The sequence below is a fragment of the Acomys minous genome, assembly GCF_964271855.1.
Source record: "Acomys minous genome assembly, chromosome: 10".
Classification (NCBI taxonomy): Eukaryota; Metazoa; Chordata; class Mammalia; order Rodentia; family Muridae; genus Acomys; species Acomys minous.
The window spans coordinates 10,179,563-10,251,651 of record NC_140491.1 but is presented as its reverse complement, the minus strand read 5'-3'; the positions used below and the strand labels follow the sequence as shown (position 1 = coordinate 10,251,651).

Genomic DNA, 72,089 nt, shown 5'->3' with positions numbered 1-72,089 from the left:
CAGTCTCTGTGATTCCCATGAACCCTGATTAGTTGAATTTGCTGGATGTGCACTCCCAGTGTACTCAACCGCTCTCTCTCCCGTTATTCCTCCTCCACTTCAGTGTGTTTCTTGTGCTCAAGGAGAGAGATTCCATGGAACCCTCCAACTCTCCCTCCCTCCCTCCCTCCCTCTCTCTCTCTCTCTCTCTCTCTCTCTCTCTCTCTCTCTCTCTCTCTCTCTCTCTCTCTCTCTCTCCAGTGTTTGGATCTACCCTAAGTCACTGAGTATTCAGTTCTGGTTTCTTGTTATCCATGCAGTGTTTGTCAGACAAAAGCTTCCTATCCTGGTGTCAACCTCAAATTAGACAAGTCACTGAAACATTGGTTGGCCAGTCCTACAAGTTCTACAACACCATGGCCTAAGCACATCTTGCAGACATGAAAAATTGAAGGCCAAGAAAAAAAATCATCCTGAGTGAGGTAGCTCAAACCCAGAAAGATAAATAGGGTATATACTTACTTATAACTGGAAGTTAGCTGTTATATAAATTATAATAATGCTACAATCCACAGTCTCAAAGAGGCTAAGTAATAAGGAAGGCTTTAGGGGGATGCGTTAAATCTCTCTGAGGAGTGGAAATAGAATAGATTCTACAGGTGGTCTGGGAGGGGGGGGTGGGAATGGTAATGGGGGGATCATGTGGAGGTAGAGGTTTGGAGGTAGAGACTATGGGGAGAGATGCTTGGAATTGGAGGGCATTTGAGGAGTTATATGGAAATCTAGTGCAGTGGAAACTCCCAGGAGTCAGCAAAGGTGACCCAAGTGAGGACTCCTAGTAAGGGATGATAAGGAGCCTGAAGCATCCATCTTCTGTAACCTGGTAAGGCTTCCAGGGGTATGACTGGGACTCCCGCCCATCCACAAAAACTTTCAGTTCGTAAGCATTTTATCGAGATTTTGTATGTATGCTCATAAGGAAAATTGGTCTGTAATTCTAATTCTTTCTTAGGTTGTTATGTATCGAAGTATCTGAGACTTTGTACGAAGATTAGAACAATGTTCTGTCTATTTGGGGAATAAGTTAAAGAGTAAATATATTTATTATTCATTGAAAGTCATGTATAACTCTGAACTTGAACCTGCTGGCCATGTGGCTTATGATTTGAAGATTTTTAATTAGTTTAATTAAATTTCTCTAGGAGTTATAAGTCTGTTTATATGGCCTAGTTGATATTTATTTACTTTTGGTAGGTTTTATATATATATAAAGTTATCCATTTCTTTTATACTTTTCAATTTGGTAGAGTTCAGGTTTTTAAATTATATCCTTATAATTTTCTGAATCTCCTTGGTGTGTGTTTTTATTACTCCTGTTCATCTCTAGTTTCACTAGTTTGTATGCCCTATATCAATACTTTAGTCAATTTGGCTAAGGGTTTGTCAATCTTATTACCTCTTTTAAAGGACCAACTGTTTGTTTCATTATTTATTAATTTTTTTTAGTATTTTGTATTGTTGTTATTGTTACTGTTTCATTGATTTAACCTCGGATTTTGATGATTTCTTGCTTTTTACTTATGGTTTCAATTCTTCTTTCTTTTCTAGACATATCAGATGTCTACATATCATTACTGGTAAGAGGAGATTGTTTCAATTGTTAGCAGGTACTCATATCTATGAAGGTACCTCTTTGAATTGCCTTGACTATGTCCAATAGGTTTAAGTATATTTTGTTTCAATTTTCATTCAACTCAAACAGTTAATTGCTTTTATTACTCATACTTTATTCATTAGTGAATTGTTCAGTTTCAATTAGTTTGTTATATTTCTGTTGTTTCTTTGACATTGCTATCCAACTTTAATACATGGTTTTCAAATAGCATGTGGGGTATTATTTTAATTTTCTTGTATCTATTGGGATTTGATCTGTGTCAAGATATGTAGCCAATTGTGAAGAATGTATCATAAAATGCTGAGATAAATTTAATTACTTTTGTATGGATGAAATCTGTAAATATCTGTTGTGTGTTTTGCTTTATGACATCTTTTAGTTTCAGTATTTTACTGTTTTGTCTGGATAACCTGTCTATAGGCAAGAGTAGGGTATTGAAGTCACCCCATATTACTCTTCGAACCTCAATACCTGATTTACACACATATTTATTTTAAGAACCTTGAACACTCATAATAGTGTTTTGAAGTTATTTGCTTGTGATTAATCTATATTGCATGCCTAAGGAACTACTGCAGCAGGTTTACCAGACAATAGTGAATCCATATTGTCCTTACTTGTATTGATTGTGTTTTCACTCTTTCGGTCATGTATCTGTGATTGGGATAATTTTATTCTATGTGTTAATAATTGGTTCTGTCTTTTTGAGGCTGTTTGTTTCATTCCTTAATTTCCACTGCCTACTTTTGACTTTAAAGGGTGTGATGGCTGAGAGTTTTATAGTAGGAAGTGATTCTTAGCCTCTATCAAGTATAGCCCTAGGAGTCCTGGATAAAATGTCTTTCTAGTTATAGGGAGCAGACATGGAAGAATGGGGACGGGTTCAAGAAAGGAGATGGTGAGAGTCCAAATTAGGAAGGAAATTGTGTCTGCTCTAAGGATCAACTGAATTCCCAGGGAATAAAGAAATAGATGAAAGACAGGCAATTATAGGTCTTCTACTTCAAAGCTGGGAATGAGACTGAGAAATGGGAAATGGAGGGCAGTGATTAGAGTTAAAAGTATCCTACAGAGTCACATGTCATTGTTGTTACCACTCGTATATGATCATACTTTTCAGCAACATGTGATTGTATTTGAATATCCTTTAGAAAACACGTCAGAGCATGGTAGTTCAGAAATTTATTGTCTCAATGTATTTTGAAACTTATATAATTAGAAAATTGTATTTGACTTTGATGGTTCATATTTTAATAATTTCATTATAAAATATGATCATGTATATTGATAATTGTCTCTCAAGGATGGATGGATAGACACAGCAGAAATAATAAAATTGGCATTGACCTTTTAGTATTTAACTCGTCCCTGGCTTTAGAATATAGCATTTAGTGATGAGGCTATTGAGGAGAAAGCCAGGGGGACACTTTCAGTGAGAGTAATGCACATATATGTTTAGAAATTCAAAAACAAATGGAGAAATTGTTGCATAATTATTTTAGACAAAAAGACACTCACCCACAATGAAGAGTTAGGTAGGCCAGTTAAATTCCTTCAAAACTGTATAAACATAAATAGACATAGAATTGTTTCACTTCAATGGTAAGGAAAAGTACAACCTATTATTTCTCATAAAACTGAAGTGAACTGGTAGACTAGAACCTGCATATTAATACAATTGTCAAAGAACATCTATTTTGCCTTGATAGCTTATCTCATTCACTGACTTGTGAGACTGTTGCATCTGATAATAATGGGAACCAACTATGAATTTAGCACTAATCCTTCTACATCAAGTACACAACGTGTTCAGGAGCATAATCAAACAACTAAAATGTAGATTTTTAATCTCAATACTTTAAGTTAAAATATGCTTAGAAGTTTACTTCCAGATCTTATATATTGGGATATATATATATATATATATATATATATATATATGTACACATATTCTTTTTGTTAGTAGATTATGAAAACAAAGTTAACAGGATGGATGATAAGAAAGGCGATTTTGTTATCTACACAATATGCTTAGGTACTTGTAAAATAGCTAGTACAAAAAGGTGTGTCTAAGTATAGGAAAAACAATAATTACTGACTATATCACCTTCCATTTTAGAAATATATGAATAAACTAAATTGAAAAGTATGTGATAATATAATTACTTAAGGACATAATAATAACTAATTGAATCATAAGATTAAATAAGCCTCAAAGTTTCTAAACTAAAATATTGCCAAACAAATATTTCAATAAATGTACCTAAGTAAAATGGTTAAATAAAGATCTTACAGGTGATTAAAGATATCTACATTTTACTCAAGTAAAACAAAGTGAGGCATACCAGTGGAGACCAAAAAATAGAGTCTCCATTCTGGAAAGTGTGAGTTGAGGGTTGTATAATTGACTGATGATGTTCACACCTCTTGATTCCTTCTAACTTCTAGGGTAACAGTCTGTTTCTAGATGTTCACAGATGTTCAGTCATACACAATCCAGAGCATTTCTACTAAACAATAATGTGTTTTACTCAACTTTATTCAGAGCAGAAATGTGATGAAATGTCCAGGGTTATTAGGAGTTTGAGAATTCCATTGATCAATATCAGCTTGAGAAACTAAAGGCTTACTATATATTATTTAAAAATAATGATATATCCTATGATTCATATATGTTGAAGTCTTACTAACTGATATAAAGAGGGGTGCATAATGCTTTAATTTTATGTAGGCTATATGTGGGCTATTATGGTTTCAGTGGATGGACAATCAGTAAAAAGATAACAGTACATAGATATAACAAGAAATTGGAGGATGAGTGAAGACTCTCAGCTAGTTTTACACTCACAAGGCAGAATAGGAACAGGATATTTGTTCCACTTGAAATTAAAAAAAAAATTAAAATCTTAAGTGAGTTACAACTATAGTAAAAATAAACCCTGAGTACACATTTAACATGTAAATATTATAAAATAAAATTTTAGAGATATTGAAGTTAGTGGAATCATGAGGCAAAACAATAACATAAAGAATGGGGGAAGATTTGGGGCTATCATTTCATTCCATGAGGTTTGGCTGGGCTTCAGTGACTGTGTTGTAGTGCTTAGAGACTCCTCTGTTTCCTCACACTAAATCCCCCTTTCCATGTTCTACACTAGGGAATGGGTGTTTGTCTTTCCTAAGACCAAAGTCTTAAAATGAAAAGTACAGCTGGCATCATAGAAGAGGTTTTCACACCTATCTTCTGTAACATAGAGGTACCTGTCCAAAACTATACAATAATAAGATCTAGAAACACCAACTTGGCTGTCAATCAACTTCCTTACCAGCTTAGACACTAATGTTTTCAACACAGCACCAAAGAGATAGCAAATATTTCCTGTATTAAAAATATAAGAATACGACTTGGCCGTATTCACTGTGATGAATTCTGAATACTTTCCATTATTCATATCTTCATACACATCATTAGTTTAACTAGACAGATATGAAATTAAAGATATATTATTTTTCTCAAGGAGAAAAGGTAAGTTTTTTTCTTATAAATACTGGGCTAGAAAAGCCAATAGAAAATCTTTGTAATGAAGAATCAATGTAGAAATACAAATATGTATAAACTATGATCTAATTTTAAGAGATTAAAATGCATCCATACCATATATCCTGAAAAAAGAATGATTTGAGAATTTGGCAGGCCTCAGAAAAAGAACAGCTGCAAACAACCGCAAAATAGTATTTGTGGGAAGGAAAGAGAAAATTACATGCACAAAGAAATAATCTACATTGACAGGCTTTAAACATATTTGGTAAACTTAGCCATCTAAAATTGACTGAAGCTCAGCTGCTGTGATTGCCTAAGACTAGCCTATTTTATAAGATTTCACACTTAACTTAAATTTTCAGGTAGTTTCTGTCCTAAGTTAGATTTTAGTTTTTTATACTAGGACACAGTGAAGGGTTTCCACAGGCTAAAATTAGTTTAAGTTAATAATTGATAAGCAGATGGCTATGGATATAAAGGTTATATACCTGCCATCAATATTTATTTAGTCATACATATTTATAGCCCAAAAGAAATGACTAGATATAGATGTGTTTATCTGTAGTATGAGAGAAAAACGTAACTGCATAAGTATAATAAATACATTTGAAGATATAAATTATTTTTTGGATTTAATTTAGGCAAGGCAAAATCTGAAATATATCCAGTGCTATTATCAATCTTAACACCAGATTTGATAAGAACACATATCCCTATACTGTAAAAAAAAAAAAAAAAAAAAAAAAAAAACTAATGAGAGAAGTGCCTAATTGTGCCAGGTTTAAATATTTTTATGACATACTTTCATATAAATTGGCACAGGACATGTCTTCTTCTGTCTATTTGATCATTAATTAGTTGTCAGAATTAGAAAGAGTTCCTTAACAAATGTTAATTAATTTTTACTGAAGTTATATTTTAGAATATAAAGCAGAAAGAAACAAAATTGATTAAAGAGCTAGAATATGGATTTAGTACAAAAGGTCAAAATGAGTTAAAATCATACAATTTAATTTTAAAGCAAAGATGACTTCAGGGAAAGATGAGAAGAGCAGAGTATGGTGGTATTATCGAAAGGTTTGGAAAGTGGGTGGAATTCACCTCCAATTAACATCTAAAGATTAACTTTAGCTGTATAAAGATGAAATAAATTAGATATGATTATGACATTATTACAAACAGTTAAAAAGCAGAATGAGCCCATCAGCCTTGCTTATGACTCTCCTTGGGTGATTAACCATATCCAGGCAGATAAATTATACCAAGGTTGATGTAAGAGCATGAAGATGAAATTGGAGTTGTACATTAAAGCAGAGTCTTATACAAGATACTGTTTTGATAGTTATGACAATTATTACTTCTGTACACTGGTGTTTCGTGTCTTTGACACAAAATATATGTGCATTGCATTGACACATGCACCTTCACATCTGTTGTAAAACTTACATAAGCCATTATTAAGCTTAGGGTAGGTGTTTGTTAAAGTCCAGTTCAAAAACTTATCTCTCCTTTTTTTTTTTTTAACGTAAACTTCTCGCTTCTTTACTCTCATTCTTGTTCCAATTTTTCTTATACAGTGGGGCCCAAAGTTTTCCCTTCACATTCTAAAGCTGTCACTATTCTTTCAAATGATCCTGAAACTGTGTGTCATCAAATTCTAATATCCCATTATAACAATGAATCATTTAGGATTTTACTATCATCCATGTACTCTGTATTATTATGCATGCTTGCTTCACTTGCTAAGAGGAATAGTTATATGCTACTTCAGTGCTCTAACACTAAATTGGATGTGACTCTTCTCTCCAAAAAAATTTAAAAATAACTCAGTGGCTCTCGCATTCCATACAACACAGATTAACTTTTAGCAGATATATATATACATATAAATGAAAGTCCAGGAAACATTCACAGACTCAAAATTTTCATAATAAACTAATGAGTTCTATTCTAATTATAACTCTTTTAAACATAGAGAAACTTAAAACATTTTGTGAAGATTATATATTTGCTATTATTGAAGGTGGAATTTCAATTTAGTCACATCTCAACAGGACTTACCAACATGCCAATATATCATATTTATTCCTAATTGTTTTTGTAATTTGATTAGGATTTTTCTCTATATAAATAGAAATTACTAGTACCTTTTCATATTTTACTATGCATTGGAACCTATGTTAAGAACTCCTCATCCACTGTCAGGTTCAATATATTATGAGCTACTTAAAGTAAATAAATATGTATTGTTTCACATTGAGTAAGTGGTCACATTGTGAGACCATGCTTAAAAGTCAGATAAGTAAAACCAATCAAGAGTCCAATGCACAAAGCTTCAGGTCATGGATGATAAGCTGTATGAATATGGCCATGCTCCAGCAGCACATCATTTATTCATGGCCAGAGGAGACAGAGTGTCATAGGATATACCCCCGATAAATATCCTGGTAGCCTAGTCAGTAAAGGCAGAAAACCCTTGTGAGGATCTTATATCTGCGTGATTTGATTTCTCCTGAAATGACAGACCTCTAGGTCCTCAATTCAAAGCCTCAAATTCAGGTGAGGTCCATTCCTCAGAGACATTGATCTATCTAGACAGGGATGTGCAAACTATAGACCACGGGAACTTACTCTTTAAGAAAGAGATGTGCTCTGTTATGACTCTGTGTGGTATTATGGTGTGTGTTTGTGTGTATGTGGTTCCCATAAATACTTTTCAATACATCATAGAAGATGACTATCACTAAACTTGAAATATGAAATCAGAAATATCCTAAAATTGGAACCTTTATAAGAATCAAAGTGTTTCCACATGAGAAAATTTTCTCCCCTGACTTCAGTGATAGGTTATCATCAAAATTCAGTGCATGCAAATTATGACATATACTTAAAATATGTGCATAAAGCATCTACATGCCAGTGACCAGAGCTACTGCAGTGTTCTAGAAATGAGGATGGATATGTGACATCAGCAAGAACGAAGACACTGACACTGACTACAGTTGACATTAAAGCAAGTGGCCCCAATAGCTCAAGCCATCTTCATTTATACAATCACAAGCCAGTTTGCCTGAGGTATGCTTTATTGTTTTTTTAATTATTATTCAAAGAAATCATAACATCGTATTTCAAACACCCTTTCATTGGAAAAATCCTATATGTTCCCCAATAGTTTTTCTTTCTTTTCCCCTCCTGTTTAACATATTTTGAACTACAAAACACAATTTCAGCAAGCCAAATATAAATGTATGGCCAGGCATATCCTGTGAACATGAGCTCATAACAAGTTGTCCAAAATTGTTGTTACACAGTTGTGGAAGAAAAGAGACAGATTACTCACTTGTGTGTATAAGTCCAGCCATCATACAGAACCTTTTGGTCATAATACTTTTTAAATTGTAGACAGAACTGTCCTCATTGTACCGAGAAACCTTTTTTGATATGCACCTATTAATGTCTGATAGCATTTAACCAAGAATAATTTTTTTAAGTTTCTATTGCTCAGACACAGCTTCCACAGAACAGTTAAGCATGCAGGACCCACTGCTCTCCACAACTGTCACAGTCTTCCTCAACATGAATGTAGGTATTTCTCTAGGGACATGATTCAGTGACCCCAGATACCCAGGATTAACGTTCACATCTGGAGGATCAAAAGAGGTAGATGGAAGCAGAGAGGGCTGTACTCCTTGAAAGAGTTATGAGAAAAGCATGGACAGGTATTTTAGTCTGTGTGATCCCGGTTTTATTCGTGACCAACAACGTGAAACTAAATATCGTTGTTAGTATAAACAGCATAATGAAAGCAAGGAGAGCTTGTAGCACACATGGTCAAGGTAATAAGCATAGAAGGCACCAAAAATTCACCTGCAGCTCCTTACTAAGTGGGAAGTGTTTCCATGGGCCTTGCTGTGTCCCGTCCCATTAGCACAGCTCTCATATGCTGTTCCGTACAAATGCTGCACGGCCACCACCATCTATGAAATATAATTGAATGCTGTCTCTAAGAGAAAGGCACATTCCAAGTGACTGTATTATTTTTATATACAAATGTCCAAAAACTGAAAACAAAATAAAAATTTCTGGAATCCAGAACAATAATATTGTTAAACATTTTAAATGGATGATCAATCTGGACAATGTTTAACCATTTTATCATTTTGTCATGTCACGTCACATGATATGTAGACTCAGTTACTCTTATCAGGATGGAGAGTTAGGATCCTTCTTCTGAATTCTCAGTGAAACGCTTAATCAGATAACCTTTATACACCAAACATAATTTTTTTAAAAAAATTCTACATTTCCTGAGTGAATTATTATTTCTTTGTTTTGTATATCTTTATAAAGCATGGGATATAGATATATAATTATTTTTAAAAAGACTTGTTGTTTTATGGAGTTAAATTTCTTAATGGAACATGTGAATAGATGGATTCAGGGTTTGTATTAAAGAGTGGTGGATTTAAGTGCCCTTAAAGTAGAATCATCCATAAAAGCCAAAGCCAACATTGGTCAACCTCAAAACTTAGTGATGTTGCAAATTATCAAGACTAGTACCAAACCAAAGAATGCTATATATTTAAAAATAAAATACAATAAAAATATTTCCTTTCACATTTTTAACTATTTCAGGACAGACATGAAATTTTATGCTATTGATTTCCATCATCTGACATAGTGTTTGGCATGTAATTTATGACAATATAGATTTGAAGACTTCTGTCTGGACAAGCCCACAGCTCTTCCCCTATGGTGCTTTGGTTAGTTCTATAACTATGTTCTCCTTATTCTAAAATACAATTGGAAATCTACAGCCTCAAAACATGTCTTGCTTCCCAATAAAAAGAAAACAGACAATGATAATCATTACTAATGTCTGTCTCAATTTATACTCCTAAAATAGAGTGTATTAGTCGGGGTAACTTTAAAAGAGAAATATAGTTTCTGAAAACCAAAAGATACAAACCTTGTACTAGAAGATTCATATCATGTTTTGGTTTTTGCTGATCCCATTCCTACCCCATTTTTGTAAATATCCAAAATTAAATAATTTAATCCACATGTTCAACTAGGTAAAACATCATTCTCAATGTATATGCTCATCAATCCGTTTTCTAGGCCAATAACTACGTGGGGTTGTAACTCTCTAAAATCTAAATTTTGTCACTAAGCTCCTTATACTTTTTACTACTTAGGACATCTGGCTCACAAAATGATAGTAACCTAGCTACTACCCACATGGTCACAACATGGTCATGGAAGGTTCAGATATGGCACATAATGCAAATTTCATTTTAATCTGTCCAGACTCCTCATTCCCACCTCTCCTTCGCACGGCCACTCCCACTCTTCCCCTCCATCCACCACACACTCAGCCTTTATTCCCTTCTCATTACTCCTTATAACTCTCTTAACTGCCTCCTGTCCACCTATTTGTCTCTACCTTACCCTTCTCTACCCTGGCCGTCTCTCTTTGCCCCTCCCCTATCTTCCTCCGTTTTCCTCTTCCTTCTCACATCCATCTTCCTTTCCTCCTCCTCTTTCCTATCACTTGGTTTGAGTGGGCTAAGCTGCTAAACCACCTCTTTATACTGTCAAAAGTTTTCACAGTTTATTTTTGTCCAAATGACAACCAGCATACTCTAATCAACAACAAAAGAGAGCTGGAATTTCACGTAAAGCAAGATACTTGTTTTAAGAATAACTAAATCGAGGTCTTAATTTTTTCTAATTATGAATCTGACTAATTGTTAATTAGGCCCTCTCTGAACTGCAAGTGGTTAATTTCAACGGAAAGATTCATGAACTTCAGGATTAACCCTTATTAATCATAATATTTAGTACAAACACTTAGCATTGGATTAAAGTTGCCTTAAACCATTCAATATATTTGCATACTCTTATTAAACTCTTCATAAAACGAAGAATTTAGAAGAAGTACAGAGCTTAACAGTGGTTCTCAACCTGTAGGTTGCAGCACAGTTAGGAGTCACCTATCAGATATCCTGTATATCAGAGATTGGGTTACAATTTATAACAATAGAAAAATTTTAGTTCAAAGTAGCAATGAAATCATTTCTGATGGGGGTCAACATAACATGAGGAGCTGTATTAATGGGTCACAGATTGAGGAGGGCTGGGAACTACTGATTTAGAGTAGTCATGTCAATTACTAGTCTATTTTTATCATAATAATATATATCCTAGGTTTAACAGATAGATATGACCTTATAGATAGATTAGGTCTTCATAAACCACAGAGACCTATAGAATATGACATTTACAGATGTTTTTATTATTTTAAAGATTCTTTGACAATAAAACAGGTTAACTCCTTGCAACACCCAGCCTACCTCAAAGAGGATGATGAACATCAAAGAACCTCTGAATGGAGTTGGCTTCAAATGTTGTAAACAAGCCACTGGGCAAAATGTCCTTGTTTCACCCACAGGCAGAATTCTTACTAAAAATGGGCAAGTTTGGATTCAGGCACAGTCAATGGCCACACTCTGCCAAGACTGGTAGGTATTCAAGTCCTCAATAGTTCCTGCCTCACAAACATGTCTGTCAGATATATTGGGCCAGAAGGCTGAAGATGATGATCCAATGTTACTGAGAGTTTTGTGTGTCTGTTAAGGCAGCAAACTGTCTCTGTAATTTTATCATTTTGGAAGATCCTAGCCTGCACTTCCTGTCTACTCAGACAATTAACTTTATTCCTTCTCAAGTCTCTGATAGCGTTTAGTTTTACGATTAAGCTTAGTTGTGTAGGGGTTAAAATGATTTTAGGTCTAGATAGATGTTTTAAGTTGATAAAGATGAGATATGATAGATATTGACTTACGTTCAGAATTTTAGGAACACAAAGATATTTTCTTCAAAGCTGCTAAATACAAATAGCCAAAACATTATGATTGTAACATTTATATAATTCCTGATTGCTTTGTGGTTCTTGCTGTAGGTAGTTTATTTTATATATGTATAATATATATGTAAAAAGAAAAATAATAACAAAAGAAAATTAAAGAATGTAACAATACAGAATCCAAGTTCATGGAAGCAGAAAACTTAGAAAAAAATTTGAAGAGGGACTAAGTGTTCTGGTGCATCGTCCTTTGTGATTATGCATGGAATGCGAAAGCCCCATTAAAGAGCAAAATGTAGATAAAGAATATATTAAAGTTGCCAATGTTTTTCAATTTTTAATTAAAATGTCCTTGTTATTGTTGAAGCAAAAAGGCCATTTTCAATTTCTTATGTAATAATAGTGACTAGGGAGTAACAAATGGAGAAAATAAATTACACTTGGATTTACCATATGGAAAGCAAAGCATTTCAGAATTAGATTTTCTGGCACATGCACCTTTGCATTTTACTAGGCACCAAGAGAGTCTGCATTATGCAGAGGTAATAAAAGTGACGAACTTTGTCCTTTCATATCCCAGTATTTTCTTTCACCTAAATCCTTCTTGCAAAATACAAGCAAACATACTCTAACATGGATACTGACTCCCACATGCCTGAATCCCTACAAGGAGACAGCCAATAGAGACATGTCTATATTCATGTTTAGCAGAGGAAAAGTAGACTATGTATAAGCATACTCATGTGGTTTCACATAAAAGATGACTTAAACCTTTTATTCATATTTTTAAGAGTTTTGACATGTATTGATCATTTGAATTACAGAGGATAATAGAAATACACAAATAAAGAAAGGAGAATAATAGTTGTAGATGTAGTATCACATGTATACAAAATAGAAGTTTGTTGTCTTTTTGAAGACTTCTATCATTTCTTTTGGCCTTCCTCCATTTTTTCTTTTTTCTTTTCTTCCTTTCTTGGTTTCATGCTTCTTTGTTTACTGATTATATTTCTATATAAACCATTTGCCCACAGACATCATGTGTGCATATAACATGTTCTTAGGTTAAACTAAATTCCCTGTTAACACTGCCTTTTAAATATGACCCAATATTTTCTTAGACAATTACTAAATAAATATATTAGTGATGTGATCTGTCTATAAATTATCTGCAGTATATTTGTGAAGCCATTGGGAAGAAAAAAATATTATCTGAACTAACTATCCTGATGTTTTTCTACATACCCCAAAGAGGAGGGGTGGCTTATAGCCCACTTCATTCTATGTGGTAGTGTTCATTAGGTTAATCAAGACTTTGCTAAGAAGGGAAGGATGCACAGAATTAACTCTCATCTTCACATTCTCCTGAGAGTGGTACTTAAAGTGGTATTACATTGTGTGTTTCTACGAATCAGTATCATTTTTATGTTAGGACCAAAACCTTGATGTCGAGATAATTATGACATTTGCTAAATTTGTGAAAGTAGCTCCAGTTTAAGATAGTAAAATGTAGTAGTCTTCAGTTGTTGGAACCTAATATTTTTTTCATAGTTTCCAGTTTCTAATACACTTAATTTGTATGCAGAGAAAGGAGAAGGTTTTCAAAGCATAGTCTAATCATCCAGCATATTAAGACAAATCTGTAGGACATGTGCTATTTGCAGCAGGTCAAGACTTGACATGTTTATTCTGTAATTCAGATGACACACTTACACCATGCATGTGATCTGCAAGAGCTCTACAGTTGAGCCTCTGAAGACTTTTACTATTAACACTATTCTCTAAGGCAGCATGGAGTTCATTTGTCAAAAAGAAATAGAAAACTTGGTAGTTTCCTCAATATATGCTTAATGTGCATACATTATTGACAAAATTGTCCTAAAGGGAATAATTTTAGTAAAAGAACATTTTGTAAATGATTTCATTTCAGCAATGATTAAACCTGTATTCTCGGAGTAAGAAAATTACAACATAAACAATTACGTGTCAGTGTACATAAATCAGTCTTTTTGGAAATTCAACCCCAGTATGTAGAGCTGATGCAAGCAAATGATCAGAAAATTAAGCCCCAAATAAAGGATATGGGGCTATTTTAAGTAAGTTCACTTGTTTCTGCTAAAAATTTAATGTATTTTCTCTTACTTTAAATTATGTGTTAAAATCATATGAATATTATGGGTTTCCCAAGTTATACTTCGTAGTAAACTTCATTTGTAGTTGTCTTTTTAAAAATAATCCAACCCTTACTCTGTAGCAAAGATATACACAAACCCTAAAATGACTTTTAGAAAAGATGCATGCATATATGCAAGTTTATGGGAGAGTCTTTCACTAACACATTTTCTTTCATCTGAATATCACAAAAAATCTTATAAAAATGTACAATAATGCAGAATGGAATATCAAACGCTTATGAGGGAGGAAAGCAAAGAGATAAATATGTAATAATTAACACAAAAATAAGGAAGATCCAGCAGCACAGTCTTGCGTGCCGCCCCAGGCCTGAAGCCACATTGATGCCTTGAGACATAGTGACACCTGAGGCCAAGTTGATGTCTGTGATCTGGGCAGCCTCTGAGAGATGTGTAGGAGATTGTTATCCTCTGCAGCAGGGGGCAGTGTTCTGAGTCTGTGTGTTGCCAGAAATTGTGTGAAAACTCATGATCCTTGCTCCCAATGACTACTGAAGAGCAAGGAGATACACTTACTGTGATACTGATGAGTTCAAATGCACAGCTGAGAGAAAAACAAGAAAGGCTTCTATGACAGTTCTTCCTTCTCTCAATCTAACCCTCATAAAGTGACAACCTCGACAGAAAGCCAACAAAGAGACTCTTAAATACCTATGATGGATGCTTAGCAGAGTGGATCAGTTCTGGCTGTCACAGGAGTTGAGCTCTTCCAAATCTTTGTCATCTCTTAGTATTTTCACACTTTTAATATTTAAACTTTGAAGGACTGTGACATGTTATCCTATGGCAGGTTTTTTTTAATTAAAAATGAATAATATGTTTTAGCATATTTTACTAAGTTTATTAATCTGTCCTATATCTAATTTTGAATACCCCGATTAAATGTCTCTAATTTTAAACATATTATTTACTTTCTTGTTGCTCATGTTTTTTATATTGTTTGTTTGTTATTGTTAAAAGTTCTGGATGAAGATGCTGAGGAGTAGCTTTCCACAACTGAAGGCTTCCACCAGAGATATAGGAGGGGGAAGCCCCAATATTATTTAACAGGCATGGCACTGAGAGTTTGACCACACTTCAGTGAGTATACAGATGACATAAAGTGGATAGTTTTGTCTGTCTGTTTGTTTGTCTTTTTGCTTTCTTTTGTATTCTTAGTTTTACTGCTTTGGGGGTTATTCACAAGGTAGGGCAGACATAGATGGACAGGAAGAATTCTGATAGGGTTGCATTATGTGAATCTCCCTAATGCTTCTTAAACTAGACAGCTGCATGTAGCAGAATCTAAATAGATCTACACTGTCACCCTCCACAAAACTCAACTCCAATGGATCAAAGACCCCAACAGAAAACCAGATCCAAGAATTCTAAGAAAAATGAAAGTGGGCACTAGCCTTCAATTCATTCACAACAGGAGAGTACTTTCTGAAAAGACTATTACGGCAAGGGAATTAAAAATCATCAATTAATAAATGGGACCTCATGAAAAGCTTCTGCAAGGAAAAGGACAAAGTGGCAGTGTATAGAATGGAAGATATTTTTATCAACTCCACATCCAATAGATGACTAATAAACACAATATATAGTCAACTCAAAAATTAGATGTCGAGAAAAGAAATGATACAATGGAAAAATGGGGTATGAACCTAAACCGGGGATTCTTGAAGGAGAAAACTCAAATGGCTGTGAAGCACTTAAAGAAAATTTCAAAATCCTTATTCATCTAGGAAATTCAAATAAAATATACATTAAAATTTCATCATATACCCAGACAAATGGCTAAATAAGTAGAACAAATGACACCTCATGCTGACAAAGGTATGAAGTAAGGGGAACACTCTTCTTTTGTTGGTGAGAGTGCAAACTTGTACATCCACTATGAAAAGCAGTGTATTAGTTCTCTGGAACATAGGAATTGATCCACCTTAAGATAAAACTATGCCATTCTTTCACATATGCACAATGGTGCTTCATCCTACCCCACTTATAAATGGATATCAGCTGTTTAGTTGAATGATAACCAAACAACAATCCATAGAACCAAAGAGGTTAGGTACTGAGTAAGGAACTGGAAGGAGAGGAGACAGATAGATCTCCCTAAGAAAAGGAAATGTAAAGGTAGTAACAGATGTTAGAAGGACGGGAATGGAGCATCAGGTGGAGAGGGATAGTAAAAGGAAGACAAAGGAAGAGAGATGGGGGAACATTGCTAAAACATAGGGGTTTTTGCAGGGTAGTGTGAAGACCCATTAGCATAGAGGCTTCCTAGCATATACACCCGTATTAAGGAAGTCTAAATGGGATCACAGAATAATGAAGGAGACAGATCTGCAACTGGGCGATTTTTGTCACCAAATGAAGCATCCAGCACCAAGATTGGGTTACATCTAATTGTGTTGTTGTTCAAAGGGTTCCCATGGGAAGGCCCAACAAAAAAAGGTTGTTGCCACAAGTTGATGGCGAGGCCACATTACTGAGGACAAAACTTACACAACTTGTTTAACATGGAGAAGGAGAGCCTTCACCTGTGAGTGCCAGCATGCTGGTGTCTTCAGGATACGCATTCTACCAACCAAGCTTCAAACCCTTTGATCTACTGGCATGTCTTATCTGCAAATTATGCTAGTGTAAGGAAGGCACAAAGCTCATAGGAGTAACAAGCCATTACCTAATTTGATTTAAGGCCCACTCCATGAGATGGAAAATATACCTTATCTTGCTTGACCAAGAGCCTGAGACTAAATAACCCAGGCACCCAACATAAAGTCAGATACTACTCTTCTACTAAAAATAGATAGCTATAAAATTACCCCTAATGCCATTCTGTAATATTCGTAGACCAGTACCTTGCTCATGCATCAGCAAAGAAACTTCCTCCTGTAGCAGATGGGAACAAATAACATGACCAATATCCAGATAATATACAGAGAATGAGAGACCTTTGAACACAGCCTTAAACAGGAATTCTCCATCAAATTCCTTTCCACAGGGCTTAGGAAACTCCAAGGAACTAGAGGCAGAAAGAGTATAAAAGCCAGAGGGCATGGAATACACCAAGGAAATACCACCCATTAAATCAGCATAATTAACACTTGTGAACTCACAGAAATCATGCAGAAGGCCTGCACTAGTTTACATCAGATTACTTGTGTATGTATTTTCACTTTCAGTTTAGTGTTCTTATGTGATTCCTGCATGTATGAAGAGTGGGTCTCTGTTACTTATACATTCACTGAGCTCCTCTATTTTTGTTTGGTTTGTCCATTTCTGATGTGTTTTTTTTTTTTATCTTATCTTATGTTAATACATTATTTTTACTATTAAACCATAGAAGCCTATTTGTTTTCTATTGAGAGACAGAAATGGAGTAGATCCATAATAGGAGGGGAGGCAGGAGGAACTGGGGAGAGTAGAGGGAGGGAAAACCATAGGAAGAATATATTATGTGAAAAAAATCTATTTTCAATAAAAGGAAAATGTAAGTAGAATATAACTATTCTTTAAACATTTAACCTGAATTCACAGCAGTTTTGTTTACTACACAATTAGCCTATAAATGGAAATAATTTGTATCATTAAGGTTTAGTACATCTTAATTAAATGCAATTCAATGTTTTCTTATTTAGAGTGAATGGATACTGCTTAACCCTGAACATTGTTGCTGAGGAAAATCTTCTGCACTCTAATCTCACTGTGTCATTGACTACGTGGTTGGAGAAGCATTATTGATTTTCTTAAGCCTTAATTCCCTTGTATCTCTAACATAGTAATAGGATACTTTACACTCTTGTTGTATAAAATGACTATGAAATTATTCTTGTAATGATGGTTAATTGTGTAGTCATTATTGACTATTTACAAGATGACAAACTGTACTTAATTTAGTATAAATAATAAATCATATCTTTGATAAACTCAGGAATAACAATTCAATATGCTTGCATGTATTAATAATAAGCTAGAATAAATTTGATCTGGCTTATGTTGAGGAAAGTGATTCTACATATGAAATATATTTTTAGAAATCAACACTAGTAAATGTACATAGACCTTCTCCGAAGTAAGAGCTTTTGTGGAAGACATTGTTTCTTGAAGAGCTAGATTATTTCCAGATTTATGTGGGTTGTATTTTTTACATATAATTTAAGATGTGGAATTGAAACCAAAAATAAGTGATACAAACTTTTGGAAAGTTTGGGATACCTCATGTTTTTGTATGTGAAACAATGTTATATGACAGTTAATACCAAAGTAGGAAACCATGAAGACAAAAATCTATTCTACTCAATATTGACCAAAGGCAATGAAGGACTCAGCATTTCCCCAAGCACACATGGAGGTCTTTGCTAGCTACTAGCTCTTAGATAAGAGGAGGGTGAAGGGTTTGGGGAGGGGAGGGCTGAGAACCTTGTATCTACTGAAATTTGCAATGTGAAAACAGAACTAGAGTTTCGGGGTCTATTCAGCTTCACTATAATATAGAGTTCGTTCTGTATTTAATGGGATAATATTCATGAATATCAAGAAAGAATCTTCCCGAACTATTTAAACAACTGTGGGAACAGATGTGTTCACACATCTATGTGCTACAGATGTGTTATAGCATATGAATATCTTGTTCCAGCACAATGTCTATAATTCACTCTACATCTGTTAGAGCCACAGTCTATCTGGCCTCCTCTAAAGCCCATGCAGACATTTAAACGGTGGTGTATGTTTGGTCTGAGTAGTCTTTAAAGGGAGATTGCCTTTACAAGACAAGAACGTCTCCCTACAGGGTTGTCTTGGTTTTTGTGAGATCTGGTTCCTATGAGGCAAGGGTACTATATGTCACCTCATCACTCACATTTGCTCTAAAAATTTAGGACCACGAACCAAAATAAGCCCCTCTTCCACATAAACTGATCAGGTATTTTGGTTGTACAACATTGCTGCAGACTTTTTTTTAAAGATATCAATTTGGAAAATATCATGTACACTAGATCAGAATTCCAATATTTTTATGATGATGATTGCATGTGGACTTCATGCAAATCTAAACTCCTATTGATGCATTCTGAGAAAGAAAATGTTTATAGAATTCAGGCAGCCACAAAACCATGTCAGGAAAAGATGTGTACTAGCAAGCTAATGACATTCTTTTCTAGTCAATTAACTCGGTATCCCTTAATAGGTTATATATGTGAATTCAATGGCAGATGAGGAACATGGTTACGATTTTTTTCTGCCAAAATACTATAGCAGTTGTTTTAACAATACTTTTTATTTCTATGTATCAAGTTTGCATTAAATGGTTGGGCACAGTGCTCATGCTTGTGATCTCAGCACGTGAGGAGGCAAAGGAAGGTAGATCTCTGTGAGTTCAAGGCCAGCCTGGTCTACAAAGCTAGTTCAGGTCATCCAAGGCTGCACAGAAAAACCATCTCAAAAAACAAACAAACAAATAAACAAACAAAAAATACAAAAGAAAGAAGGAAAGAAAAGGAAAGGAAAGGAAAGGAAACGTACTATTTAAGTATGTTCAACATGAATTTTTGATACTGGAATTACAGGCTGTTGTGAGGGATATAGTTTAGGTATGTGGAACCATGTTACTGTCTCTACAACAAAAGTAAGTATTCTTAACTGCTGAGTCATATCCATATCTTATATCCATGTTGTCATTTAACTGATGGGATCAGAGAAATCAGTGGTGCTAGTGGAATATTTGGCTATATTATATTTAGAAAACTACATGTCAAAACACAAGATAAAACTAACCTTCATAAACATAATAATCAAGTGGAATTATTTTTGTATCTTTCACTTCTTATTCTTTTGTCATGATGAAACTTTTATTATACATTTTAATATGATAATATTTTGAGTTCTATGAATGTTTTAGGGAACTTCTCATATGTTTTGTGTTAACGTACTTCTTTCTAGAAAAATTTGAAGCAATATTTGAGAAAGATATCTTATGCATAACTCAATAACTTTAATTATAACATTTATCATGAAAACCTCTAGCTGCCAAGAATCTGTTGGCACTGATTCAGCTGTGTAGCTTCCCTACAGGGAATTTATTATTTGACATCGAGGAATATCTGCTTACTGGTCATTATCATGGAGAACTAGTTATAGTCCGGAATATTAAAAAATGAATTCCATTTAAAATGATATTTTAAAATGGTGAATAGTCTGTACTATCTCCTTATGATAAATTACCAACTATAAATTTTAACAAGTCAAAACAAAATGAAAATTTGGTTTATTCCATTTGAAAAGAGATCAAAATGTGCCCATTATATGGCTGACTGCCGACAAGCTTGTCAACAATTTGTAATAGAGAGGTGAGTTGTCTATAATATTATTAATGGCAATAATACCAGGTTTTTGTTTGTTTTGCATCTAAAACATTTAATTAATTAACTGTTTATTGTTTATTTATATCTCAATCCCAGCCTCCCCTCACTTCCGTCCTCCCAGTTCCTCCCTCTCTCATTCCCTCACCTTACCTCTGATTCCCTTTCTCATATGAGATGGCGAGGCCTCCCCTGCCTTGGCTCATCAAGTTGGAGTAAGACTAGGTACACTCTCTCCTTTTGAGGCTAGAAAGGCAGTCTAGTTAAGGGAAAAGAGAGTCAGAGACCATAGCTGCTCCTAGGCTTAGGAGACCAACGTAAAGACCAAGCTGCACTTCTGTTACATATGTGTAGTGGGGCTACTATGTCCTAAGCATGCTCTTTGGTTGCCTTTTGAGTCATTATGAGCCCAGGTTAGTTGATTCTGTAGGAGTTTTGGTGGTGTCTTTAACCTCTCAGGCTCCTCCAATCCATTCTGCCTCTCTTCCGCACGATTTCCCAAGTTCTGCCTAATGTTTGGTCTCTGCATCTCTTTCCATCAGATGCTGGGTTAAGCCTCTCATAGGACAGTTACAATAGGCTCCTCTCTGCAAGTAAAGCAGAGTATCATTAACGGGGTCAGGTATGGACTTGCTCTCATGGCAAAGGTCTTAAATTGGACCAGTCAGTCATTGGTTGGCCCTTCCCTCAACTTCTCCATTTTTTTTTCTATGCTTAAGTTGTAAGCACAGCAAATTGTTGGTCATGAGTTTGTGGGTGGATTAGTGTCCCCATCCCTCCTTTGAAGAGGGTAGCAGTTTCAGGTTCCAAGTCTCCTATTATAAAAAGTCTTACCTAGAATCATCATCATTGATTCCTGGGAGCTTTCCTTTTCCTAGTTTTCTAACCCATATCAGAGATGCCCTTACCCATTGATTCCAGTTTTTTATCCAAGTTCTCACTCTGTCCTCCATTCTGTTCTCTCCTCCTATGCACCCCATAGATACCTATTCTCAGCGAGATTCAAGCATCCTCCCTTGCTTGGGCCTTCCTTGTAACTTACCTACTTTGGGTCTGTGGAATATAGCATATAGGACAGACAGTTTGATGCCTGAACAATCACCCAAAACTCTTTATAACATTGGAGCATCATCTTCAGCCTTTTGGCCAATATACCTGATAGATATTTGTGAGGCAGGAACTATTGAGGACTTGCCTACGCCGTCTTGGCAGAGTTTGTCTGTCAGCTCTGCCTGAGTCCAAGCTTGCCCAGTTTTAGGCAGAATTCTGTCTGTGCAAAAAGGAGGACATTTTGCCCAGTGGCCCATTTGCCATATTTGAAAACATCTTCATAAGGTGGTTCTCTGATGCACAACATCCTCTGTGAGGTAGACTGGATATTGGCAGGCATTAACTGTCTCATTGTCAAAGAATCTTTAAGCTAATAAAAACATCTTTAAATGCCATATTGTGTAGATCTGGGAGGTTTTTGAAGACCATATATTTCTTACCTTATCTATCTATAGAATCATATTTATTTGTTAAACCTAGGATATATATTCTTGTGGTGGAAATAGACTATCTTTCTTTTTAATTTGCAAACTGTTAAGAGTTCTGCTTCAGTCTGCCTACCTGTTATGTCATTGCTTACCTGCCACTGCAGGGGGGAGGAAGGGTGGTGAAATCCTGCCCAGGGCTATATAAAAAAAACAGTCCTACCTCCCCCCTCCTTTTTCCTCTCTTTCCCCTCTCCTCCTCTGTCTATCTCTCTGCCTCCCCCCTCCCTCTCTCTCTGGGGTACCCCTCCCACCTTTTCTTCTCTCCTCATGATCACTTAATAAACCTCATATAATATAATATATGTTGCCTGGCATCTTGTTATCTTATCGTCTTATTTTCTTATTTTTAAAACATAAAATTGGTGCTGTGACTTTGATATGAAATCCAGAGGGTCGTTCTGTTGTCTTCACAGTGGAATCCCAACTCCCTACCTCCTTTTACTGTCCTTAAAAATTTTTCTCTAAGCATTCTCTTCCCTGAGCTTCCCCCATCCCCCAATTACTACCTCAAAGGAACCTAGCTGTGCTTGCCCCAGACCACTTGTGAATAAGCCTTCCCAACCACCTTTCAAGATTGCCACTGAGGTAAAGGGATATTCTTTGTCTTGGTTCCCCAGCCCTTGGGAGCCTAGCCTTGGCACTGGCTTCCTGTCTCTCCTTCCTGTGCACTTGCATCATCTGGGAACTGCACCTAGCCACATTAAACAAATAAACAAAACAAAACAAAAACAAAAAACAACAGCAAAAGAAACGCTGCTACACTCTACATCGCATGGTTCATTAGAGGCAGGTGGGAAAAGAGATTACATCTCATGGGGTGTGCTCTGGCATCAAGACAGTCACTCCTTGCCTCATGGCCAGCTTATGTATCCGTGTTGTTCTAAAGCGACCCAGACCATTTTCTGGGGTGCTTGAGGACTGCCTGCTCTCTTCCTTTTAAAAAATTTGTACACATAGCCTGGCCACCACTACTAGCTTCCCACCGCTGCCTGGTGCCACCCCCTCCCCACTGTAGGTTTGTCTGAGATTGTGTATGCACATGCCTGCCCCCTACTCCCTGAGCCCTGCCTTCCCAAAGGCAGGCCAGGGAAGGCCAGGGATGAAGTTCTCCACCTAAATGCAGTGACTGGTTCCAGGCCTCCAACCCTGAACTCTCAGCTTTCTAACTCAGTTAATTATGGGCTAAAAGAGTCAAATACACCTAGCTTTCAGCTAAAATAAAACCTGCCTTTTTCTCTAAAACTTTCCAACTCCTGAAAATAAAAACTGCCTCTGATTTCTTTTTGCTCTCAAAAAAAAAAAGTTATGATTGTTTATGGGGTATAAAATTGTTTATTGGCTGTTTTTACCCTGATCCAAAATGTCTTGTTTCTAACATGGTTTTACTAATTCTTAAAGAAGTAAATAAATGCTGTTCCCCCTGTCACCAGCTAACCTGGATTCAACCATTCCTGGCTAATGGGTTTGGTATCGTTTTTAAATTATTCTATAATGTTCTGCTGTGTTAATATTCATTTGTTCTCAAAGTTAAAATTTTAATCATTGCCTTAAAACATATTTAGCCTAAAATTCTAAATGTGATATTATTTATCTTACAAAAACTCTTTTTTTTCTCTTTTTTGGACTGTGTTTTTGGACTATATTTATGTTTTAAGTTTCTACTTAACAGGAATGAAACCTAAAGTTTTAGTATTTAAGTATTAAGATAAACTAGAAAGTTGTCTATTTAAATATTCTTAAGGTAGACAATTAATTAACACCTGAGGATGTTTCTTGAACCCCCATATAGGAACTGGTAATGTCTTTATTATCCAAGATGAGCCTCCTCGACAGGCTCAGCTACAGCAAAAACTATACTCCAGGCCTTACCCACTACCCCTTAGGGAAAAATAGAGGTCTGCAGTGCACCCTCTTTCTGGGGTCCAGCATGAACCAGCTCTCCCAGAGACCTGTTTCAGATGCAGCCAAAAGGAGACACTGGTCTCTCCAGGCAGAATGGGACACTGGTCCCACAGCCTAGCCTGTTGGCAAATAGGGCCTATGGATGTCAGAATGCCCGCATGCAGGCTTGTCCTCTGTGCCAAGCCACTGGAGGTTCACCCATCAGAAGCTATAGACATTTCCAGCCTTCAAGCTCCTTGACCTAGTGGAGTACAGATGGTTCTTAGATTCAGGAGCCTCTACAAACCCAGGGCAATGCTACAGGTCTGTTTTAAACTCTTACTTGGGCTACATAGTCAGTCACGTGGCCAACTTTTATCATGGTACCTTCCCAGGCCTCTTCATATGCAGTAGCCCAAACTAACTGTCAGGTCTAGATACAGTCGGCCTTCCCATTATTTTAGCTAAGGAAGGTGACTACTTACAGCAATTTCCCCTGTGACTTAAAGCTTCCAGAACCATGTTCTGTGAAGGTTAGAAGGCCTAAGAAGGTGCTTTATGAAGGTTGGAAGGTCTAAGAATGTGTTTTAAGGTGGTAAATGTGAGTTATGAAGGTCTAAAAGGATGCTTTACTTCTTCCTGTTGCTATGCTATTGTTGTGTTATCTGTTCAAAGTATTGACACTGGTCAATGGAGCTCTAATTTATTGATTTAACTATGGAAAACATTCCACTCTGCGATCTTATCATAGCCTCAACCTCAGGATTTTAACTTTTCTTTTGTCTTTTCTTAAAATGTCTCAGATTGTAATAAAATTATATACCTCCAGAGTCTGCTAAACAGGGGAAAAGCCCTTCTGCCATGAGGTGTAGTGAAGCTAGTCAGCTTTTCCCATCCTGCTCCATAGGAGATTTCTGTCCCCCATCGTGCTGTTCCTCAGAGGCCAGAAAGGCTTCTGCTTTTCCTTAGCTCACCTAAAAGTGTTTGAGTTTATAGCACAAAGTTCTTTTCCCAAGCCTCTACTATGCTATATATCTACTGCCTTTTCCTACAATGTGTGCATGTCTAACAATGTATATTTCACTGCAGATTACAAAAGATGATGATGCTAACAGGTGTAAAATTTATTTCCCTTTATGAACTTAAAAGGATTCTTGTAAGCTACAGGAAATCTGTCTCTCAAGACAAATTTAATCCAGACAAGTACTGAAATCCAAAGCCTAAGTTTCTCACCCTTCGCCTATCTCTGAGGGTGGGATTCTTCTTTTCACTGGATTTGGGACTCCCCTAACCACCTGATTGCCACCTTTCTGCACCCAACACCAGCTAAAATCTCCTATCCTACTTGCCTAAATGCTTCCCTTTGTTCAAGAGACTGTCGAAACCTCTCTGGTTCAGTGGGAGCGGACGTACCCAATGCCAGTCCTCCTCACTGACCTACAACTAGGACTACTCCAATTGGGCGAGTTTTCAGACATCGCTTCCTTCCTGCAGCTGTCCTTGCCTTTTGCAGCTGCTGTCCAAATCTCGGTATGCTGGGTAGTTATGTCTCTGGGCCAGCTCAGTCTGCCATGGAGCTGCACTCTTGATTGCTGATCAGAGCTGATGAGCTACTGACCAGTCTGTACCTGTCCCTTGGGTCATTATCCATTTTGGGAGACATCCTAATGGGTTACTGGCTTCACCTCATCTTGGAAAATGTCCAGATGCCTGTTCCTTCTAGTATGCCTTTGGGATGTCTTTTAGAGAATCTCAAATCCCTACACCCACAATAAGGGCTTGTAAGCTTACATGCCTATGTAACCAAACTTGGACAGATCCGAAACTAAGCTGTTCTGATTATTGCCAGCAATCAGATCAAATAGAAAAATTCCCATGTCCAAACCTCTTCTTTGCTCTCCTGTATTCAAGCCTTTCCTAGGGTAAAATGAAATGAAGTTTCCCATGTCCAAACATTTTCTCTGCTCTCGCAAAATTTTCCCACACTGTCAGCATTGTCTCTTTCCTTATTTTCAAGCCTTTTCTCTTTGCTCTCCCAAGAGTTTCAAATGTACACCTAAAGAAAATTACCTCCTTTGATCATGTCCCCTGGAAGGGGAGGCCTGGTGGCACTCAGAGGAAGGACAGCAGGTTACCAAGAAGAGACTTGATACCCTATGAGCATATACAGGGGGAGGTAATCCCCCTCAGGAACAGTCATAGGGGAGGGGAATAAGGGGAAAATGGGAGGGAGAAAAGAATGGGAGGATACAAGGGATGGGATAACCATTGAGATATAACAAGAATAAATTAATAAAGGAGGAAAAAAAAAGAAAATTACCTCCCTAACCTATTTACTTTGTCTTCTGCTCACATATGTGTTTCTGTATCCTGCCAGACTTTCTACATCTGAGACATCATCAAAGCAGCTACCCGCAAGTGCTCCCGTACAACCTTATAGATCATGCCAGCTGGGCTTGCATTGCTCCTCCTAGCTGGACCTGCATTGCCCTTCTGAGCTACAGATGTTCTCAGATGCTGGACAATAAATCAACAGCTTCTTCTTCCAGAACCTGGCCAACATTTCAGCCTTTAAAACCGCCTATCGCTGCCCTACTGTCAGCAGGAAGTAGTTACGATGATTACTTTGCCCCTTATCTATTTGTAAAAGGCTGAAATGGTGTGCTCCAGACCCAGGACAAACAGCTCCAGGTTCCCCTAGCACTCCTCAGTCCCTGTCTGCTGCAGGACATGGCTGACATAGCCTGCCCTTTTCCTTCACCTTCACTATATAATCTGGACATTTTGTTGCTATTGCTTTTATTATTATTATTATTATTATTATTATTATTATTATTATTATTATTATTATTATTATTACTCTCTCTTTTCCTCTTACATAGCAGTCAAAAGCAGCTTCCAATGAACCTACATTCATATACTTCAACTTACCTTTTATAAAACAATCCAATACTCCTCATTTTTTTTAACTATAGGAAAAGGTAGGAATGTTAGAGTCCTGCTTCAATCGGCCTGACTGTGATGTCACTGCTTACATGACACAGGGGCGTGGCCCTGCCCAGGCCCATATAAAAGACAGACCCTCCACATGCTCTCTTCTCTCTACCCCTCTCTCTGCTTCTCTCTCTACTTTCTCTCTTTCTGTCTTTCTCTCTAGGGTACCCCTCCCTGCCTCCGTCTCCCCCCATGCTCAATAAACCTCATGAAATATGATATATGTTGCCTGGCATCTTATTATTTTATTTTCTTATTTTTAAAACATAAAACAAACTAAATGGAGAAGTTGGATTTAGTCAGATTTTTTTCTTGTATTAATGCTCATTTATAAATAAATGGGAAATAGCTCCTACTGAGTCCATTGCCCAAAGCAGTTTCAGCTGAATTGTCCCATGGTAATAATGGAAATGTATATACATTTCATCAATTAGTAAGATTATTGGCAGCTTTGTGTCTGCATTCCTGTCACGACAGTGTTCATTCAGACAATGCCCATTTTTCTCTGAACATGCCGTTTTTTTCTCCTCTGACATAGGAACAAAACAACCTCAGTTCTTTCGGTCAGAGGCTGATGGGAGGAACTTGTAGAATTCTCCTGTGCTGTATAGCAACTCCAGAGCTCTGTCCCATCACTAACTTCATGCATCAGTCCAACAGGAGCGGATAGCACCTCCTGCGGTTTCTAATCTCTGCCTAACTTCCACACACGTTCTGTTCCTTTGGTCTTCAGTCACCCATGTAACTGATTACTTGTGCTGAATTTTCTCTGATTGAGACACCTAAAGGGTTTTACATTTCCCGACATTCATATAGATTGCTGTTTCTTTTTCAGGCATAAAGAAACCCTGAGGGGATTTAACACACAAGAGCAAGTATCTCTAACTAGTAGTGTTCCCAACTTAATTTTTTTTTAAAGTACAACTTAATGGGAATTATAAAGTTTCACACTTCATATTGCATGATTAGGCCTCTGTAAGGGCAATCTCTTTATTATGCTCCTGAAACACACTTTATTTTTCTTCTTAAGGCTTCTTAAGGTGGACACAGCACAATATTTAAAATCAACATCTTCAATTCGTATTTTTAGTGCCTTTATGCATTTGTCAAAGCCCCCTTCCATATATCCAGAATCTCATGAAATGTAAGATAAAGTGTCTGTTCACAATGATGTAATGGGAGAAAAAGACACATAAAAAGAAATTTAGACAAAATAAAAATATACTGTTCATTTCATTGTGACTAGGAGGCAAAGTGCAAAGGCTGAATGTCCCAAGACCCCTTTCAACTTTATTTCCAAAATGAATTTTTCCGTTATACTCTACTTCCTAAACTACCATCCCTTCCAAATACTATCACACATCTGTGGCCAAGCTTTAAACATACCACTCCACTTTCAATGCTACTACTTCCTTTTCTCCTTATTCAGTAGTTGAATGGAATTTAGTAGGTTCTTGTTTGTTTGTTTCATTTTTACTCTTGCTTTAATCTTAAAAATCAACAGGGACATTTGGGCTTAGAAAGCAAATATAGCACAATTAATTGCGTTGTATACTTATTAATTGTAAGTATAACCTATAATAATGTAATTGTGTTAGCATCTATTCTGAATCATAAAGCATTGTTTTTTTCTAAATTATATCATATTCGAACTTTCTTCTCATCAGAACAGGATAGCTCCCAGGACAATTTACATGAAAGCTTCTGATCCCAATTGTTCTACTCATTCAGACTGTCCCACAGATGACTTCCATTAAGCCTGGAATTTCTCAGCATTTAGAAACTGGACCACAAATGCTATTCCTAGACAGTTTAACCATTTCCCCAATATTATTTGTGCCCCTAAAAAGGTATTATTCATCTCAAATCAACCAGAATAAACATTAAAAGTACAACACCCCATTACCCTAAGGGAGCTTGGGTAGGTATATACTTGCTTTCTTGGGCAATAGATGTTTATTTTTATTGGCTGTTGGTTATAAGTTATTATGGTCTTATTCATAAAGAATCAAGATTGGAGTCAGGGATTTCTCTCTTTTCCTTTATCTTTCTTTCTTAAGTTTGTAGTTAGAGGTTGAAAAGAAAGATGGGAAAATATAGAAACATAATGTTGATAAGACAAAAAGTAGATTATTGACTCTACTCTTAAAATTAAGGCTTTAATTGTTGCTCACAAGGTTATTATCAGTTTACTGGCATAGAAATTTGTATATTGATGCAAAATGAGTTTAATTTTAATACATTGCTATAGAATTCAATTTTAATATTATTCTTCACACACATTATATAAATATTTCTACTTTAATATGATGTATTATACTCATACAACTCAATTATAATATGAGGTTTACTTCCAATACTTTGAAAGTGCTATGGCAGGCTGTTTAGGATAATTAAGTAATACAAGTTAATTCTTAGTTGATAAAATCATGGTCATGTCAATTACTCATCTATTGTTATAACAATAATATACATCCTAGGTTTAACAGATAGATGTGATTCTATAGATTGATAAGGTAAAATAGTTAGATAAGGTCTTCAAAAACCTCAGAGACATACAGAATATAGCATTTAAATGTATTTTTATTAGTTTAAAGATTCTTTGACAATGAGACAGGTTAAATACTGGAAACACCCAGCCTATCTCAGGAAAGATGATGAGGATCAAAAAACCTCCTAACGGAGATGGCTTCAAATGTGGCAAACAAGCCGCTGGACAAAATGTCTTTGTTTCTGCCACAGGCAGTTTTCTGCCTAAAAATGGGCATGCTTGGATTTAGGAAGAGTCTATGGCCAAACCCTACCAAGATAGGGAAAGCAAATTCTCCCTAGTTCCTGCCTTACAAATATGTTTGTACATTGAACCAGAAGGATGGAGACAATGCTCCAATGTCATATGAGTTTTGAGTGACTGTTAAGGCATCAAACTGTGCATGTCAGTTTCTAATTTTTGAAGCTGCTTACCTGCACTTCCTGTTTACTCAGATAATTAATTTATTCCTCTCAAGTCTCTGATAGGGTTGAAGACCTGATGGTTTAGTCTTACAATTAAGCTTAGTTGGTAAGAGTTTAAGATGTTTTTAGGTCTAGATATATGTTTTATATAGACAGAGATGAGAAATAATAGATATTGTCTTACATTCAGAAATTTAGACTCACCAGGATAGGAAAGATGCTTTCTTCAAGCTTTCCAATTACAAATAAGCCAAAACTTGTGAATGTAACATTAATATAATTGCTTATTGTTCTGTGGTTATTCTTGCTATAGGTAGTTTATTGTATATACATGTAATAATATAAATGTATATGTAAAAATAATTTAAGAATCCACTTCTATTTTATTTAGGCATTTAACAGACTTTTGAAATTTACAAGGCTTTGAATGTCTTGTTGAATATTTTACAAAAATCTGCACTCTCTCTCTGATTATATCTTGTTTTCAGAAAATCCACTAGAAATTGTATGTGTTATCTACCTATAAATGTATGTATTGTTTTTCTCTACCAAATTTTCATACAGTCACATAATTATGTATTAACTTATTTTTCCAGTATCTATGTGAGATACCTGAAATTTGTCTCATGAGCTGTATTATTTCATTCCATCTTGTGCATCTACTATCATGATTTCATATAATTATAATTCCTTCCTAAAATCCTGACACATTTAAAACCAGGAGAGTATCATGTAAGTTTTTCTGGGTAATGAATAGTGTTAGTCTAAAACAGTCTTTTATATTTTATGTGAATAAAATGTACATATTTCTTATTTTATCATTTTATATTGTGTGTTTTCTGAGAAGAAACATCATTATGCTATTTATATACATCTGATGAATGATAATTTTTGAATAAATGAATGTTTTCTGAGTAATTTAAGCAATGTTTGCATTTAGAATTAGAATTGAGACAGCAGATATGGATGAAGATATAGAAATAGACTTATCATGTGTCCATATATATGTATATGTATACGGATATGTATATATTTATATATATTTAAAATTTTAAAAAAGTATATTCACTATCATCCCAATCATAGCCCCCTCCCACATCTCCTCCTGGTCCCACCTTTCCTCCCTCTTTGCTCTATGCCCTTCCCCTAGTCTTCAGAGAGGGAGAGGTTTCTTCCTTACCAATGAACCCAGCCTGTCAAATCTCATCAGGACTGCCTGCATCCTCTTCCTCTGTTGCATGATAAGGCACTCTGCAAGGCGAGAAGTGGTCAAAGAGTAGGCAGCATAGCCTTTGGCAGAGGCAGCCCCTGCTCCCCTTACTAGGGGACCCATAAGGAGGCTGAGATGCTTATCTAAGCAGGGGGCCTAGGTCCTGTTCATGCAAGATCTCTGTTCAGTGTATCATCTCCAATCGATCCCTGAGTCCAGATTTGTTGGTTCTGTTGGTCTTCTTGTGGAGATCTTGTGACTTCTGGGTCCTTCTGTCCCCCTACTCTTCCATAAGACTACCTGTGCTCTCCTCAAAGTTGGCTGTAAGACTCAGCTTCTGCTTTGTTCTCCTGCTAAGTGAAGTCTTTCAGAGGATATCTAGGTAGGCTCCTATCCTGTTCCCTCTCTTCAACAGCTTCCAGTGTCTATTCAATTTGTCCTTCTGAGTGAGAATTAAGCACATTCCCTAGCATCCTCCTTGTTATTTAGCGTCTCTAGTTCTGTGCATTGTAATACGATTATCCTGTATCATATGGCTAATATCAGCTTATAAGTGAGTACATACCATGTGTGTCCTTCTGGATCTTGGATACTTCACTCAGCATGTTCTTTTCCAGCTCCTTCCAACTGCCAATGTCAGGGTTTCCTTGTTTTTATTAGCTGAATAGTATTCCATTGTGTAGATGTACCACATTTTCTTTATCCATTCCTCTTTTGAGGGAAACCCGGATTGTTTCCAGATTCTTGCTATTACAGATAATGCCTCTATGAAGATAGTCCGGCAAATGTCCTTGTTGTATGATGGAGCATCTTTTGAATATATGCCTAGGAGTGGAATAGTTGGGTGTTGAGCTATACCTTAGCACCTTCTAAGAAAGGGCTAGATTTATTTCTAAAACGGTTGTACAAGCAATGAAGGAGTATTTCCCTTCCTCCACATACTTGCCAGCATGTGCTGTCCCTTGGGGTTTTGATCTTAGCCATTCTGATATGTGTAAGCTATATCAATATTTCTTTTACAAATGTGGGTGCCCTTGCATTTCATGGCATAGATTTTCAGAATTGAGATGTCATCTTGGTTGATTTTTCTTTGATGAGTATGAAATGTCCTTCCTCATCTGTTTTGATTAATTTTTGTTGGAAGTCTATTTTATTAGATATGAGAATGGCTACCCCAGCTTGCTTCTTGAGTCTGTTTGTTTGGAAAATCTTCTTTCTATCTCTGTACTCTCAGGTAATATCTATCTTTGTGTCTGAGGTGTGTTTCTTTGTATGCAGCAGAATGATCAGTCCTATTTACACATCTATTCTGCTGTTCTCTGTCTTTATATTAGAAAGTTGAGTACATTAATGTTGAGAGAAACTTATGACCAGTGACTATTAGTTCCTTTTATTATGATGTTGCTTGTGGTAGAATGTTTGTGTCCTTATCTTCTTTTGGGTTTGGTGTAATGAAGTTGTTTTTATCCTGTGGCTTTGTTGGGTGTAGTTAACCTACTTGGGTAGGAGTTTTCTTTCTACTATCTTCTGTAGGGCTGGGTTCGTGCATTGATATATTTTAAATTTGGTTCTGTTGTGGAGTATCTTGTTTTATCCATCTACTGTGATTGAAAGTTTTGCTGGGTATAGATTTTTGCATTGGCATCTGTGGTCTCTTATGGTTTGTAAGACATTTTCCCAGGCCCTTCTGGCTTCTTTGGTGTCTGCTGAGAAGTCAGATGTGATTCTTATAGGTTTACCAATATATGTTATTTGGCTTTTTCCATGGCAGCTTTTAATACATTTTCTTTGTTCTGTACATTTAGTGTTTGAATTATTATTTGGTGGGTAGATTTTCTGGAGATCCCATACTGCTTTGGGTTTTGTTGATTGCATTTTTATGCTGGCCTTTAGCCATATTTTTGTCTCTGGTGTAGTTCCTGGTGCTTTCTGGGGTTTTCAGGGATTCAGAAAGAGCCCTGGGTAGGATGCTGTATGTTTCTGCAGAAGGCCTCCTTGGATTGGTTGGTATGGTTTCTAACTGGCAGGTGGGTGGTTCTCAGGGAATTGTCCCTGGCTTTCTTCTGCTCTACGTTCCTCAGTACTCATTGGGTTCCTTGGGAGCTTGGGGGCATCCTCCTCTCAACAGGGGAAGTCCTAGGGTCAGCTCCCCAATATCTCCTTTCTTATTCCAAACTAAATGATCTCCAGCTGCACAGACACTGTACCAGCTGAGCATAACCCTGGACAAGAAGCTAGATGTTCCTGCAGGATCTCTCCTTTGATTGGAGGGTATGGTTTCAGATGGGCTGGTAGTTCTCAGGGAATTTCCTGAAACTGTCCTCTGACGTATGAGCCTTGGGATAGAATGGGCTCCAGAGGATCCCTGGGTCTCTCATCTTGTCCCTGGAAGTCCCAGAGTCAGCAGTCTAACTACTGTCTTTGTGCTCTGATGTTGATAGGATCCAGCTGCCCAGACGATGTGCTCTTTGGATGCAGCCCTTTTGTAGATCCTATTAGCTCATAGGGATGGTTGGTCCCTTACAGAGATGAGTTGTTCTTTGGAGCAGCTGCTGGGGTGTTTCCATGGATCCTGGGGGTTAGGTTGGAGCTGCATACTTTGTAACCGCACATGGGATGGTGAGAATATGCAACTAGCAGGTTGAGACAAAGCTCGCTCAGAAGTCAGGGACTTTTTCTGGGATTAGCTGGATGACTTGAGGTTGGACCTGCCGTTTCCCTCACTGTGGGTGTTCCTCTCACCTGGGAAACACAGACACTGGAGTTTGGGATTCACAGTCATGGCTAGTCTGTCACTTTGCAATCACAGCAATTCCAGTAATCTGTGTATGATCAGTTCCACCATATTGAATCTCCAAGAAGAAATTAGATTAGAAGAGCTGGATATGGCAAAAATAAGAATCAATTTAGAGATGTAATAACATGGAAAATTGGTTTTGGTTAGAAGAGTAATTCCTAGAACATATAGTCTTTTGTCTACAAGAATAGTATATCTGTCTATTTATCTGTCATTTTTCTGACCTTTTATCTATCTATCTATCTTGTCTATTTGTCACCTATCTATTCTTCCTCTCTCTCTCTCTCTCTCTCTCTCTCTCTCTGTCTATCTATCTATCCATATCCATCTAGCACCTCTTTTTATTCTACCTAATCAATAACCAAGAAATAATATGCACTGTTTGAATAGAGGGATGCTCAAGCTATTTGTAATGCTTTTAGAATCATCTCATTTTATTTCAAAAGTTCTCTTATGAATAGATCCTTCATGTTTGAAATCTATCATTTGCTAGAAGAGATATAAAGAACAATAGATAGAGAGAGTGAGACAAAGCAAGGGGGCAAGGAAAAAGAGCAAGTCAGAGGAAGAAACTGAGTGCACAGGACCAATAACATTGCCCATATCAACCCATAATTTTGGGTTGGATACCAATAACATAATAGGTTTTCTAGGATGTAAGAAAGCAAATATTTAACTTGAGATGGTGATCCTCTGTTTTTGTTTGTTGCTTTTGTCTCATAGACATCTATTTGCTGTTTTTCCTAAGACCAAGCATAGGGAGTTTAAAATTTCTTAAGTTCTATTCATCTGAGCAATGTTCCCTGATATAACAGCAATGTCTTCATCAAGAAAAAACACACAAATACACAAAATAAAATTATATCTGTTGTGTTGTTTTGCTTTGTTTTTGACATAAGGTTTATCTATGTAGCTCTGGTTATTGTAGAACTGCCTTTGTTAGACCAGGCTGACCTCAAATTAATACAGATCTGCTTGCCTTGGCCTCCCATCCAAAATGTGATCAACAAAATGAAATTAATGAATTCAAAAGGCATTTTTAGTTTATGAATTGAAAATATGAATTTCTGATTCTATAATTTTGTATGTACTCAAGCTAAATATTTCCTATCAATCCTTGATAATTGATATTATTGAAAACACTCTTTTTTCAGGAAATATAATTTCATGTGTCAAAGGAGAAGTTAGTATATTGTATACTGTTAAAAATTAATACATATATCTTCTATGTATATTTGATATAAATTGCTGATGAATTATAAATCAAATCATGTAAAAGTCCACTGTCCCCAGGATAATGCATAACCCAAGTACATTTTGGCAACCTGTGGTCTATAAGAGGGGAATTCAAAGACCTATATTAAAAACCTTGGGGAATTAACACAGCTACAGAGTTTCTGTTGTGATTGGAGATATCTGCAAAATGATGGGTAGTTCCTACCTATGAGTCTTCATCCATTTCCTTCATTGACATCTTCTGCATATCTTGTCAGTAAAATATCATTATCACAAGTTTTATTTCAGATTCATTACCCAGAGAACCTTGAGAGAGTGTGCATCATCACAGTGATCACATGATTTCTTAGTCACTTTTGCTTGTAAAAATGAAACATGTGAAAGCATAAAATACATTAACAAACTGCACACTAAATGTTCAGAAACTTATTTCCAGCAATATTAAGTCCCACATCGTAATAAAGGTACTTTTTATATGGAAATTTTTTATCTCAATATACACGTGTCCTCCCTCATTCCTTCTTTCCATCCTTTTCATCCTTATGCATGCTTTCTCTCTTTGTTGCATTGTTTCTTCTATTTCTTTTGTAAACCACTGCTTGGTAGATATTTGTTATACATCTCACAATATGGAAAGCGAAGACATGAAAAGCAATTAAATAATACTTCAAAGTAGCTCATTATTCTATTCTTTTGTGACAAAAAAAAAACCCAGTAACATTTCAAATGTTTATAAGTCACTTCTTTTCTAATTAAAAAAGGAGAAAAATAATAATCATGATGTTTTTATCAATACTCTTTTGAGTAGAACTAGAATTACCAAACCTAATGAAGGACCTTTGAACAGAAGCCTAGAGAGAGATTTAAGAACATTCAAGTTTCTTCAGAAAGATTGTTTCAGTAGATAACAATATACGTAATGGTCATCTGTGAGGAAAGAGTTTTGTATTTCTAGGGAATATCAAGTGTTTTTTTAGGTTGGAATACATCTGAAAACAATAATTTTAGATGAGCTCAAATACATGTGTCAATAGTGAAGATTTTAATATTTAAGATGGGGGGATGCTCAGAGAATTATGGCTCAGTAGTTAAGATTTGCCAATAAGCCTGGTGACTAGAGTGTATTACCAGGAGCCTCAGGGTAGAAAAAGAGAACAAATCCCGCTAGTTGTCTTCTGATATCTGACATCTGTTTTAATTCCATGTCACACACACACACACACACACACACACACACACACACACACAGAGAGAGAGAGAGAGAGAGAGAGAGAGAGAGAGAGAGAGAGAGAGAGAGAGAGACATACACACACAGACACACACACACACACAGTTGGGTGCACTTAAACACACATGTACACTAAATAAATGTAATACAAATATAACAATGTTTAGGTCACTCTATGTAGTTTTATCCTGTGTGAAATATAATACCATAGGAATAAATTGAATCAAAGGCTGATGCTATATACACTGTGATATAAAATCCATACCATATAGCAAAAACACAGTATGCCCTTTTTATCTGAAATATTATTGGGAATTCAAATCTGAACCTAGTTATATAATAACAAATTAAATTTACATTTCACTGTCCAATTAGATTCTGCTAGATGTATGTTGGATTTATTTTTCAAAATGCTAATTGAATTTTAATTTATCTCTAAATTTTGGTATGTTTTACTTAAGAAGTCACTAGGTTTTAGATGTAAAAAACTCTATTCTCCCTGCTCAAATACGCCATGAAGTCTAACAAATGATAGTATTCTAAACGTGCTAAGTTTCCCAAACTTCATAATAAAACTAAGTTCTATAAGAGTGGTTCTCAACTTTCCTGATGCTGTGATTCTTTAATACAGTTCCTCATATTGGGGTGACCCTCAACCATTCAATTATTTTAACCATAAAATTATTTTCATTACCTCATTACAGTAATTTTGCTACTGTTATGAATTGCAGTGTAAATATCAGTCTTTTCTCATCGTAGTAGGGAACCCTTGTGATAATTTCCTTCAACCTGCCACAGGGTTACAGCTCACAAGTTGAGAAACACTCCTTTAGAATATTTTTTCAAAGAAAAAATTAAAATTGCCCATTCCTAATTTCTTTTATATTTTTAGCCAAATATTTTAAATTATCCAAATGTGCACACCTTGAATCTAATCCTGAGAATTATCAGCAACAATTTTCTACCCTGCTTTGGTTGAAGTGATAATGATTACATCAGTTTCATTAGGTAGACTGCCTATTAAATGTGGACAGGAATTATCCATGCCTGCTCGGGGTTGGAAAGAAATCTAATAGGAAGGAAAAGATAAAAACTGGCTGACCACAGATAGATAATTTATTTCTTAGCTGGTAGGCATGCAAAATTTTCCAAATTGTTGATATATTTTATAATATCACAATAATTAAAGTCTAGAATTTCTAATATGCCCTTAGGAACAAGAATTAAGTGACTAGAGATTGATCTTAAAATACTCTACCTAAGACTGCAAAATACAAGCATACTATGAAATGGTATCTTTACCCCAAAGCGTACAGCACTCATAGCTCATTTCATGGATTTCAGAATTTTCATCTAAAAAGAAATACAAAGCATGCATAGGTAGAATATCTAGAGGAAAACAATCAATTTTAAAATTGAATACTACAAGCAATCTTCAGTAAAAGAATAGAAATGATACTTCATAATCTATAGGATTTTTTAAAAATAAAACGTGCTGGAATATGCATGCTTATTGGTCTGATTTGATTTATAAGGGATTTCAAATGACATCTAAACACTTGAACTCACTGAACACTTTGTGGCTAATTTTCACTATCAAGCTTTATTTTAATAATAATGATTGTTTATACCATTTGAGACCAGTGCTGTACCACCTTCCATAAAAGTCTAGAGAGGATCACCGACGTTGCCTAAGTTGATGTCCTTTGTAAATTCCTTGCCTGAGAATACAAAAACAGATTTAGTTTGATTGTAAACTGTAGATAATCAGGCCAGAGAAATTACGGAGTTGGTCAATGAAGTGCCAGGAAGCCAAATGATCAGAGTTCATTCCTACAAAATAGGTCCATTGAAGATTCTATTTACAGATATGAAGTGAGCTTTTGGAAGATACTTGTTTGTAATGCGAACCAGAATTAGAAGATAATAGCGAACATAGCAACCCTGAAGTAAAAAGTCTGATTTGAAATGGTCTGAAGCTGTGTGATATAGTTTTAAAAAAAATTATAAAGCTATGTTGCAGGATATAAGGTCTGTGAAAACTGAATACCTTCTTCTCCTGAATAGTTTACACTCATGGTTTGCAGCTCTGCTAAAAAGAGGTGAAAAAGAACTAAACCTGTACCATGAGTTAAATATTAAAGAGATGGATTATCTTTACTTTTTTTTACTTTTTAATCCTTGTATCTGTGATGAATTGATAACCACATTTACTTCAAATGAAGCAAGCTTCAGGAGTAGTTTTAATGTTTCCTTCCCAGTGTAATAGAATGTGTATCATTCTAAATCTTACTTTGTAAGAAAATTTGAGCCTTATAAGATTTTTTCCCCAACACCAGGGCAATGCTGATAGGAAAGCTCTCTGTTTAACTATTATTTATTTATTTCCTTATTCACTTATATTTTTGAGTAACTGAAAATAATACCTAAATCACTATGTACACTAGGCAATTTCTTTACCACTAAGGTTCATCCCTAACCCTCATTATTAGATCTCTTAAGCTAAAATCAGAATTCATAAAACACTGATTTTTCTTTTAACCTATACTTTTCATCAACAGATGCATATAATCATTGTATAAAATTGGTAATATATAACTGAACCACTATATGTTTGAAACACAATGTCAACTTCATACAAAGGAATTTAGACACCTAGAAAGTTAACAATGAGTTAGGAACATGGCTGTAATTCAAAATATACACTGTTAAAATATTTAAATTTAGGTCTAATTAAAGCTTATTATCCACATTACTGACAATTCCTCATTATATCATTTATTTTTTATTTTTAACAAGACATAAAGGTGTAATTATGCACATAAATCTGTTTTTGATGTAATTTATTGACCCTTTAAAAAGTTAAGTCTTCTTTGATCCTAGAATGTAGAAGACATGCCTTGAATCCTACATTTCTAAAGGAGGAAAAAGAGTAAAGATTACTTATCAGTGACTGAACCAAAGAGCCTTGTATAAAATCACAGGAACTGTGCATTCTAGAAAGGTACATAATTGTACAGCATGTTGCATAGAATATTTAAATAGAGCCCAGAGGTCAAAAAGAAAAAGCAAACCAATTACACTAAGTAACCACTGAATTGTTTTTCATTGTCTAATTGAAAAGACATCACAAGGAATCAGAAAGGCTTACATTGAAAGACCTTTTAGTTTCTATTTGACCTTAAGCCAATGTTATTTCAATGCAGTAAGTTATGGATTTTAGATAGAAGTTTTCCACAAACGTAAGTTCTTAATTGTGTACATACTTATATCCATCCCACTTCATCTATATGTTATATAAGCATGTGTCAACTGTTAGCTAATGAGAACCATTTATGTAAAGTATGAACAATGTAAATTTAATTCTAAATTTAGTCCAATACCTATATGTGTTCAGTGAAATGAATTCAATCAGTACTGTTGATGACACTTTTAGATAATTAAAAAAAATCAGGAAATTTTGATCTAAGTACTTTATTTTTCCATTTTTAATTATTGTTCTTGTTTACATATACATTTGCATAATCACACATAAATAAAATAAAATACCTACAGCAAGAAGAACCACAAAACAATCAGGAATTATATAAATGTCACATTCATAGTGTTTTGGCTACTAGTATTTGCAACCTTGAAGAAAACATCTTTCCTATCTTGGTGAGTCTAAATTTCTGAGTATAAATCCATATCTATCATAGCTCTTCTCTATCTACTTAAAACATCAATCTAGGCCTAAAAATATCTTACCTGCTAAACAAATAAGCTTAATTGTAAAACTAAGCTATCTGGTCTTCAACCCCATCAGAGACCTGAGAAGGAATAAAACTTAATTACCTGAGTAAATAGGATATGCACTTTAGCAGCTTTCAAAATGAAAAAATGACAGAGATAGTTTGTTTCCTCAACAGTCTCCCAAAACTCTCTATAAGGTTAGAGCATCATCTTCAGCCTTCTGCCCCAGTATATCTGAAAGGCATATTTGTGAGGCAAAAACTACTGAGGGCTTGCTTACCCTATCCTGGCAGAGTTTGGCTGTTGACTCGGCCTCAATCCAAGCTTGCCCATTCTGGAAAAGATTTCTGTCTATGGCAGAAACGAGGACATTTTCCCCCCGTGGCTGGTTTGCCACATTTGAAGCCATCTCCATTAGGAGGTTCTTTGGTGCTCATTATCGTCTTTGAGGTAGGCTGAAATCTGCCGGGAGTTAACCTGTCTTGTTGTCAAAAAATTAAAAAAAACAACAACAACAACAAAAACAAACAAATTCTAAATGCCACATTTTATAGTTCTCTGAGGCATTTGAAGATCTTATCTAACTCTTTTACCTTATCTCTTTAGAGAATCACGTTTATGTGTTAAACCTGGGCTGAGGTCAGATGTTAGGGGAGGAGGGCTATGCTTTCTGAGGATGAGGGGAGGGAGGGAGAGGGACTGAAGGAGAGAAGGAGGGTGGGATCAGAAGGTGATGAGGGAGGGAACTACAATTGGCATGGAAAGAATTCAAACTACAGAACACGCAGATACCTTATATTGCTAATCCCATGACACAGGAATAGCTCTGAGACTGCCTGAAACATGAATATCTATGCATAGACTATACTTCTTTTTTAAATGTTTTATTAATTTATTCTTATTACATCTCAATGGTTATCCCATCCCTTGTATCCTCCCATTCTTCCCTCCCTCCCATTTTCCCCTTATTCCCCTCCCCTATGACTGTTCTTGAGGGGGATTTCCTCCCCCTGTATATGCTCATAGGGTATCAAGTCTCTTCTTGGTAGCCTGCTATCCTTCCCCTGAGTGCCACCAGGTCTCCCCATCCTTGGGACATGGTCAAATATGGGGCATCAGAGTTCGTGTGAAAGTCAATAGACTATGCTTCTTATTGGTCACAGAATCTCTTTAACTTATTATTAGATGCCATTCTTTGGATGGCATAAATGAAGATTTGCAGATGCCTTTCTTCTGCTCATACAAAGAGTGCAGAACCAGCCTTAATTGTTCTGTGTATCCCACACAGCTCTTATATTTATAATTTTAGGACTTTATAATGCTTGTGAGAAATTATATGCTTTCAGAATAAAAGAACCAGACACTGTTGGTGGATCAGAGGTGACAAGATTCATTCCTCTCAGCATGCTGGTCACTGACCCCTGAAACTTTCATGTTCCAGCACCAAGCACTTCAGTTGCTGTTCCTCATCAGAACAGGACAGCTTTGAAGAAAGCTTCAAATCCCAATTGTCCAGCATTTCAGACTGTCCCACACAATACTTCTATTAAGCATGGAGTTTCTCAACATTTACAAACAAGACCACAAATACTATTCCTGGTTTGTTTAACATTTTTCCTAATTTTATTTGGGCCCCTATAAAGGTATTATTCATCCCAAATCAGCATGAAGAAACCTTAAGAGAATGACACCCCATTTCCCCTAATGGGGCTTGAGTAGGTTTTCGATTGCTGTTTTGGGCTACAGATGATTAGTTTTAGTGGGGGTTGGTTATAAGTTTTTATTGGTCTTCAGAGAGAAAATGAGGCTGGACTCAAGGATGTCTCTTTTTTCCTTTATCTTTCTTTTGTAGGTATAGAGATTGGGATTGAAAAGAAAGAAGGGGTAATATAGAAATACAGAGAGATGATAGGACAAAATGTGGATTATTGAATTTACTCCTCAACTTAAAGCCTTAATTGTTACTCTCAAATGAGGCCATTTTAATTCATTAGTAGATTTTTATATTGGTACAAAATAAGCTTAATTTTTATAGGTTGGTATAGAATTCAAATTTAGGATTATTCTTCATACACATTATATATATATATATATATATATATATATATATATATATATATATATATATTCTACTGTAATATGAAACACTGTACCTATGCAACTCAATTATAATACATTGTAATACAAGGTTTACTCCCAATATATTGAAAGTGCTGTGGCAGGCTGTTTAGGATAATTAAGTAATACAAACTAATTGTTAGTTGATCAAATCATGGTCATGTCAATTACTAATCTATTTTTTTCAGTATGTCTAAGAACTTTCATTCACTCATTGCTCTTGGTGAACAACTGAGAATATTTAATGAGTAAAATCAAGTCTATGCTTACAGATTAATTATTTCTTAAGATGTACAGCACCCCTGAAAACCAATGATACTATTTTATACTCTTAGTAACATGTCTTTTCTATGTTGAGTATGTTCAATAACATTATATAGAAACTACTAAAATAGCACATGGCAAGAAAAGAGGAAAGAAATTTTCCTTTAAGAACCTATTCAGGGGACCAAACCTCTGCTTTGCCCTTGTGTGATCCTTTCTTTTCAGCACTGGGACAGCCCTTGAAATCCAGACATAGAAGATCAAGAGGCACCACGCATGGCTTCATCAAAAGCAGCATGTGTTCAAACCCAGCTTCTCCCTAGACCTCAATTCATTGCCTTTATGAGACTCTAACTTTCAAATTGGCTTTAAAAAGACCATTCCGTCTTTGGAAAATGGAATAGGGCATAAAGGAGCAGTTTCTGCTGCTCCACCTCTTTGTGTCCCTGATTCTATGCAGGCTTGAGCACAGACCAAACGATATTGGCTTGTGTGGAGTCTGGCTGCAGAGAGGAAATGAGCCTCCTAGGCTCTAAGCAATGAACCTCCCATCACACACACACACACACACACACACACACACACACACACACACACTCACACCCTGTGCCCATTGTGCTCTCTCGTTGTTTCCAAAATAATTCCATGAGGCCCTATTAAGACTTTGCTTAATCAGAGAAAATATCAAAGCGTTTAATTGTTTGCAATTCTTCTGAAGTTGCAGAAACCAACAGCCAATTAGTACCTAAAACTTCTTTTTTTCAGATGAGAAGCTAATCTCCTCTAACTAGAAACTTTTCCTATGCATTTTTTCTTGGAAACACAGTTTGCAACCCAAATTACACTCTGAATACAATGAAACAGAATATGAAATGATATTTTTCTGCAAACTATCATCTTTTCTGGTTCATTTTCAAGATCTTTGATATTTACATATGACCTTTCCATTTTTATTAACAGTTTATTGGATTTTTGCATTCCAGCTAGCAGAAAAGAAAGGTAATTTACAGAAAGATTTGACAGTTATACACACAGCTATAAACTTCAGTCCATTAACTTATTTCTCATGTAACCTTTAGTCAATTCTACCAAAACATCCATATAAGCATATGCTTTTCTCTCTTATGTAAAAAGGCTCTCATTACAAAACCCAAATTGTAGAATGTCAAATGCAAGGAAACCCATTTTATCCTGCCTCCTTATGGCTCACAGATGCTTGCAGGGCTTTGAGAGGTTCATGGCTCTTTTTAAGGCATATGAGTAAAATTTACAGATATTTAAGTATTCCTTGGATTTCTATTAAATATGAGTGTGCATGTGGTAAATATCTCTTATTCACTTTGTTAAAGTATAATATTTGAGAGTGGTAACAGTCTTATCTATTTAAATTGAAATGATGGATTATAATAAATACATAGATTTATTGTATTGGCTTTTTTCTAGGCATAATGCTATGCTATACTAAACACCATAAAATGATTTTTTTTAAAGTGTACATCAAGGACTATCTTTTCATGTTAGTTTCCAAATGCTTAGGGAAAGAAAGGAAAGACAGAAATCAGAAAGGTTAATATTGTACTGAATAGCAAGGCAATTGTACATAACAATGAAGTGTGATAAAATTTTAACAGAGCTAAGATACAGCTTTTGAATATTTTCATCATAACAAATGAAAAATATTTAAGAAGATACGTATGTAAGTCTTATTCTGTACATTGTACAATGCACACATATACTACTGGATGCTGGGTTGATAATTCCTTTGGAAACACACTTATATTGTAAACACTAAGACCTCAACTCAATCTCAAGAATACTCATTCTAAAAACAAGGAATGGCAACTCACAGTTGTAATCTCACTGTGTGTGGAGTTAAAGGGCGGAAGCAAAGGTGGGGGGCAGATAGCTAGATATAGGAAAGTAGATAGATTAATTAATGATAGATAGATAGATAGATAGATAGATAGATAGATAGATACACAAGCAAATATAATAATTATTTAACATAAAGATATATGAAAATTTACTTACCTTTAAAAACCTGTAATTCTCTACCCAACCGAGTATAACCTCTAAACTGTGGGTGGGCCTGAAAGTTAATTATAGACCTCAACAAGAAAGGCAACTGAATTATTTCAGGAGTCTGAGCAACAAACACAGTGATCTAAGGTGGAAGAGCATCTGTAAAGGACAATCAAATTTATTTGTCCTTTTGCTTCCCCAGGATGTGCATAGATTTATGCTTGCTTATTCGCATTGGCACTTGCAAACAGATAAACACGTACATATGTGCATCATACACAGATACACACACACACACAATATTTGGGCAAACACTACAAAGATGTGCCTATATAAATACATCTGTGAGTAACTTCTTGAAAACTCTGATATACATAAAAGTAAAACTTGGTTACAAACAAATGGAAATTTATATTATTAGGGTTCTACAGAGAGTATATATTTGTCAATTTTAATGTTGATACTTAGTGGCAATCCAAACACTTGTATATCAGAGTGTTTGGACAGAGAAGCTGTGATTCTGGAGAAAGAAGAAGAATGTACTTTTTAATAAGAACCTTATTTCTTTACTCAAAATAACCTTAACTTTTGGGGATTCTCTAATATAACTATAAACCAAATATGTTTTCATATATATCACTTACTTTGTATTTACATATCCTTTCTTTAATAAAAATAAACAAAATTATAATCAATCATTTGAACTATTTCATGTAGCATTTATCAACTTGAAGAAGTTAGCAAGTAAAATCTATTAATGAAACTTGAAAATTTATAATGAGGTAGATAGATTAGGAACTCATTTAAGATTCAAAAAATATTAGTGATTTTGCTATTTTGGTGTATTTATGCATGATCAGTATGGAGAGTGGTGAATATATATGTGAATATTAATTAATTCCAACAGGAAATGAAATGCAAACATTTGGGAAGCACTCAAGAAAATATTCTTATTTAAGAAATAGTATGTTTTTATCTTATCTAATATTATATTATTATTATTTTTAGATGCATCTTTGTAATCTAAAAAGAAAGAAAGTGTAGATTAGGGTAGTTGGGGAGCTGGGGAAGATCTGGGAGCAGTAGGGCAAGGGGAAATTATAATCAAATTTATCATTCTAAAATAAGTTCTATTTCCATAAAAAGGAATTTTAAAAAGAAGTAAAATAGTACATACATTCAATGAGCATAGTCCTGGACTGTTCATTAAGTAGTAGTGTTGGGTAACCTGCAAAACAGAAATAAGAGAAATTTACTCAATGATAGTTTATTTCGATCACATCACATTTGCTTGCATCATCTTAAGGAAATGGAAAAGTTTATATTGCCATCTGGTGTTAACTAGGGGAACAGCTTTCTTTAAGCAGCATTTTCTAGGGTTTTGTTTATGCAGGACACTCTGGAAGCTTTTCTTAATAGAAAAATAAAAGATATAAAAGGAGCAGAGTCTGACCATATATTAATTATTTGTATTTACCTTTATACCATTATCTTTCTTTAGGTTATATAATTATTATATTTGTTCATGTTTGTTTCTATCTTTCTTTATCATCTATCTATCTATCATCTATGGATCTATGGATATATCATATATCTAACTACTTACCTACGTATCATTTATTTATCTATATATCAATGTATATATTTGATACCTATTATAATTAGCAGTACAGAATAATAAGAAACAAGTCTAAAAAATTCTTTATTAGTTCACTATAAATCTTTCATAAAATTAATGATTTCAAGGTGTTTTCCTTCAAACCTCACAGTCTCACTTAAAATGTCATTGCTTCCACAGTGATTTATAATGTAAACCCAATGAAAGGGGTCATAGACATCTATAAAGCTTGGCTCCTTGTATGTCCATGCATTAAAACCCCAGATAACCACTAGGATGGAATACCTTAAAGTCACAAGTCTATATCAAGTAAGTTGTTTTCTTACACCTGTTCTTTCTTCCCTTCTTCAGTCATTAAAGAACCAGCACTTTGTCTTCAGTTATTTCCTTATGTTGTTTATAAGTAACGGTTAAAAATTTTAAATATATAATCATGAGCAACACAACTTCTAGAGTATTTTAAAGTTAGTTCACTAATTTCTAATATTATGACAGTGACTACTACAAAATGACACTTTTCATAACTTAGAAACGATGAAATATCAAAATCATGGTATTGCATGTTGCAAAATACTTAACACTCATAATATAATTTTATCTTAATTAGTCTAATAAAATTATCTTGTCTATAATTATTTGATTTTGTCCTTCCAGTTAGAGAAGCTATTTATTTACTATCTGTTATTAATTGTACATCTACACATATGCTATACGTTGTGTTTTGGTAAAGCTAATTTTTGAATTCAGTAGGGAATAGGTGAATGGTCTATGTTTTGAAGTTACCATGTCACTCTGAAGTGGCCTCTGAACAGTTACTCTGTGAACATAGACTGAATGTGGCTCTCAGATTCAGCTTTCTCTTACTAGGCTAAAAGAACCTAGAGTTATTTGGTGGATTGTGGTCTGGTACTTATAACTGATGATGGAAGCAAAATAAAGTGTTTCTTTAACTACCATGGCCCATGTCATATATTTACAGTTAGCATTATATATAACTATCATAATATTTAGTCCTGATAGAGTATAGTCTCTAATGAGTCCATAGTAAATTATGGGAGTTCTGAAAATACACAGAAACGTACATGCTTAATTTTTTCCATACATCTGTAGACCAGCCATACAAACTATCAAATCTTAAACACCCAGCAAAAGATGAAAAATAACGTTCAAGTGATTGTTTATTTCATGGGCCAAATACAATTAAATGAATGCCTGCATGAATGAGAAATGTTTTTTTAAAAATCCCTAGAGTGCTACTCTCTAAATTATGTTTTGACTGAAGCAATGATACAACAAACAAGTGATTATATCCTGACATGGGTCGCACACAGGAAAAGTCAAATCCTGTAGGCTATATCCATAATAAAGACTCGGGAAAGCTGATAAGAACTTCATAGTTCCAAGGTAACTTCAGCAAAGGGGAGATGTGTTTACCCAGTTTTGCTTACAGACACTTGCAGTGAAATGGAAAGAGAAGTTACTACTTGCCTGTCCTTTAAAGACCTTTCAAGCTTAGGAAAGCAGGGATCCAGGCTGGAAACTTTCGGTGTTGTAATGGTGTATATTTGGGACAGAGCAGGAGAAAAACATGACTGGAAACTAGTCAGTTATGTATACTTGAAGAAAACCCAATGTATATATACAGTATGACAAATTATTTCTCATCCTGTGTCAATGCTAATTTATCATGAGCTTTTATGTATATGAATGACATATGAATATATACACCATATGCATATAGCTATATGCATATTCATATATTATATGAATAACAATGGAAGATAAAAGTGTAAGTTCAAGAAAATTTTTGAGACACTGACATTTTGAAGTTATCTAAAAAGGAAGATTAAATGCTAATGATGAAATACGTATCATAATTTACTTTAATGCCATACACACTGTAAAACTTTTTATTCAAAGGAAGCACTAAATAATGAGAAAACAAGACTAGTGTTGGCTATAAATTCTTCATTTAATTCATGAAAAGCAAGCATGCAACCTTGTTAACATTAAGGTTCTATGTGGATGTGAAAAATATTCATCAGGCAGTACAAATTGCATACATATGCTATAAAAAAGGAGAATATAGCTCATTGTCCTTTTCAAATGATAAAATATCTGTCCCTCAGGAGAAGAATTCAAATATATCAATGATTAAGTACCATTTCCCCTGCAGTTCCATTCTGATTGTGAATATGAAGGTGACAAATGCCAACACTTGAGACCTAGAGAGTGTTTCACTATGTGTTTGGAGTAGGAACAGGGTCCCGAAACAGTTCATATCCATGTTGAATCTTAAAACGGCAGAGTGTACTTGAAATTCCCATTATCTATTATCTGAAGAACATAAACAGCTATCTATAAGGTCTGGCTCATTTTAAACTTTTCATCACTCTTCTCTAGTCCATCTTTGCTGAGATCATTCAAGCTTAAGTTACACATCCAAGAAGGGACTTTCTTTCACATTCTTATACCCACTGAGCGAATGCTCATGTATAATCACCCTAATGCCTATGGACATTTTAAAGGCATTATTGTACTGAATATTTCATACTAGATCATAATTCTGCAGTGTGTTGCAAAGCTATAGCACCTTTGAAATTGGATTCACGGGTCACTAAAATTCATTATCTAAAGATTAGCTATTTCTGTCGTAGATCAGCACTTTATAGATGAGGATATGCTATCAATCTAGACAAAATAAATGTATTCAAAATTACAGAACATTTCAAACCTAGAAGAAAACAGGCTTGGTGCTTTGAGAAATGTTGTCCTCCAAAATATGTTTTTAGTGGCTTTCCTTTTCTTTCTTTCTTTCTTTCTTTCTTTCTTTCTTTCTTTCTTTTCTTTTCTTTTCTTTCTTCACTCTATATTTTTCATGACCCTATTCATGTCATCTTCAATAGAGTTAATTATATTTTTGTTAAATTTGCAAGCATCATTTTTTGGCATGCATCCTGCATTTTCATCACTCAGGGTTCTCCATATTCATTGTTCATGATCTGCTTTTCTTCTTCACAGTCTTCATTCTGGAAAATCAGCTTCCAAATTTCAATTTTGTAAGTAATGGTTTGCTTTATATCTTCATCTTAATGAATTCTTCTTTGACACTCCTCCAAACAAGGTTATCTAGACCTCTGAAATTCAAAAGTATGGCAAAATTCCCCATTTGAAAATGTGCACATCATGAACTCTTGGGTAAGTATAAGTAAGGCAGATATTATGATGTATTGCTAAAAATTATGTCTGCGTATAAATGGAGTGACCACAAAGGTCACAAAGAAATAATGCAGTCTTTCTTTCACAGAGACACTTTCTGTGCAGTATGAGTTTGGTTTCATGCTGATTAGCCGAGAGAGATAAGAATTTCAAATTGAGCTAATTGATTTGGATTAAACAGTGGCTGAGCCTAAGGTTAAGTGTGCATTTTCGTCTGTGCGGAAGAACGTACAGAAACTTTTATTGGTAGTTAGGACCCAATGGACTCATTGAAGCTCTTGATATTCCACAAGAGCCCATTTCATACTAGATAATGATACAAAAAAAGGTGAAAGTGCGCTTTGAAGTTTTAGCAGAATTACTCAGAAGAAACAGCTTTATTCTCAGCCTGATATTAGAAACATGAGGAAGAGTTAGGATAGTTAGACAAGGCATGGTAAATGTACTTCTATTCTATTATTTCAAGTTGCTCTTGTTGTCGTTGTTGCTGTTGGTTTTATGCTAACTTCATCTATATGGTCCATGTGTACAAGGAGTATGCACACTAACGTGCTATCACATAAACATACAGATCACATAACAACCTTGGAATTCAAACCTTTTCTTCCCATGGGTACCAGGAATTGAACTCAAATCATCAGGCTTGTAGAAAAGTGGAACTACTTGTTGAGCCATTTTGCTAACTATTGCTTTATTAATAGCTTTTTCAATAATTTGTGCTTCAGCTTTCAAGAGCACAGCAAACGTAATCACCAGGCAAAAAGATCTGCAGTGGTTGAGAGTATAGGTCAAGAATTGGTATGAATTTAGGCTTTTTCTGGAAAGAAACACAAAAGGGACGGAGGACGTTTAAGTCACATGTACCTTGCTTTTCATTTAGAAACCCTTTCCAGAACAGATAAAATGAGAAAACAATCTCATTCTAGAAACCCTTCTCTTAGATCTCTTTGTATCTCTTGAAATACAATAAAAAGAGTATCAAATGTCCCTCAAACATCTTTCCTGGCTTGTCTAAAAAGAATATGTAAGGAATCACATATATTTTGTATCACTGTGACATTTTTTTAAAACATGAATCCATAGGGAATTGGGCAGGAATAGAAAACTTTGTGTAAATTTTCTTTTATATATGAGGGGACATACCTAGTTATAACTATTTATTTCTATCCTTACCTCAATACTACAAGCCTTGGTGTAAATGGCTACCTATTGAAAATAACAAATTTCTTACTTCCAGTGAACTATTTGGTTGAATTCTGAATCTACACTTACTTCTGTTGCATTCTTTTCTACAGTTGTTCTATTGTTTATGCTCAGCCTTTACCTCGCCTCACTCTCTGACTTTACTAATGTTCCTGTATCACATTCTGTAAAAGGAACATTTATTCACCTGTTTCAATTGTTGTCTGGGGGGCTTACTGCCTCTGCGTGCTAACCTAAGCTGAGTCCTGGAAGCTTCTAGGCTCCATACAATCTAACCTAGGCCTAAAATAGTTTCAGCCTTTAAGATTTACTGTTTAATAAGCATACCCTTTCTTGTTCTTTCTGAGTGCATAGCTGGGTGATTCATCTCAGCTGTTCTGGTTCAAACTCCTTTCCCATCTAACTTACTCTCTGGCTTTTCTCTCAGCCTCTGCATTGCTCTGTTTGTCCTCAAAATAACTCCAGCATTTGTTTCCAATCTTTGGCTCCTCATTTTCTGGCTAGTTCTGTGTTCATCTGTGTCTAGCTTATTCTGCCATTCAGCCTCTCTCTGTAAAACTGTCCATGTAAATATGTCCCTATCTCTCTGTATTGCTCCTTAAGTCACTTCCCTTTCCCCTCTATTCTGGTGAGAGTTGGGCATGTCCGTTTCTGTCAAATCTTTCTCTGATTTATCACTTTTCTGCCACTCAATTGAACATCACTTTTAAACATTCTACAAACTATTTGTACCTTCATTGTTTGTCATTAAAGGCATGTCCACCATGCCTGGGCCTAAGCTTTTATTTATCTGAAACTCAGGTCAGTGCCAGGCTATTCTTGAACTCAGATCTGCTTGCACCAGTCTCCTGGATTAAAGGTATGTTTGTTTTCCAACTGGATCATACAGACCTAAAAGGTCTTTGGATGTGATTGATTGCCAGAGCAGCCATGTTCTGAATTAAAATTCTTCTACAAATTTCTTTCTTTAGATCATTCATCTTTTGAGAATCTGAAATTTTTTGTAAAGCAAAATGTTCAAGTCAAATGCTTTTCTTTTTTAGACACCTCTTTTGTCTTAGTAACCTATATTATATACAGAATCAAAATTTTCACTGGTAATCAAAGTGTGTCTTCCATTAATCAGAGCCATCTGCCTCAAGGAAACACTATGAACGGTAAGACACGTAATGAAGTATGACAGATGTCATCTAATCACATTTGTTAATTTTCACATATAAAATTTGAGGCACAGAGAAATATGATAACTCTGAATAGCTTGATTATTTACTGACTTTGTCTAGGTAAGTACATATTGGCAATAATTGCTAATTGCAACTAATTTGAATAAACAATTAGGTATAACTTCCTATGTGTATGTGTCTCTCGGTGTGTGTGTATGTTTTATTTCAATTCTAAATTTTCTCTAAACTCTCAAAACCCACAAAAAATACAATCTTGTGTACATCTTACTTCCCAAAAGAAAATTCATACACTGAATACAATGAATTTACTTTTGACATCATGTATGCAAGCTCACAATTCGCTGGTTTGATGCATTATATTTTAGTGTAATTTTAAAATACTTTTTACACATAGAATCATTAACTAAACTGAAGATCACAGGAAGTCTTGGTTCTATCAACCATCACAGTGTCTCTATATTAATTTCAACTCAATTTGTCCCCTGCACAAATCATTTCAGAGTTCTTGTGCTGGTGCTACATATCCACCAAGTGTACAGAATTCTATAAAATTTATGCATAGAGTTTTGTTTGCAATACAGTTTCTGCTACAAAGTGACAGCTTTATATTGGACAACAGTATTACTTGTTGGGATCTCTAAATCTTAATGTTGTGGGAATTATTTTCTTGTTAATTTTTTAAGAGGAATGGTGTATGATATACAAAGGCACTACTAATAATTAGTTATTTTTCTCATTGAAATGACTTCATATGCATGAATTATGCTAACTTCTCCTTGCTATGCTACATCATAAACCAGATAGTGAGAGTATGACGAATATAAATGCTAGGGTTGCAATTCTAGTGTTGAAAATTTCCAAATAAGTCTAATTTCTGTCAAAAATGAAGTTATATTTCTAAATATATGTGACATAACTCAAGTAGGTTAATAAATATATAATTAAAATAATCAATATTTGTTAAACAGAACTTAACACTTCTTGATCAGGATACTTTTAAAATATATGTCCATATGTTCAGTCCTCTATCACTGACATTGCTGTTCAAAATTAGTATCAGCTGATAGGAATAAATTAAGCATAGACTTTTTATATTCCTAATTATTGATAGGTACTAGAGGAATATTTAATAAAGGAGAACACATCATAGCACCAGCATTTTCTGCCAGGTACTGCTAAATTAATTTTCCACTAATAATAGAATCTCTTTTCACAAAGGTACAAAAAGCCAAGGGCATTTTCATCAAGCAAGAGCTGCACATGATTCCACACATCAACTAGATTTAGTCACTCAGATTATCTAGACACACAACTATGCAAAAGAATTTGTTTTCAAGTTCATTGCCCAAAAGGGGCATTTCCACCCTGGATATGGGTTGCATATCATGGTATATTAACATAACAGAATAAAAGGAACAGGGTAAAGCTCACAATCTGTGTACAATTTGTATCATGTAAGTAGGATAAAGTCTTACAATTATCTTTCTCACCTGGTTCTCCACAAGGAAATAAATGGCTCTGCCAAATGCTCTTAAGTCCAGGAGGGATGATATTAATTCAAGCGCAGAAACATGTAGTCAAGCAAGTGTGAGATGAATTCTCTAAAGCCATCTGAAAATGAATATTTTCATCTTTAATGTTTTTTTTTAAATATGGTATGTGCTTAGAGTGACAACAAGCTAACAAGTGGTCTCCTTCTATAATTCCTTAAAATTGTTTCTTAGACATTAATTTGGGTGTATATTCCTAAGATTTTCAAACTAGGAAATCAGATCAGGATAGATTTTTTTCATGTTGCCATAGACTATATAGTTTAAACCAAACTGTCTCAAACTTTTGTTGTACGTTTTCATCAGACACTCTTTATTGCTTATGTCCAGCTATTTTACCAAAATGCTCTTGTGAATGTCTTGAATTTCTATTTTTTTCATTTAATTAATTAATTAATTAATTAATTTTGACCTTAAAATATTTTCTCTCCCATATATTACATCCTGATAAAAGTTTCTCCTTTCTCTTCTTTCCCCAACCTCTCCTTTTCCCCAGACCTGCTACTACCCCTTTTCCCTTCAGAAAAGACAACATCAACAGAACATTGCATAAGAAGTTACAATAAGACTGGGCACATACTACCATATCAAGGCTGGATGAGGCAATCCAGTAAGAGACGTACACTGTTAGGACTTCCACAGGAACACATCAATGTTCCATATATTGCTAGTTACAATGACTGTGAAAATGCTAAAATGTTAATATGTGTGCATGTGTGTGTGTGTGTGTGTGTGTGTGTGTGTGTGTGTGTCCTTCAAGTCCATTCTAATAGTATTTTGAAGCCTATCATTCTTTTAAAAGAGAGATAGGCTCAGCTTTCTTCTACTAAGGCATTCAAATTTAGTTCTCTCTTAGCTCTTCTTAGAATCCTTCTTGAACAATTCCTTAAGTACTTATTGTCATTACAGGATTTAGACCTCGTCTGCTCAAATTCATTACTTGTATTCTTGATAGAATCATCAAATAGTTTAACTTATCTCATGTCACTGTTATTGGTTCTTACTAGTTTCTATTTACTGGGAATATCTATTTTCCCCTTTTAATTCCTAGAATCACATATCATTAGCTTAGTGATTATCATTTTGGTCACTAGTAATTATCTCTTTTGCAGTTCTACAGAAAGTAAAAAAATTATAAAACCAAAATAACTGGTGTACTCTCTTTGAAATATGTCCTTCTACAGCTTTTTGTATACTGAATGCATACAATACCCCTCAAATAAATAACCTAAAAACTATCCTTTCATCCTCTCTCTTTTCTACCATACTTATATATGAAGGCAATATATGTGTTCTCCACCTAGATTTATTTATATAATATCATGTGCCATAAAGTCTGTTCACAATATGTCACCATGACATATAATTAGTTTAACTGAGAGTAAAGTTGAAATAGTTTCTTTGCGTAGTTTAGCATGGCAAGATCTAGGTTACTTTATATTCCTTATTTATGATAGGGAGATAAGAGTAATATTCCATTATATTTTCTATAATTTTAATAATTACACTATTTTAGTTATGCTTGTCTATTAACTTTACATTTTAAAACAATAATTTATAATTATTTAGATATTCCAAATATTTTTATCATATTCAACCCAAAACATTATTCTTAATTTCTTCAAGATCTGTCCACAAATGCACCTTCAACACCCAATTCCATGTTCTCTTGAGTTGTGCATAATAGCCAAATGACCATATTTGTGTTTTTCCTACAATTCTGGGTATCCACTGGGGCATGATCCACTCACCAGGAACTTTATAATTAAAGCAAACTGAATCTCTGTAACACATAATCCATCATCTGGCCATATTTTCTGCATTTTAGATTGGGGAATAAGCAACCACTTTTCAGTCATTGATAAAACACTAAATGGATTGATATTGTAAAGGTCTTTTGGAGGTAACAACAGATTGTATTAATTAACTAATTATCAGAGCTACAGTGTTCTGAAATCAGTTTTCTATTTTGCTCTACTGCTCTACAAACTCTGGCTTTTACAGTCTTTCTTTCCAACCCTGATCCTTTAGGTGTATGATATAGATTTCAAGTACTGATAACTGAGTACTGTGCAGTCAATTTTTTATTTACAGCTAGTGTTATACTAAAGGTTTATTATGTATGATATATTAACATAGAATCACAATTCTGTGATAAATACGTAAACCAGGAAGGGCTATGGCACAAACACAAACACTAAAAATGTTGTGTAGCAAGTGACAGATATTATGACCTTCTAAAAGCAACAATAAAATATAGAGTCTTGAAGGAAAAATTTTTTTAAAAATCAACTTAATCCATTGTCTCACCATACACTTATTGAACATGTAGTGTATGTCAGGCACTCTTTCATGTACTTGGAACATAGCCATGGACACAAGAAAGTAATATCCTAGCTTTAAACATCAAGCAGCGACCTGAAAAGGGTAAGAGTGATTACTGGAAAAAAAGCAACATTGGAAAGGATAGTCGAATGAAACTAAATGCAGTACGTGCATGGAGAGAATTCTGCTGAACAAAACAAATTGTACAACATTTACGGAATGACTCTCTGCCTTGGGGAAATACAAAACAGAACACAAAGAAGTGAGAAAAGCACTGAGAACTGCAATCATAACAACTATAAGAGAAAAATGATTCTCAAAAAAGAGAAACTCAGTATATTGTAATAGAATCAATCCCATGCAGGAAAGAAATTAGATTCCCCAAGAAGCAAGGCAGGAAAAGCCAAATGCCAGCAAAGCCAATGGACAGCCAGGATCAATCATCTATTCCAAGTAGAAACTCACCTTTTAATCTACAAAATAAATGGCTTAAAATAACTCAAATCATCCAAGAGAAAATAAAATGGAAACAATTAGTTGACTCAGTATTACACCTGAATATGAAAAGTAAGCTTTATAGTGGGGAAGAGCATGAGGTATAATAAGGCTTATATAATGTACATATACATAATGATTAAAATAAAATGGGCCCTTTCTGGCATTGAATTAGTGCTTGGTCCCAGTATGCAGATATAATCTCACAATGGCTTATAATTCCTTTTCTAGAGCATATGAAAGTCACTTATGACTTCTACAGGCACTGTATACATACACTCTTCAAAAGACAAGCACATACACACACACACCACACACACACACACACACCTACACACATAAGAAATAAAAGAAAATAAAGAAGTTAAATTTTTTGTAGTATTTTTCTTAAATGCCATAAGAAATGTCCTGTGATTTAGAATTACATATGTTTTTCAATAGGAATATGTCTTACATAAAGCAGCAATTGCTTTAAAAATTTAGCATTACTTACATGTATATGAAATGTTTCCTCTTTTGTTTTTACATTTATCATGGAGTTACAAGTATTATTAGGTAGTTCAAATCTGTGTAGGTCTTGGGTTTGGTTACAATATTTGCAATGAATCAAAAGTTATTGGTAAGCTCTTTGTAAACTTGAGCTGAGGAGTGAGCTGAGCTGCCAGGCGCTGGGGTACAACTGAAATATTCCTTCACAGGCTCATATTTTGAGTGCCTCTTCAGCTAATGGCATGATTGTGGGGCCCTTAGGATGTAGGGCCAAGTTGCCAGAAATACATCACTAAGGGCAAGTCTTTGACCGTTACCTCCCTCCAGGTTCTGGCCTACTCTCTCTGCTTCTTAGTCTGCCGCAATGTGATAGGTGTCTGCCGTGCACTTCCACCACCACACAGTGTATAATACATTCCCTTCTATAATGGTCATAACTCAGTCTAACACTCTGCGCCAAAACAAACTTTTCTAGCCTTGTGTTTTTTCCATCAGGCACTGTGCCCCCAGAAGTACAAAGGTAACTAGTACAGGCATCTGAGCTCCTGCTAAAGGCAACAAAGAAAGGATTCAAAATGAAATGCATACATGTAAATAAAACATAAATTGTAATATACATAAAAAGGAATTAACAGTCAGATTTGAAATTAATAGCAAAATATGAATTAAAAATGCTGAGTGGAAGATGCCTCGAATTTCACTATACTGAAATTCTAAGTTGTAAGGATACACATTTTATACTGCAAATCATTATAGTTATCCTCAGCGTATTATTAATACTTATTGTTTTATGTTTTATAACTTTATATGATTACTCTATTTACATCATCCCTATAATGATCATTGTTCTATAATATTTACATATTTCAAATGAATCCATTTAGGGTTGCTCTTATGCGCCAGTGTTTAGAAATGGTCACTTGATATTGAATAATCTATCAATGATATCATATTTAATCAGTGCTAATCTAATAGTTACATCTTTTCTTCCATTAGAACCTCAGATGATTTACAAAGTTATTATACAAGTTTGCACTCCCACCAGCAATCAAGGAGTGTTCTCCTTTCTCCACATCCTTGTCAGCATGAGCTGACTTGAGTTTTTTATTTTAGCTATTCTGATAGGTATAAGATAGAATCTCAGAGTCATTTTATTTGCAATTCCCTAATGACTAGGGACATTTAATATATCTTTAAGTGTTTATCAGGCATTTGATATTCCTCTTTTGAGAGTTCTCTGTTTATTTATATACCCCACTTTTTAAAAGTTGGATTATTTGGTTTGATGGTGTTTACTTTCTTGAGTTCTTTATATATTTTGTATATTAGTCCCTTGTCAGATGTAGGGTTGGTGAAGAACATTTTCCAGTCTGTAGGGTGTCATTTTTTTCTGTAGACAGTGTCCTCTGCCTAACAGAAGCCTTTCAGTTTCATGAGGTCCCATTTATTGTTTATCTCAGAGCTTGGGCTGTTGCTATTCTGTTCAAGAAGTTGTTACCTGTGACCAACTATTTAAAGCCAATGCTTCTGTAAATTCTCTGCTACAAAAGACTCATCACTTGGAACTGTTAAATGAAACAAACCTTTCTCCTCTAAGTTGTTTTGGTCAGGGTATTTGATCACAATAGAGTATAATAAGGGAGAATAGAGAATAGTAATGTCTGTTTGGAAATGTCTGAGGATGACTGAGAATAAGAACAGCTAACTAAAATGAAGGGTATATTAAAAAGCCATATAGAAATCTACTGTTTTATAAGTCCATTTAAATAAATATGCCAAAAGTAAGAGTTATACACATAGAAGCATCATGCTATTCCTAGAAACCATAGGTCACTATTATGGTGACTGTTCAATTGCTATGAAGAAGTCACCATAACCGAGGGATTGAACTCACGAAAGCATTTATGGGGGTTTGCTTACATCTCAGGATATTAGTCCATGACCAGGAAACAAGGCATGCATGGGCTGTACATAGGCCTCTACACAAATGTAGCAAATGTGCAACTTCTATTCATGTTTGTCTCCTAACAATCAGAGCAAGTGCTGTCTCTGACTCTTTGCTTCTATTGGATCCCTCTCACATATTTAGGATGCTTTGTCTGGCCTCAGTGGGTGAGGATGAGCCTAGTTCTGCTGCTACCTGATATAACATGGTGGGTTGGTACCAATGGGGGCCCTCGTTTTCTCTGAGGATAAAGGGATGAGGAATGGGTGTTTAGGGAGAGGCTACGGGGATGGTATTTGGAGGAGAGGAATGGGGGGGGACTGTCATCAGGCTCTAAAGTGAATAAAAAATAAAATAAATATAGAAAAATTTTTGTTTCTATCCATAAACTTATTGGCTTTGAACTTTATGATCCTACTTTATTTGGTGTTCTTTATTACCTATATCTCCCTTCCAACCTTCCTTCCCTAGATAGGAGAGAAAAAAAAGTTAATGGGGACAGGAGAAATAGACCTATTTAGACTTAGTTCCTTAGAGGGATTCAACTCTTCATCATGAGGATTCTAGCAGACTTATTAAACAGCAAGCAGCAGACACTGGAGAAGCAGCCAGAGCCTGGAGCCTCCAAGTGTTCTTTTGAGTACTTCTCTCTAGGAGTGTCCTGAAGAAGAGTGATGAACAGCCAAATGATGCAAAAACAAAAGCCAAGTTTCTGGTTTTGGGAATCTATCTAATTATCTATCTATCTACCTACCTACCTATCTATATATCTATATATCTATATATATATATAAAACTCTCAGAGTTCATGCTAGGATGGTCATCTGTTAGCAGAGACCTTACCCCCAACAAGAAGCAGTTCCTCTTCTAGTGCAGAAACACCACATGTCCTCTCAGAAGTCTATTTCCCATCCTAAATTTGGGATCAAAACAAAACCATGTTTACATGCACTCCATGGGCTAATATAACTCAGAGCCTTAATAATATAAGCTTTTCTTTGCAATAAGGGCTCTGAGGCAGATATATCATAAAGATGCTGAGAATAATTTATTGTTAAACACTTAATCCGAAAAATGATATTTTTGCAAAACATTTTATAATCAAGGATAAATGTGGGGTATGGACAGAAAGGAAAATGAAAAATTGTGCAAGACAGAGAGAGTTGTCAGAGCCATTGAAATCATGAAGTCATAATAGCTTCTCTGTATTAGGTTTGGACATGTCTGGACATGTCCAAATATAAGTTATGGATTTAGAGGCGCTCATTGAATATTAGCCCTCAACTGCAATATTGGGAGTAATAAGGTCATTGACTTCTACTCTGGTTAGCTCACCAGTTCAGCTGAGAAAGTACAAACTCATAGTCCCACAGATAACCCTAGTAAAACTCAATGAGCCACAAAATAACACAAGACATCAATATGAGAAAGGGATGTATAGAAAAGATGAGGTGTTACAATGAAGGAAAATATAGAGAGGGCTGAGGGTGAGAGAAATTAATATGCATTATATACATATATAAAAATGTCAAGAAATAAAACCAAAAAATCAGTTAACAAATGTCTAAATATGTAATAACTTTTTTATTATTTATATTTAATTTCTATTGTTTAATGGTATCATTATTTATACTAAACAATAAAATTTAATATAAATACAGACATGTAAAAGTCAATTTGTATAGTTTAAGGACTACATTCAATTATTCTCATAAATATACATGACTGGAAATGAACTTTCAGTATTTAATAAATGATCATTAAAATTTAAAATAAAATTAATATGCAATTAATATCTTACTAATTCAAAGTTATATAAAAATGAAGTGTCAGAGACTTTATGGATTGCAAAATATAAAGTTTCATCTCACATAACTATAACTCTGGAGCAAAATCGAATATTTCAGGACTAATGACATTTGGAACACCTCAGTTGAAGCACATACACTGGAGTCCAGATTGTGAGAATTTCCCCCACAGTCTGTAGACCTGATGTTGATATATCTTGACCCCATCTCCCACATTCATTGTATAATTAGAGACTAAACAGTTCAATTTGTGAAACATCTTATTTATACTTTTATTATGGATTATAAGTTATTTTTAACTTATCTCTTACTTAACAAACTTCCTAACAATATGATGTTTATTTTGGTTAACAGAATGAAATCTTGTCCTGACAAGGTATAGTTCCATCTCTTTTCATTTTTTTCTTGTAAAATCTCTTAGATTTATCATCATTTAGCGAGCAAAAGAATTACTGCCAGCCACTAATGTGCAGCTTAATTTTGTCATCCTGGTCTTAAAAGTAGCAATATAGTAAATCACAAACATTGGATGGTATTCTTGGAAAAATGTACTACACATATATATTTATATATCTCCAATCATAAATCTTGCCACATACATTATTCATAGGCATAAACCAGTAGATACTTTTAGAATTTTACTATATCTTCATGGTAACTAAAGGTTACAGTTGACTGAGCTGAGTTGAGACTTAAAAGTGATGCTGTATTTATTTCCTGAATTAATTGGCACTTACGTATGAAAAGGAGACATCTGAATGATTTGAGAAAAGTAATAGTGTACCATGAATACCCTTCTTAAATCAAGAAATGACATAATGACCAAAGAGACTAGGGTCCTAAAAGTTATGAGTGGAAGGACTAATCTGTGATATAGCCAACATTTATTACAAGGGGATCACACTTGATTGATGTCTACAGCATAGTCCTCAAGGCTCACAGTATCACTTTCCCTCACTTTCTCATGGATAACATAAGGCGACTTTATGGGTAAGATGAGTCATTTGTCATTTCTACATTGATGTCCACTGTACAGGAACAGGTTGGCTCTCTCAATGATGTGTAGCACCTTACTAAATAGTAAAAAAAGAATCACAGATGAGGCACAAACTTTCGAATTATCAGTAACTAAATGTTCTATTTCTGAAAAAAAAAAGCCTTTAGAGTCACAATCATGCATCAAACATGACATGCAGAATGAAAACTTCTAAGGAGTGTGCTGAAATTGTTATTATTGTGAGAAAATTGACTCTGTGGTATGACAAATCAGAAGTTAGCCCACTGCTACATTGTTGTGTCATAATCTAATTTTGCTTGGTAAAATTATGACTATTAGACCTCTCTAAGCAGAACACAGAATTATTGGATAGTTTAGTATAAAAATTACAAATGTTGTAAACAATATTTTACAAATTTAATGATAGTTGATAAATTCAAAAGCTCAGTTTGAGAACCACAATATCTCTGAAACATTGTACTCATACATTACTTTATGGCAATTTCAAATTAACCTTATGAAGAATATACTAAAATGATTAAATTTGATTCATATTCATAAAAATAAAATAGTATTATTCAGCATTTTTATTATTATTATTATTATTATTATTATTATTATTATTATTGTTATTATTTATTGTGAACACATTGACACTAACGAGTCCTTAATGGAAAATGTAGTATAATGTGTTTTGATCAAAAACCACACTATTACCTCACCTTTAATTACCACCCATCCACAAACCATTTATCCCTTCCACCCTTATGTGTTTTATTTATAAAGCAAATGATTTCACTTAAAGATAACTCTATGAGTTTTTGTAAGAGACAATATTAGTGTAGCTTCTAAGGGAACATATCTTTAAAGGAAACCAACTCCCCATCAACAAAAGCCATCAATTGCCAATATTACTGAGCTAAGGCTGGGTCATTATGATCCCCTTTACCATACATGTGGGTACTTTGGATGGATCTATCTTGTGCAGATCTTATAAAGGCAATCACAGTTGTTATGAGTTTAAGTGTGGATGGTTCTATCCTGTTGAACAAATACCATTTCACTACAGAAACTCACTGCCTCTGTTGCTTATAATTTTCGGTGCCGTCTTCTGCCATGATGCCTGAGCTTTGGACAGACAGCAAGTGATTTATACGAATTATTTATTAGAACTCAGCACCTCCACAGACTTACTCTCTTTACCTTGACCGGTTGTGGGTCTCTGCAAAAACCATCATCATCTTCTGTAAAAAGCAGCTTCTCTACTGAGAGTTGAGATGTATACTATATGGGTATCAAGTTAAGAATTTAGGGAGCTATTTGTTAGTATTCTTATTTAACAGAATAAAAATATATTCTTCACTTAAGTTCTGAATATAGTTTGGAGATACAGAATCTGACAGAGCCTGGTAGCATCAGGTGCATATTTTTGAAATGAAAGCTAATTCAAGATTCAGAAAAAATATATATATTCTTCTGAATCTCCTATAGTCTAGCTAGCCACAGGTATTTGGCCCATTTAACTGGACAAGACATGGGAGACAACTTATGGAGTGGGTTTTAAATACAATTAGAAAGCAAATTATTACTTCCATATTGCATGGCATTATTGGATAACTATATATGTATTTTACCAGATCTAGCACACAGCGTTCGTTGCTGGAGCCCTGTTAATTCCTGGAGGACTATTAATTAATTTTTTGTCCTGTGGGTGTGCCTAGAACCTTCTAAGACTGTGAAAGCCAGGGAATAAAAATTAAAATTTCATGTCCATTTTAATTTTATTTTTCCATAGATTGTTACTTAACTGCTTAGTGTCTACAGTATAGGGTCTCAGCATCAAGTTCTAGGCATGAACAAGTGAAATGACAATAGTTTGTAATGGCTTGTAATAGTAATAGCTTGTAATGTTTGAGGGATGTTTGAGGGGATGTCTAGGGAATCCCAGTGATTAACTCTGGAGGGGATGAGCCATACCTGACACAGGACTTTTATTAGATAACATATGGTGTCTTGGAGAGACATTGCCCCTCCATTGTAAGAAACAGCACTTAAAGTATCATCTATCTATCTGTAATGCTATGTCTATTATGTCTATCTCCACTTATTTATGTATCCATCATCTATCTATCATCTACCTAATCTATCATCTATGATGTATATTATTATTATATTATTATTATTATTATTATTATTAGTAGTAGTAGTAGTAGTAGTAGTAGTAATAGTAGTGGTAGTAGTAGTAATATCATTAAAATATTAAGGGTTAAATAAAAGCATTTGGTTTAAAGCATCATCCAAATATCAGGAACTAGTTAAAGAGTAGTATCTTGTGAATGTTTCTTTCTCATGAAACACACCATAAAGAGAGAAGAGAGTACTAGCTGATTTATGTTGCAAACCATTACTCACAAAGCATATAAAGAGATTTTTACTACTTATACTAATGACAAATTGCACAAATATTATATAAAGGTAAGAGTTAAATGTATAGAACAAGCCCTCATCTCATAGGAAATTTGTCTTCTTCAATTATCAGAGAACCTACAAATTATCACAAAATATTAATGAGAAATGAATTTTAACACTGCAGATAGATCACCTGGATAATTTTGTCCTTTTCCTTCTCTTTGAGTCACAATGTCATATAATTTATTCTGACTTTGAATTCATTCCATAGCTGAAGCTGACCTTGAACACCATCCTTTCTCTACCTCCCATGTTCTGGTATCATAGACATGTACTACTGTACCCAGGACATAGACCATTGGTTATGTAACCATAATAAAACTATAGGCTATGTATATCAGGCTGGGCAATGGCAATGAAAAAACAAACATTAGAAAAAGAAACACTATTTTTAAAATTAAAATTTATACATAAGACAGCATTTAAACTTTCTATTCTATAACAAGTAAAATAATTGATATTTCTCCTGAATAATAGCACTAACAGCTTAACAAATATTTTCATATATTACATCTGTTTGATGTTTGAGGACAAATTGAAATGTCATTTATATAGTAAAATTTTGTTGATATTGCTATTTGATTTTCTATCAAAATCTGAGTGCTTATGCAAAGTACTAGGGATAGAGACATGAAAAATGTACAAATGCTAGTAAAATTGCTATCTATTAAACAAATTATGTTTCTTCTAAGACTGTATAAGTAGAATATGGATATACCAATAATAAAGAACATGGTGGTACAAAAGACTAGCCATGTCAACACTATAACTCAGGGAAATTAATTGGATTTGCTTTATAGTACATCTACTTTGTTATTTATTATATATTTGTATATCCCACTGCACCATCTAAAATTTATTCTATAAGGGCTTTTTAGTTGTTGAAATAATCTTTTATAACTAGGTAGGTATGAGGTATATGGCAAAACTGATATACAGTCTTTAGCTTGTAACAACATAGTTTTATTTCAGAACCAGTATATCTTTTATATATGAGTTCTGATTTTATTCTATCATTGCATCCACATAGATAAAGTATATGAGTAACGGTTGGAATGATCTTACAGCTAACATGTAGTCTGAGATGTCTACTCTGTCACCCATTTCTATTGAAAGGCAGATATTAAACAATTGAGAGGGTGTAGGATCATGATACAAAATTATAGCTGTCAAAAGAGAGCAAAGGTTATAACCATCATTGTTGCCACTTTATTGGAGTAATGATAGGATAGCTGGCATTTAAAATTGCAGTACGAATTCTTTTGTACAAAGAGTAAATAATATGCAATTTCTCAATGAACTAAATTCATGATAATTTTTTTGAATGGCAGATCCTAACAATAGAGAACAAAGTGTGGAGATGTTATTTCTGGATAGGACTTAAAGTACTCAGCAGAGCACTTAAAAATGTTTTTTGATACTTCAAAAAAAAAAGCACTTTAAATATGGAGAGTTACATCCAACTGAGCATAATTATCATCAGGCAAATTATTCCACTAAAGGTAAAACATTTAGATACATATTAGTGTGTCCTTTATGTAAATGCATATCCTTTTATTAGGTCCTAAACAGTCCTTAGATAAATATACACACCTCAAAATTTCAAATGCAGCAATAACAAAGACAGAAAGTGGGGCAATACTTCTTAAAACCTAGAGTACTTTGGTATTATCTAATTTGCACTACTACAATTCATTACAAAATTGAAGAAAAATAAACATGTTTGTACAAAAATTTAATCTCAAAGTCAACTTCTTTTTGATCTATTTGAAATACAAAACATGTTGTTAAATAATCCAGATTTTAAGAAAAGTCAACATAGTATTTAAATGTTTCTTTCATTTTTCACTTCCCGTGTGACATGGGTTTCTCTGCATCAACCTGTTCTTTAAATAAGTGTGTTGTTTTTCTTTTTTGTGTGTGCTTTGTACCAAAAATCAGTCAAAAAGCAAAGTGATGAATTAGTTATGGTTGGTATTTTTGTGTTTTTTGTTTGTGATATGTACAGATAAATTCTGTATCTAATAGAAACAAATTAATTTTAAAAACTCACCTTTGATAAATATATTTATATGTACAAAGTCAATAGCAAGTGACAAACCTAACTGAAACAGTAAAAGTTATCAATCTTTGAAGAAGGTTGAAAATTCAAATCAAACAAAATTTTATTTCTTCAGATGTGTTTATAAATAGTTTTGCTGCTTGCTTAAGAATGTGCCAAAATTTTGTTTCATAGGTGTTTAACATTTGAAAAAAAGTCATATTTATCTCAAACTGTTATGTTCTGTTATATGATATTTTGATCCATTTTCCTCATCATAGTGATAGAACAAACAACGTAAGGCTAGACCTATTTATTTCTGCTCACAGATTAAAGTACAAAGTCTATAATGATGTATAATGAGGAAAATACGGTATTTAGGGTGGTTTGGTCTGTAATGATGAAGACTTGTGTCTAGTCACATCACAGTGCAAATAGGAAGCAAAGCACGAAAGGGAACAATAGGAAGTTATGACCTTTAGTGACTCAAGGTGTCTTACCCACATCAGACATGCCTCTGGCCCCAAAGTTTCCAGAGTACCCCAAATAATACTTGGGTGGGAGTCAGAAAAGTGCTCAAACCTATACATACTTAGGAAATATTTCACATTTAAATAACACACAAATTTAAATATACTTGAATGTTTTCCCTTACAATAAATTTATATTGATAACAATATTTGCAAATCATTTACTTTTTTATTTATATGCATTGTTTTAAAAATAGTGAGTTGATTTTGCATTCAGCCACTTTGCTGAAGGTGTTCATCATCTGCAACAGTTCCCCTGTAGAATTTTGGGGGTCACTTATGTATACTATCATATCATCTGCAAATAGTGACCCTTTGACTTCTCCCTTTTCTGTTTGTGTCCGTTTGATCTCCTTTAGTGGTCTTACTGCTCTAGCAGGGAGTCTTATGGAAGAGTTGGGGACTAGATGGCCCTGGAGATGTCAGGAGCTCCTAAAGGAGACCAATGGAGCCAACAAACCTGGGCAAAGGATGGGTATGCTGCAGAGACTGATGGAAAAACCAAGGACCAAGCCTGTGGAGGAGCTAGACAACCTACTCAGAGGTAGTATATAGGCAACACAGTCTCCTTGTGAGTCCTATAATATGGGGAGTAGGGACTACATTCTGTACTGGACTCTGCCACCTTCCCCCATTGGTCAATTCCCCCTAGTGCAGCAGCCTTGCCAAGCCACAGAGGAAGAGGATACAGGCAGTCCACATAAGACTTGGTAGTCTGAGGTCAGACGTTAGGGGAGGAGGGTTCCTCTTTCTGAGGACTAGGGGAGGAAAGGAGAGGGTATGAGGGAGAGAAGGTGGGAGTCGACAATGGGGGGAGCTACAATCAGGTTGTAAAGTGAAAAAAATTTTTAAAAGAAAATAGTAAGAAATAACTTGAATCTTACAAAGAAAAAAATATGACATATATAGCTCTAGATTGATGTCTCTGCCAAATTCCTGAGCTCAGCAAAGAGGGAAGCAGAAGGAATTTAAGAGTCATAGGGGAGGAACAACACCAAGAAAACTTGAGCAAAACTCATATGAACTCACAGAGCCCGAAGCAGCATATACATAGGTCTGTACCAGGACTTCTGTTTATACATTATAACATCCACTTCAGCGTTCTTATGGGATTCCCTGTGCAACAAAGTAGGTCTCTGATTCTCTTGCCTCTGTGTATGTATGACAACTATTCGCTTAGTATGTTTTTTCTGAATTACATCCATTTTAGTAAAGAGTATAGGAAGTGGGAGGTGCAATGGCACACAGAGGAAGGGGAAACAGCCTATAGGGATGGGACCTGAGAGGCTATGGCCATGTGGTGGGGGAGGAAGTCCTCTTCTCTCAGAGGTCTAGGGGAGGGGAATAGGGCAGGAGAGAGAGCGAGTGTGGGAACTGGAAGATACAAGTAGGAGGATAACAATCGGGATGTAATCTGATTAAATTATAATTAAAAAATAAAAGAGCATAGGAGTTTACAGCCCAAACAGTTACCCGTAAGAACTATCTGATACAAAAGATGAATGACACACAGACTGAACAACATAAATCCAACATCCTGAAATCAGAGGTGTTATACAAGAACTGGTAGGAATGACATTCTCACTTCATCCAAGACTGCACGGTAAGGATGCCCCAGCTTTGCTGACACTGGCACTACTCCTAGGCTGCTTAGATCTTCTTAACCATTTCCAAAACTGACAGCAGAGGGTGCACACCCTCCCTGCTCTATTAATTTGGTTTCTATTCTCTAAAAAATAACATAAAATGTTCCATTCAAAATATGTGACACAGGCCTTTAATCCTCGCACTCAGGAGGCCAAGGCAGGTGGATCTCTGTGAGTTCTAGGCCATCCCGGTCTACAAAGCAAGTCCAGGACAGTCAAGTTGACACAGGGAAACCCTGTCTCAAAAAACAAATTAACAATAATAATAATAAGAAGAAGAACAAGAACAACAAGAAGAAGAAAAACAAGAAGAGCAAGAATAACTAGAAGAACAAGAACAAGAAAATTTTAAAAATAATATCTTGCAGGCTCTGTGGTGCCGGTCAGTACTGTCCTCCCAGTGCCACCCACCAAGAAGAAGGGAGGTCAACTGCACAATGGCTGCTGGCCACAGCATTTTGATCAGCTACAAAATCATTTTGATAAAAGGTAGTTTTCAGGAGTTCAGATGTAAAAGGCAGGAGCATCTTGACACTTTCCATGGCCACCCTGTTCCCTAATCCTTTGGTGCTTATGTAAAAGAGTATCACTGGGGACTGTAAGTTGAATCATGTCATTTGAGTTCTTAGTGTTTAGTACTTTTCTGTGACTCCTGACTGTGAGAAAAGTGGATCTCTGACTCTTGTCTCTGCTCTTGGGATTCCTTTCCTCCTGTTGAGTTCCTGTGTCCAACTTCAATATGATAGAGATTCCCTTATCGTATTATATTTTATTTTTGTCATGTTTGGTTCTTAAAAAAATAAATCTCAGAGTAAAGAATAAACAATTTTACTTAAACATGGTTGTAAATAAAACTGTATAGTATGTCTAAGTTTAATCTAATAAGATTAGGAAATCCCTAACAAATTTTCCACATATCAGTTCCTGCATTAGGTATTAGCAACTAAATTCATTTAAGATTTTGTTTTTATTGGAATATATCAACATTATAATTTAGTTACTTTTTATAGTGGAGAATACAATTATAACATTTCTTCTCCCCTTTCTGCCTTCTATATACCCTTCTTTGCACCCTTTCAAAGTCATGCTTCTTTAAAATTAATTGCTGCATATGTATATATGTACATATATATATATATATATGTTCATAATACAACTTGCTCTGTTTGTATTATGTCACTTGTATGTATGTTTTCAGGGATGGCCATCCATTCATGGATGAACAACCAATTAGGTGGCTCTTCCCAAGGAAAGACTATTTCTCCAACTCTCAATATTTCTTAGTTGTGGAGTTCTTGGTGTAGTTTTTGTAAGAGCGAGGACTTGTAGGTTTCTATCTGTCCACTTTGGCATTTCTGTTTGTTTTGTTCATGTCCAGCTTATGTTAGGTCACTCATGCTAGTGAGAATTTACTGGTACAGCTTCTGACATGATGAGGAGACACAACCTCATGGCTTTAATACAATATTGTCCCAGTCTAAGTATATGGTTTAAAAACTAGTAAGTATAACCTAGTCCGTACAGAAAAAAAGAGCTGTCATTGCATTTAGAAATATAAATTTTCATCATGTAAACACTGTAAATGAAATATTATTTCATGGCATTTTACATATATATATGTAGTATATATATATTGTATACATTTTTAAAGCTGAATCGTATGAGAATAATATCCCACTACTAATCAAGTACTTCAGGTATTATTTTGACACTCAATTAGAAAGTATGATAGATGCATAAATAAATGAGTTCTGAGTTGAGTTTTGCTCATTACTCTTCCTTTCAAGGTGATTTTTTTCCTATTCTTTTAAGTTTAATTTATTTTTCTGTGAAAACTACTTGTTTTAAAATGTTCTTTACTAATTTTCCGCACCCCAAGGGTATTTCCAATCAGAATTGTTGTATGGTAGTCAATTTAATCTCTTCTTATTAGGACCATTACTGCTAGAAATATTACATTTGTAACATTAATTTCATATTAATAATGATAATAATTCAAGCCAATAGCTTCACCATTACTCAAGATGATATTGAAAAATCATTAAAGATAGCAGAAATGGTATGCAGAAAATTGACATCCTATCTTCATTTTCCCTTACCATGAAACCGAATGTCACCATGCCCACCTAACAGGATGAAAAGTTACCTGATAATGTGGTGCTTATGTAAATTCTACCTCTGAATTATTTATTGAAACTGAAATTGACTTATTTTTCCCATTGTCAATGTTAGTATTTCATTCATTACCTCAGGACCAGAACCCTATATTATTCTAAAAGAAATATAATATAGTTTTCTCATCCCTTAACTGTCATCAACTAGCTAATTCATTTTTAAAATTAGTGTATTTATTCACTTTACATCCCAATCATCATAGCCCTCTCTTTCCTCTCCTCCAGGCCTCACCCTCCCTCCCTCTTCTCCCATCCCTATTTCCTTATTCCTCAGGAAAGGGAAGCCCTCCCCTACTCACACACCCTAGCTCATCAATTTGCATTAAGACTGAACACATCCTCTTCCCCTGTGGCTTGTCAAGGCAGCCAAGTCAGCAGGGAGTGATCAAAAAGCAGCCAACAAAGTACATGTCAGAGACAGCTGCTGCTCCCCTTACTAGGAGACCCACATGAAGCCTGAGATGCCTATCTGCTACATCTGTGTAGGGGGGCTAGGTCCAGCTGAAGCATGGTTCTTGGTTGGTGCTTCAGTCTCCAAAAGCCCCTCTGGGTCCTGGTTAGTTGGCTCTGTTGGTCTTCTTGTGGTGCTCCTGTCACCGCCAGCCTCTTCTATGCTTTACCTCACTTTTCCACAAGACTTCCTATGTTTTGCTGAATGTTTGGCTGTGAGTATTCACATCTGTTTGGGTCCACTGCTGGACAGCTATACTATACTAGGTTAACAGAGAACGTTAATAGTGTCAAGGGTTGGTTCTCTCCGTGGAGGACATGGGACTGACTATAGTTGAGACTACTTGTAGCAGGGGACATGGAAAACAAAGGGACATTCTCTAAATAGACAGGACTCCTAGTGGAGGAAAGAGAACATGAACCTAACCACAAAAACTTCAATCCCAAATTTACCCTGCCTAAAAGATGTCTAGAGATAAATATAGATCAGAAATTGAGAGAATATCTAAATAATACCTGGCTCAACCTGAAACAAATAAATTCTTTATGAGTGATCCACATATTAAATTAATAACCATTTAGTGATAGATAAAGAAATAGATAGATAGATAGATAGATAGATAGATAGATAGATAGATAGATATGTGTGTGTGTGTGTATACAAACTGAACACTAATTCAGGATCATATGTTTTAGAAAGGATAGGCTGTTCCCAGACAATCACAAGTGACTGTTGGAGGATGGTCAAATGTATTTTTATGTTAATTAATAAAAAGCCAGCCCACCTGGGCAGGGCAGATGAGAGAGGTGTGGCTAAATTTCCTGGGCTTAGGGAGAATTCGGGGAAGAAGAAGAAAGACTGCCATGAGGAGGAAGGAGAAAGACAACAAGAGGAGAGGAAGGCTGCCATGGATTAGATGGAGGAGAACATGGCCTGCATAAATGGAGAATCCAGTCCAGATAAAGAACATTATCAAGTGTTTGAGATTATGGGTGGAAGGTAGTTTGGCAGAAGTTATTAGAAGCACATGGCCTGGGATTAAGGCAAGGATCCCATACATGCCTCACTATGGGAAGTAGTCTAGAGGATTAATGTCTGCCCTGCCCCAGGTTAACTAAAGCTATTTTAAAACAGAACAAGTGTCTGTGTCTTAATTGATTGCTAGCTGGGAACACTGATCATACTGATAATAATACTATTTTAAATATAATAAGTCACCATCATATAAACCAGTAATAGCAGACATGATGCTGCCATGTCAAGAATATAAGTATACCATTGTGACAGCTAAGCCTTTCCTGTATATTACTTCTCTACCAAGAGTACAATTTTTAATCATTCCTGGTTTTGAGTTCACACATACTTGTTACT

The 72,089-nt window shown here is 35.1% G+C and overlaps 1 long non-coding RNA gene across 1 annotated transcript; it reads right to left on the bottom strand.

The window, feature by feature from the left end:
* Positions 1-44,509: 44,509 nt before the first annotated feature.
* On the bottom strand, positions 44,510-53,413 carry LOC311606648. Its single transcript, XR_014782386.1, has 3 exons — positions 53,289-53,413; positions 45,752-45,802; positions 44,510-44,733 (listed from the first exon to the last, which is right to left on the bottom strand). It is a non-coding gene; the product is annotated as an uncharacterized lncRNA (long non-coding RNA).
* Positions 53,414-72,089: the final 18,676 nt, after the last annotated feature.